The sequence below is a fragment of the Notechis scutatus genome, chromosome Z, assembly GCF_049901735.1.
Source record: "Notechis scutatus isolate UNSWTSFEM ecotype Mainland chromosome Z, rNotScu1.2, whole genome shotgun sequence".
NCBI classification, from domain to species: domain Eukaryota; kingdom Metazoa; phylum Chordata; class Lepidosauria; order Squamata; family Elapidae; genus Notechis; species Notechis scutatus.
The window spans coordinates 41327495-41399583 of NC_142025.1; positions in this window are offsets into that span (position 1 = coordinate 41327495).

Consider the following 72089-nt stretch of genomic DNA (forward strand, 5'->3'; position numbering starts at 1 on the left):
CAAGCTAACGTAGCACTCAAATTGGTGGCGATTTGGTAGTATATATCATATGATATCTAAATTCAGAAAGTTACGGTTCATTCTGAAGACGCTTCAAAATTGCTGTTAGCATAATTTTAGCTACAATTTCTCAGAAGTAAGTCTATAAATTCAGAATACTTATTTGTAAGTGAACTTGAAGATGATTATATGTAAGATCTCATTCAATTCTGTTTCCCCTATGACAAATAGAAAATAGAATAGAATAGAATAGAATAGAATAGAATAGAATAGAATAGAATAGAATAGAACAGAACAGAACAGAATAGAATGGAATCGAATGGAATGCAATGCAATGGAATGCAATGGAATGCAATGGAATGGAATAGAATAGAATAGAATAGAATAGAATAGAATAGAATTCTTTTATTAGCCAAGTGTGATTGGACACACAAGGAATTTGTTTTGGTGCAAATGCTCTCAGTGTTCATAAAAAGAAAAAGAAAAAATATATTCATCAAGAATCATAGGTATAACTTTTAATAGTAGTCAAAGGGTACAAATAAGTGATCAAATCATACTAAGAAACATAATAATAAGCAATCGAATTATACTAGTAAACAGTCAATTTTTAAAAATCATAAGGATACAAGCAGCAAAGTTACATTACAAAATCTACCTTTAATGTGATTGTAATGAGAATTGAACAGAAATAAACATAAGTAAATAAGTATATAAAGCATATAATATAATATCCATTTCTCTGGTGCAAATTTTGTTGTATGTACATTAATATTTCTATTAATATATCCTATGTTCTGTTTGTGTCCTCTAAAAGAGGTAGTAACTGAACTCCACAGTCTTAAGTCCTACTGATTTGAATGTAAAATAAGGATCTAAAGTGCACTAATTGGGGGATATGAGCAACGTAATTAAAAGAAATATGACACTTTTGCAAAATAATGAATTAACTGTTACATTATGCAGACCTAGACACTCTAATCTTTGTGCAAGATTAGACTGTCTGTGGAAAAAATTATGAGGCAATGGGTAATAAAAAAAATCCTTTTATTTAAATTAGATTATGCAGTGGCTCCAACCTTTTGGTCATTCATACTGTATATATCTTTAGTATATCTTACATATTAGTTATATAGTTGCTACCTTAAAATATGCATAAGATTTGGTCACACTATGGATCCTGAAGTGAAATGGGCTAAATCAGAACATGCTAACTTCTCCAACAGTATCTAATTTTTTTTTTCAGAATGAAGAAGCTTAGGCCTTATCTGGATTTTTTGAGATCAAGGGTGTTGCAAAATAAAATGGGGAAACAATAACTTTCTGGGTTGCTACAGTATTCAAACTGAACAGGTATAGACTCCAACAGATAGTTAAGATGGTGGGGAAAAACCAATTGTGACCACTTGTCTTCCATAAAAGACTTGTATATTGTATCGGTCAGAAGGAGGGCTGGGATGATATCTACAAAGCCCGCACATAAACTCTTTCAACTCCTTACCTTGGAATGGTGCTAAGGGCATTGTATGCCAAAACAAATAGACACAGGGACAATTTTTTTCCCTTTTGCCATCACTCTGCTCAATACCTAATTCTCTCACTGCTGCCTAATAGCAATAGCACTTGGACTTACATCCTGCTTCACAATGTTTTACAGTCCTCTCTAAGCGGTTTACAGAGTCACCTTATTGCCCACAATGATCTGGGCCCTCATTTTAATGACCTCGGAAAGATTGAAGGTTGAGTCAACCCTGAGCCTGTTGAGATTTGAACTGCCAAATTGCAGTCAGTCAGCAGAAGTAGTCTGCAATATTGCATTCTAACCACTGTGTCACCATGGCTCTTTCTCTATTAACTCATGTAGTGTGACTGCAGTATTATTATTTATCATTCTTATTATCTTCTTTACTTGCTCTCCCTTTCTTATATAATTATTTCAGATAGTCCTGGACCTGTAATAGTTCATTAAGTGACCATTTGAAGTTGCAATGGCATTGAAATAACTTACTTACAACCACTGTTCACACTTATAACCATGGCAGCATCTCCATAATCAAAATTTGGATGCTTGTCATCTGGCATGGATTAATGATGGTTGCAAATGTCCTGAGGTCATGTTATCACCTTGTGTGACCTTCTGACAAGCAACTGTGTTACTAATTTAACAACTGTGTGATTCACTTAACAACTGTGGCAGGAAAGATGGTAACAGTGCAAAATTCACTTAGTAACTGTCTTAAAAAATTTCTAGCAACAGAAATTTTGGGCTCAATTGTAGTCATAAGTTAATGACTACAGGATTATTTGTTGCTTTGGATGTACATTGAGTGAATCTCTACTGGAGATAGCTTTCTTGTGTGTCTAATCACATTTGGCCAAATAAAGTATTCAATTCAATTCAATCCAATTCAATAATTACAGCAGAAACAGATGGGTGGGAAAGATCCAAAATAGATTCAGTGAATTATTGCATGAAATTAGAATTGTCCTTGGATCAGATCATTATCAGTCCACTGAATTACAGTATCTTAAAAATAGATCTTATTGCTTACATCTATCACATTAAGCACCTAGTGCAGGGGTGTCAAACTCAAGGCTCATGGGCTGGATCTAGCCTGCAGGGTGCTTAAATCCGGCACATGTGGCCAATATGGAAATATCAAAGGACTGGCCTGCAGTGTCTCTTGCAGCTAAAACGAGCCACTGGTGGCCCCCCCCCCATGCCTCATGTTCACCCTCCATGGCCTCCTGCACCCAAAAATGGGCCAAAAACAGACAGAAAACAGCCCCAAAACAGCCCAAAAATGAGGTGTCCCATTTTGGCTGGAGGGTGCTACTGGAGACATCCGTCCAGCCCCACTGCGGCCCTCTCCCCCTCTCCCGCCTCCAGCCCATGGAGAACTATAATGCTGATCGGGCCATCAAAGAAATCCAGTTTGACATCCAGTTTGATCTAGTGCATATTAAGCAACTAAATTAGGTAGCTGTCTGACTGGAGATTGATAGATTTGAGGGGAAAGACTACAGATATATTTATATTTTCACTGCAACCCTTGACAATAATCTTACTCATTTCAAAGCAACAATTTAAGTAATATTTTTTTTTAAATGAATGTATGGCCACCCTCCCACCCTCCACACAGGGTGAGCAGGTATAAAGGGATATAGATTGAAAATTCCTTTGTGATTTTTATTGATTTTTAACTCTAAGGCAATTCTTAATACTTTCATATACTTTCTCATGGGTTTTTAAAAAAAAACCTTCAGCTTTTTAAAAATTTTATGCTCAACTATTTATGAATCTTATTCTGAACTTTGAGTTGGATTTTCTTTTTTCTATACAATCCATGTCAGATTGGGCTATTGCAGACACCAAATAAGCCTCTTGAAAAGTTTATATAATATCTGTGCATACTTAATGTCCATTTCTGTAAATCTTTTCAGGTTTTTAATTTACCTTATATACTTCCCTGTAACATTTAGGGTCAAAATAATCATAATTGTGGTAACTGGTTTAGTAATTTTTAGTTCAATGTATCAGATTTGGAAAAGAGACCGATATGAATTGAATCAAATATGCATTTGTTGGAAGAAGAAATTACATTCAAGGAAGATCTGAGGCTTTTAAAGTGAGGCGGGGGGGGGGAATATATGGGGAATACTTATTTTAGGTTGAAGCCATTGCCTCTGAATTTATGAGCTTATTACTATTTTTTCCTAAATGTCAGGTGGTGAATGTTCAGTGATTTTTTCCAAATCAGGAAATGATAGATAGATAGATAGATAGATAGATAGATAGATAGATAGATAGATAGATAGATAGATAGATAGATAGATATCCTTTCATCACTAAGAAAAACTCATATCATTTCACTAGACTGTGTTGATGCTTACTAAAACACCCAGGGTGCTTTTATACTATAGGGAAAAAGAGCAAGAGTGAAAAGAAGAAGAGAAAGAATGGAGGAAATATACTTCCCTAGGGGCATAATATATTGAGCCCACTGTTGGTAAATCAGCAATATAAAATAGGGAGTTCAGTGGAAATAGCATGCCCTATCTACAGAAAAGCATCTGGTGAAGTTTTTGTCCTGCACTACCATCATTCATTTGTTACTTCAGCGTTGTCAAGATGAGCTTCAAAGCAGCAGCTAGAACAAGATAAATCAGTAGAATTCAGCAATATGAATGGAAAGAATAGAAATAAAGACACATTTCCTAGCTTAGGACAAAGAAAAGCAGGATGCTGAAAGGGAAGTTATAATATAATATTTATATTTGCCTAATTATCAATAAACATCTGATCTGTGATACACTCAGCTTATTCAACTGTTTATACTTGATAACAACTTCTATTTTTGCAGTCCAAGGATATACTCAAAATATAACATTTATAAAGCCATTGATCAGGAATAGCATTTTGCCTGAAATATGAATGTTGCTGCATTTATATGCATTTTCATATACCAATTATGTTAAAATATGCTTTCCTTAATATTTTGTACAATCCTTTCCCAAGTATATTCATTTTTGTTTGCATTGTTTCATATATATGTTTTATGTGCATAGTTTCAATGAGAGCAGCATTCCAAAACTTATTAATAATCAAATCACACATTAGGACAACCCTTGAACAGTCCTGGTTCACAAAGAATAATTTTCTACTTGTAGAAATTAAAGTACAGTGTCCTGTTTAAAAGTGTGTGCTCTTTTAAAAAATTGTTTAATGTAAGTTTGGTTTAAGTATTAAAGATTTTAAAAAATAATAGAAAAGCAAAGTTCTCGGTGTTGCCCTTCAAGACATTGCACTGAGCCTCGGGCATGAGAGGTCAGGAAAGTTGAGATGGTGGCCATATCTATGCAAACAGAAGCCTTTTCCATAACAAAATAGGCAAGATTTCAATTGGCCTCTTTTTTGAGCTCCCATCCCCAGAGATGCTCAGGGATTGATCAGGAATATAGATCACACATTCACATGATACAGCTCTTTTGCTAAAAGGGAGTTATCCTGTACCTTTAATTATTTTTACATTTCTGTAATTATAAATTGGATCATGTACATCTTATGCAAATATTTGTCCTATTTTGTCCTCCTTTTGAAGGATGCATTTCTTTTATTTTGCAATGCATAGGTAGCTAACATCGATAAGAGTTATTTCCAGATTAGGCTACCAATCCTGTTTTGTTTTTTTAAGAAAGGGAAGAAGAGGGTGGGAAGGAGTTTCTTGACCAAGCTGTTTAAACTCCATGGATTCTAATACATGATCTACCAAACTATGCAAGTCCGGTAGATCAGAGGTCCCCAAACTTGGCAACTTTAAGACTCGTGGACTTCAGCTCCCAGAATTCCTCAGCCATCTGGCTGAGGAATTCTGGGAGTTGAAGTCTACAAGTCTTAAAGTTGTCAAGTTTGGGGACCTTGTGGTAGATCATGAATTAGGTACAAATAAAACTTCCATTTTCAAATTAATAAGAAACTAAGAATTCACTTACTAATGTTTTACCCATGAATATTTAAACTAGATTTTTAAAACAAACCATACAAAATCTAGTTACCTTTTGAGGATTAAAAGGTTATGATTGGTACATAAAATTTCCCATTCTTTTTATACTAATATATTTTTTCTTAGGGAAGACACTGGCTAGAGAACTGGTAAAAAGACCAATGAATAAACAAAATGTGAGAGAAGTAGTCCCAGTTTGGGAACCTAATCTTGGACAGAAGTACTGTATATAAGCTTTGTGTTCATTAAGAACACGTTGAAAAGGAAATGGCTTTAGTTTAGTTTGATTTTCCATCAGAGCTGTATTTCAACATGCCAGCAAAGAAAAAGAAGTTAAAAATAGTAATCACATTAGCTAGTGAAGGTTATTATTGATTTCCACTTTGGAGACATTTTGATAAGACCTTCAATTTGGGAATGTCCAAATTTCATGCTCCCAAAAAACTTGATTGTGGCTTGCATAAGTGGCTTCCAAAAATCATCAGCAAACTGTCCTTTGTAATAGGCAGGAAAGGCAAATTACTGACAATACTTTGACAATTACTTCATTTTAGTTAAATTTAATTACATTCATATTACTTTAAATCAAATTAACTTTGATTCTGACTCCTACTTGTTTCTTCTACTCTGTACATTATAATTTATTTTTTAAAATCCGTGTTTCGGATAATTGAACGCCATTTTACATGGTCATCTGTGTCTCCATGGCACAGGCTTGTGGCTTGCATATCTTTGTTGATGGTGTCTTGCCATTTCTGTTTTGAATGCCCATGAGGTCACAGGCCATTGACCTCTAGTTGGTAGGCAGTCCTGGCCATGATGGATGGTGCTGCTCTCTGGACATGTCCATACCAGCAGATTCAGCTTCTCTCATCTTCTCTATAATTGGTGGCACAACAAAATGTTGTCAAATGTTGTCATTTGTTATATGGTCAAGAAGGGAGATGCCCAATATCCAGTGAAGCATTTGCATTTCCATGGCATGGAGATAGCTTTTGGTCCCTGTTGTTGTGGCCCAGCATTCAGTACCATACAGTGCAATAGGGCAGATGATTGTCTGGTAAATGGGTTGACATTCGTCTATCACATAACATGGTGACAATAATATGACAGTGAATTCCAACAATTCCCCTTTTCATTAACATCTGCTGGCTGAAGCAGCTGCCCAAGTCTGCTTAATTATATTGTAACTCTAACTCAGTTTTTTTTAATGTTCACCCCAATGCCAGGCCATCACAAAAACTACACAGAACAAAAGATCTGTGTATGTGTTTTCTTTCTTTTGTTCTTTCTTTATTGCAAGTTGCTATGTGAACAGTGAGAGAAAAGGTTGATCATAAATTAAAATAATAAACCAGTAAAATAACTAAAAGTCACTACTGTGAGTGCTTACTCATTTTTATCCATCACTGCAGGTTTTAAAGAGAAAAGCGTTCCTGACAAGTCTCTTTTCACCACAATCTCATTGAGGCTAACATTGTGTGGATCTCATTATGTGGTCCTGGCATCGAATTGGTACAAGGTAAATCTGAAAATTTTGTCTTTTTAATCAGTCTGTTCAAAGGTTTAAACTGAAGAACATAGCCTGGAGCAGAGAACTGGTTTCAAATAGTTTAACTGAAATTCAATTTTCAATTTTCAGATAAATGCAAGAACAAGCTCAGGACAAAAGCTCAGGACAAAATGCCATAGTCAGGGCAAAATGCCATAGACAGGGCACAATACCATAGACAGGAAATAGATCATTTTTCAATCCTTAATCATGCCCACCAAATATTGAATACAAAGGTTCTATTTTAAAGGAAATTATATAGCATATATTCATGTCAACAGTTATCACAGTTAAGAGTGACTTCAATACTTTCACTGTCTGTGGAACGCAGCCCTTCCCTCCTGGGAATCCAGACTATATCTTGCTGCAGATTTTTTATCTTTCTAAAGTCCAAGTCAAAATGTATTTATTTATTTATTTTGTTTGTTTGTCAAAATGGAATGGAGTGAGATCCATGGTAGGAAGGTTAAGGTTAAAGTTTTGGGGGTTTGAGGATGTAGCAACAGAGTCAGGTAGTGAGTTCCAGGCATTGACCACTCTGTTGCTGAAGTCGTATTTTCTGCAATGGAGTTTAGAGCAGTTTACTTTGAGTTTGTATCTATTGTTTGACCATGTGTTATTGTGGTTGAAGCTGAAATAGTCATTGACAGGTAAGATGTTGAAGCTGAAATAGTCATTGACAGGTAAGATGTTGTAGCAGACAATTTTGTGTACTAAGCTTAGGTCAGACCATAGGCAGCATAGTTCTAAGTTGTCTAGGTCCAAAATTTCAAGCCTGGTGGCATAAGGTATTTTATTGCCAGCTGAGGAGTAGAGTGCTCTTCTCATGAAATATGCCTGGACCAGTGGTGGGATTCAAAAATTGTTGCCACTGGTTCAGTGGGCATGGCTTGGTGGCACATTTTAAGCACGTGCACATACTTTGCATGCACGCGCATGCCAAACATGCACTTTGCACAGGCGCAGAGGCATTTGCGCAGGTGCAGGAGCATTCTAACTTGCCTCCTGCAAGCATGCATGACGCCGGTTGCTTCAGCAGCTGCCTCACAGCACTATTCTGTGCCACTCAAAGCAGCTGAGCTTCAAATTCTACCGATAAAAGTGAATATGGGAGCCCGGGCGGGTGGGTGGGCCCAACAGCAGAGCAGCAGAGAGAACCAGTTTGGTCTCTGCTGCTCATCGCTCCTACTGGCTTTCCAGAACCGGTCAGAACCGGTCAAATACCACCACTGCCCTGGACTCGTTCAATTGTATTAATGTCTATTATACAATATGGATTCCAAGCAGATGACCTGTATAATTGCTCTGATGAGTTGTGTACAGTGATCAATGGGAGGAGGTTAGGTATGCAGTAGGCTCAAATATCAAATATGTTCTAGAATTCTATATATCATTCATTCAGCAATACCTAAACCAGGAGAAGGAAGGAAATGAGATGTCTTTTTAAAAATGTGAGGCATTTTCACCCTGTAATTAAGGGACATGATGACAAAATCTTAGTTCTACAATAAACATATTTTGTATCATTAGTTAATATAATTATTTTAAATATAAAATAAACTTACTTTTGGCATATGATAATACTTCTATTTTGAAAAGCTAAAATTCTTATAAGTCCATATTTCTTTGAACTTCTCACTCTATATTGAGATGAAATAAAAATCTGAACACACTCTGGACTTTTCTGGCAATGACTTCCAGGGACTTTTCTTTTAAATGTAACTGTTTAACATAAAATAAAAGCAATCACCTTTTTTGCTGCTAATGGCTGCATTTAATATTTATATTACCCTGCTAGTTTTGTTTTAGTAATATTTTCAATCCTTCCCACCCCACTTATTTCTGCAATTTCTGCTGTGTTATTTTATTCTAGAAAAATATTACTTTAAATGACTTAATATCTTTCAAATGTTTCCTACGAACCTCAAATTTTCTATAATAAAATATTCCATGAAATTCACAAACAAAAGTGATTCTTTTTCTTTTCTTTATTATCATTTTTTAGCCTACAGCTATATAGCCCAGGCTATGTTTTTAACAGTATGCTTCTATATGGGTGTATGCTTTTAATTTTTTGTTATACTTCTTCTGCTGTGTCAAGCTTTTAACTGAGGAATGAGAAAGAAAACTTGGAGCGCTAATGCCAAACTGGAAGCAGATCAACAATGTGAAGGCTGAACTAAGTTTTCCTGACTTCTGAAACATCCAGCTGTGTAATCTGACAGAGATGTAGGAGAAGAAATACATATTTGATTTACTCTCTCCATGATCAGAGCATGGTCTGCAACTTTTGAGTAGGAATATCAAATGGGTCATAACATTTACACATTTCTAAAAAAATAGGTGAAAAATTGTAAGGCTTATTTCCTGCCACATCTATTTATTTCCTTAATGATTAAACATGCCTTTTACATTAAGATATAACATTGAATTATTTTATATATTTATAAGTAACACAGAAAAAGGAAGTATTATACTTTGATGCAGTTGCAGTGTAAGGACAAGCAATAAATTTTATGATAAATACCAAACTTTACGGAGGTCAGTTTGATTCTTTAATGTTTACTCTATAATTCTACATAATGTTTTATTTATTGAATCCCACATATTCTAATATCAAGAATTTTACTCATTTGAAAAATGAATATTTTTGTATCTCCCTATCCCCATTCAAACGTGCTGTTTCTTAACAATAATAATCCACTAACAGCTGGAACAGTTTTTGATGATGTTAAAAATATTGGCACCTTATTATTTTTACAGAAGAACTGAACACCATAATAATTGACAAAATCACTATCAGGCAATTGCAAAAGGCAGCTTTACTTGAACAATTTACATCCTGCAACAATACCTTTAACACCATCAAACAATTGCCTATACTAGGTCTTCAAGAATAAAAATGTCAAATCTAGTCTAAACATCTGGCTGTTTTGCCACCAACCATAATCATGCTACTTCTTCTGAGCTATTTGAACTAATGCAATCAAGGACATTAAATGATTCAAGAAACAGATTGTGCAAAGAGACAGAAGAAACAGTAGGCCATATACTCAGCTCAAGCAAGAAGATCACACAAAATGATTATAAACAGTGATATAATAGAATTGCCAGAATTATTCAATGGAACATCCGTAAAAATAACCATGTGCCAGTAACGAGAAATTGCTAATAACATATAATTGAAAGAGTAGTAAAAAATGAACAGATTAAAATATGGTGGGATTTCTGAATAGAAAATGATAAAGTCTTGGCTCATAACATACCAGTTTTAACTATAGTTGAAAAGAAGGAAGGAAGGAAGAGAAAGAAAATGTGGATAACTGATATGGTAATACTAGAGGTCAGCAGACTAAAAGACAAAGAATTGGAGAGGATTAAAATAAAGTATCATGATCTGAACATCACATTTGAAAGACTAAGGCAGAAACTAGCTGTGATGGTCCCAATATCTATCAGCACTTCATACCATACCAACCAAAAAAAGCTTGGACCTAAATGCTTGGACAACAGAAAGCCTGCAAATTTTCATCTGTCAATTACAAAAAGCCACACTGCTTCGACCTCCAAAAATACTATGCTAATATATTTCAACATTGTAGATTCTTGGGAGAACTTGATGCACATAAAGGACAACATCAGCCAAAGATCTTAACTACAGGGGATGTTCTACTGAACTCAGTCAGGCTTACTTTTGAATGCTAAAGCTGCACACACACCAAAAATTCATTCAGAAGAAGACCTTCAGAATTTATACGAAAAGAACGGTTTTTGGTCTAAAAAGTCTTTAAAATAATCTGTATTCCACTTATTTAAAAAACATAGTTCATCAAAGTTAATGTGAATCTTTAAGCATCTTCACATGGAGACTACTTTAATGAACAGCAGAAAGGTTATTTACAGAGTTCCAAACCATTCTGTAACCATGTTCAAAGTATGTACAGATCTATTTGAACATACATACAATATGTATCTGATCTCTAAATTTGCTGTCTGAATTTGCTGTATTTCAGGTATCTCCCAATTTAAAAGTAGAAAATGTGTTCTGGGTTTAAGAAATTGGCTCCGGGAGAAGGCGGAGCTTCGTCTCAGCGATACAGCTGCAATCTCGGAGCTCCGAGATCGCAGCTGATATTTTCGCCCCTGGTCGGTCCTAACGGACCTAATCCGTCCCGTAGAGACGGTGACCGTGAAGGACACATTCCCAGGATCCCAGGAACATCGCAAGTCCCTGGTTTGATCCGGGAGAAGTCCTTTTGCTGGCGGCGGAGAGGCAGCCTCCATAGCTGCTGAAGTTGGGACAGCTCCGGAAAGGAAGAGGCTGAAAGTTAAGTGTGTCGGCTGGATGAGAAACTTCTCTTTTTTTGTTAATTTGCTGAGTTTTGAAAGGACACTCTGAATATAAGAAGAAATCTGTGAGATTTTTTTTTGACAAAACTGTATGAGCGTCTTTGTTTAAAGGGATGTCAAATTGAGGCTTGGATTTTTTTTCCTTACTTTTTTTTTGGGGGGACTTCAGCGTGACTTTGTAGTTAACCGGACTGAATTTTCTCTTATATATATTCTTATGCTCCTTTTTGATTTTTAATTTTTTTTTTAGGATAGAGGCTCCCTTTGGCTATTTTTTTCTTTCTTTCTTTCTTTCTTTCTTTCTTTCTTTCTTTCTTTCTTTATATATATATATATATATATATATATATATATATATATATATATATATATATATATATATATATATATATATATATATGGATCTTTGGTTATTCGGGTTTTCTCCCACGTAAGATTCAAAGTATCTAGGCAACGTTTTTCGATGAAGTCTCTTCAGGCTTGCTTCTTCGGCTCTGTGCTTCTCAGAGTGATGTGAGCTTTCAGCTGCTTCTTCCTTCTAACTGCCAGTGGGGGTGTGACTTGACTGGGTGGGGGCTTGGCTGCGTTCCGATTGGGTGGGGGTGTGTTCTCATTGGTTGGAGGCTTGGCTGTGTTCTGATTGGTTGGGGGCTGGCCGTGTTCTGATTGGCTGGAGGCGTGCTCTGTTCAGGTGGGGGCTTGGCCATGCTCAGGCTAGTCCCAGCTGCTGGGGATTTGAGCTGGTGAGCTGGGATCTTGCTGTTTGGCTTTGAGTTCGTGGTCGTGCCACATCTTCATGGTGGGGGTCAGTTCGCTTCATGTATGGCTCAGATGGGTTTGAAGTGGGTAGTGATGCAGCTGCAGTGCGGCTTCTGGTCTGTGGTCGTGTCTCATCTTCTGTGTGGGTGTGAGTCTGATTTTTACGTGGAAGTGTGGTGGTGGCATCTTGTGTGGCCCTCGTGGGTGTGGGTCTGGTGTCATTCATCATGTTGGGTACTCGTCTGTTCATGAGGGCGGGTTTCCAAATGGCTGGTAAGCGGGAGGTGTCATCTTCCACGTAAAAATCAGACTCACACCCACACAGAAGATGAGACACGACCACAGACCAGAAGCCGCACTGCAGCTGCATCACTACCCACTTCAAACCCATCTGAGCCATACATGAAGCGAACTGACCCCACCATGAAGATGTGGCACGACCACGAACTCAAAGCCAAACAGCAAGATCCCAGCTCACCAGCTCAAATCCCCAGCAGTTGGGACTAGCCTGAGCACGGCCAAGCCCCACACCTGAACAGAGCACGCCTCCAGCCAATCAGAACACGGCCATCCCCCAACCAATCAGAACACAGCCAAGCCTCCAACCAATGAGAACACACCCCACCCAATCGGAATGCAGCCAAGCCCCCACCCAGTCAAGTCACACCCCCACTGGCAGTTAGAAGGAAGAAGCAGCTGAAAGCTCACATCACTCTGAGAAGCACAGAGCCGAAGAAGCAAGCCTGAAGATGATGAATGAGACTTCATCGAAACGTTGCCTAGATACTTTGAATCTTACACGGGAGAAAACCCGAATAACCAAAGATCCACATACAAATACCCGCGACAACCTCAGAAAATATATATATATACAACCACATATCTGGAAAAATTAACCAAGAAGAAAATTATAACCAGCCACATAAGCAAAGAGATCCAACACACGATTATACCCAGAGAGAAATCTTCCAGATGCCCCAAACTATACGGCCTCCCAAAAATACACAAAGAAGGCATACCTCTCAGACCCATAGTCAGCTCCAGAGGAGCACCACTACAAAACCTAGCCAAATACCTAGCAAAGCAGCTACAGCCCCATGCTGAAACAGCAGCTTCACATGTACAAAACTCATACCACTTCTTGGAAATGATCAAAGATCTACACATGGAGCAAGAAGATCTGCTTGTAAGTTTTGACGTGGTTTCCCCTATTCACTCAAGTCCCGATAAAAGAGACCCTTGAAATCATCAAAAATAAATACCAACCAGCCAAACACCTCATGGAACTAACAGAACACTGCTTAACCAACACATATTTCATATACAAAGGACAAAGATACAAACAAATAGAAGGAGCCCCCATGGGATCACCACTGTCACCTGTCATTGCTAACCTGTTCATGGAAGAATTCAATCCAGAGCCCTGGCCAATGCCATCCTCAAACCCAAACTATGGTTAAGATACATCGATGACACATTCGTGATTTGGCCCCATGGACAAGAAAACCTAAACAATTTCCTAACACACCTAAACAGCGCACACCCCAAAATCAAGTTCACCATGGAAACAGAAACAAACAAACAACTACCATTCCTAGATGTACTAATCTACAAAAAACAGATGGCACACTAGGACACACCATATACCAGAAGAAAACACACACCAACCGCTACCTCAATGCCCAATCCCACCACCACCCAGCACAGATAAACTCCGTGGCTAAAACACTAATTACCAGAACCAAACGCCTGGCAGACAAGACACACATTAAGGCTGAACTATGCACCCTGACTAAAGTACTGACAGCCAACGGCTTCCACAAAAGCAAAATCACCAGCTTGATCCACAAAAACACACTGAAACATAATAGAGACCCAGAAGATGAACAGACCTATGGAACAGCTGTCCTGCCCTACATAAGAGGTACTACAGACAAAATTAGTAAGGTACTACACAGACATCACATCAGGACTGCCTTCAAAACAGACAGAAAAATAGCAGCCATCCTTAGCAACCCCAAAGATAAAATTGACCTGGAAAACCAAGGCATATACGAAGTCCCCTGTGCATCATGCCCGGCCACATACATTGGACAGACCAATAGAAGAATAAGTACCCGCCTGGATGAACACAAAAAATGCAGTCAAAAAGCTGGAACACACTTCCTCACTAGTCCAACACATGGAAGCTACAGGTCATAGCATCAACTTCAATGGCACCAAAACCCTGGCCACTATGGAAAACCCTAGCCACAGAGTCATCAGAGAAGCCATAGAGATTGAAAAAGACCAGAAAGCATGAACAGAAGAGATGATTCCACCAGGCTGTCAATCATTTGGAAGCCTGCACTCACAAACAAAAAAATCTCCACACCACAAGCCAGGCAAACACCTGGGCACAAACAGATCCCCCCTGATACCTCCAGCTCAAACACACCCCAACCAGGCACCCAGATGAAACCCAGCTTCCTAACTAATGATAGCCGTCCATTTACCCGAAGCCAAGCTGCACTAAAGGCCTCCATTAAAGTAACACAATGCTGCCAGCCAATCAAGATACAAAAAGAGCCAAAAAACAGACAGAAGATATCAGAGACACCAATCAAGCAGAACACAGCAAACTCCGAGACCAATAAACACAGACCAAGACTCCCAACCAATCAGGATGAAGAAAAAACCATTCTGGCACAGCAGTAGGCTGCCCCAAATTTAAATCTGAAACCACTGTAAAAGTCTGACCCACAGACGGACACAATACAGAAGCCTGATGATGGCAGATGAGATTCTGCTGAAACGTTGCTACAACTTTAAAAGAACTACAATGACGTGGGAGAATACCCGAACCAAGCCGAACACCATACATGTAAGTACCCTGAAAATATTTTATTTGAATTGGAGAAGAACCCTGAAAAGACTACTTCTCAAGGTCACTTTAATTTGATAAGATAGAGGAAGAGCGCAGCATAATATTATTACAGGTGCTTTCCTGGACCCTTATCAACATTTCAACACTTGAGGCTTGGCTTTGAAGCTTGTGGAGAAGAGAGTCATAATAAGAGCCTTGGACAAATAAATAAAGTGCAGTGTGTTTTCTTATTTTTTTCAGTTGAGTACCCCTACTCACCAGCCTCTCTGTAAACTTTAATTTTAGTAATATTCTTATTTTTGCTTTTTATTTTAAAGGGAAAGCCTCAGAATTTTTTTTCTTTATTTTTCTTTTCTTCTTCTTTTTACTGGGATTTTTTTTATATTTTTTTTGCTTTTTCCATTTATATTTTTGGACCACTCTGCCTTTTCTTTCTTTTTTTTTTTATTATTGAGATTTCCCAATTGGATTAAGGTGTGAAGAAGCTGAAGGAATTTTTTCTTTTTCTTCCTTATTTTTGTTTTTGTTTTCTTACTAATTATTATTATTATTTTTGGGCTTTTTTCTTTCTTCTATTTTTCATTTTTTATCGTGGACTACTTCATAATTGGATTAGGGTCTAGAAGAACCTGAAGATTTTTCTTTTGCTTTTTCTCCTTCTTTATTTTTGTCATTGGGCTTTTTATTATTGGATTTTTCCATTTTGGATTATAATTGGCTATTTTACCAGTTGGATTAAAAGCTAAAAAGAATTGGAAGGTTTTGAAGCATCAAAATGAGCAGGAAACCCATATCTTCTGGCGTTTCTACTTCTACCTCTGCCTCCCCACCAGCTGGAGGACAACATTTAATTCAGACAATGTTGAAGCAAGATAAAGAACAAGAAAAAGTGAATTTACAGATGATTATGCAAGGAATCCAAGATCTCAAGATAAAAATAGACACTATTGAACAAAGAACAGAGAAGACTGATGAAAAAGTGGAAAATATTCAACAAATGATGGTGAAGTATGAGGAGAGATTCCAAAAAATTGAGGAAGAAGGTAAACAAAGAGAGGAGAAGATTGGAAATATTGATAGCAGATTAACAGTGGTTGAACAAGATAAAAGTGGGATGTTGAGGTGGGAGATGGAGAGGTCAGAATTCTATCTCAGATTTCAGAATATAGAAGAAGAAAAAGGACAAAATTTGGCTGCGATAATGATAGAAATTCTGGCGGATACTTTAGAAATTACAGAGGAAAAGATGATGGATGGAGTAGATGAAGTATATCGAGTTTTTACAAGATATGCGATGAGAAATAAATTACCAAGGGAAGTTCATATCAGATTTACCAAAATATCCATCAAAACACAAATACTACAAGCTGTAAGAGAGAAGACATTGAAATACAAAGGCAAAGAGATTGTGGTTTTAAAACAAATACCCAGAAGAGTGAGAGAGACGAGAAGAGAATATCGATTCCTGACCAAAATGCTATTGAAAAAGGAAGTGAACTATAGATGGCTGATTCCAGAAGGATTAATGTTTATGTGGCAAGAATGGAGACATAGATTTGATTCAATTGAGAAAGCAGAACTTTTCTACGCAGAATTTTTTGGAAGGAGAGAAGAAGAGGCAGAGAAAGCGGTCTCATTAATTGAGTTTCAAGAGGAACAACTGGAGACTGAAGAAGAGGAAGGTGCAGTAGGTGAACAGGTGGATAGTAAAGAACAGCGTGAAGTGAGATCCACGAGAGCTGTTAGACCTAAATATAAAGCATAATCATGGAAGAAAAAAAATTGATTACAATGAATATAAATGGATTCAATTCAGCTGTTAAAAGAACGAAAACCTTTCATAAATTAGAGAAATTAAAATTTGATATAATTTGTCTACAAGAAGTACATATCAAAAAACAACATGAACAATTGTTAGTACAGCCAAAATTAGGGAAAATATTTACTTCTTTGACTCAATGTAAGAAAAGAGGGGTGGTTCTATACATTAAAGAGGTTATCCCAGCAAAATTGATTTATACGGATGAAGACGGAAGAGTATTAATGGTGGAAATAATGGACAATAATATAAAAATACTCTTGATTGCAATTTATGCTCCGAATGATAAACAAGAAGAATTCTATAAAAAATTACATATGAAAGTAACTGGACTGGACTATGTTAATATAATTATGATGGGAGACTTTAATGGAATTGTGGACAATAAACTGGACTATATAGGAACAACAATAAAGCAAAATAGAAAGATTCTCCCTAAATCTTTTTTTTAAATGACAGATGAATTAACCTTAAAAGACATTTGGAGAGAAAAGAAATGTTAAAGCTAAACAATATACTTTCTATTCAAATAGACATTTATCATGGTCCAGATTGGATATGATTTGGATCTCAATAGAATTAATATCTAATATTCAAAAACAAATATTGAAACAAGTATTTGGGCAGATCATAGCCCAATGACAATTAAATGGAAGGGACAAAAAAAAAGATCGAGATGGACATTAAACAATACTATCTTAAAGGAAAAGATTTTACACAATGGATGGAGAAAGAATTGGCTTTTTCTTTAGAGAAAATAAAAAAGAAGATACTTCAATGCAGAATGTTTGGGATACAATGAAGGCATATGTTAGAGGTTTGATAATAGATTATATAAGAAAAAAGAATATTAGGAAAAGGCAAGCCACTAAGGCCTTGGAAGATGAGTATAAAAGACTTGAAAAAGAATTACAGAAAATGCCACAGAAAAAGGATATTAAATTGAAGTTGGATATAACTAAACATAAAATGGAATTAATAGAGAAAGAAGAACTGGCACAGAAAATTAGAAATGCTAAACAGAATTATTTTGAAGATGCAAATAAACCAGGTAGATGGTTAGCATATAAGCTGAGAAAGGAGAAAGAATCAAGAAAAATATTGAAGTTAATAGATGATCAAGGCCAAGTCTGTTATGGTAATAAGGAGAAAAAGGAAATTATTTGAGATTTCTATGGGCAACTATATAAACAAGAGAATATTGACGAGGAAAAAGTCAAACAGTATCTACAGAATGCTAACTTACCGAAGATACCTAAAGAGACTGAAGAAATGCTAGAAAGCAACATAACAATGATGGAATTAACTGAAGCACTTAGAAACAAAATAATGGGAAAGCACCAGGTCCAGATGGGCTTCCGGCAGAATTCTATAAAACATTTCAAGAATCATTGAGCATTCCATTGCTAGAAGTGATGAATGAAGCTATGTCAAAGAAGATGATACCCAAAACATGGTCAGAGGCTTATATTACACTTATACCAAAAGAAGAGGCTGATCCACTGCAAATTAAGAACTATAGACCTATTTCTTTATTAAATGCAGACTATAAAATCTTTGCTTCAATTTTAGCAGAAAGACTTAAAAAATACTTAAATAATTTCATTCACCCAGACCAAAATGGATTTTTGCCAAAGAGACAAATTAGAGACAATATGAGAGTAATCTTGGATACTTTGGAATACTATGAGGCACATCCTGAAAAGCAAATGGCTTTGATATTCCTAGATGCTCAAAAGGCATTTGACAACATGAACTGGAGATTTGTGCTATTACTATTGGAACAGATGGGTTTCGCCAGAAAATTTATCGAAGCAATAGAAGCCATATACAATAAACAGACAGCAAAGGTAATGATGGAGGGAGAACTTACAGACTTTATCAATATAAGAAAAGGCACAAGACAAGGATGTCCCCTATCTCCTTTGCTATTTGTATTGACTTTGGAAGTGTTGAATAGAAATATTAGAGATGATAAAAGCATAAAAGGAATGAAAATTAAAAAGGAAGAATTCAAACTGCAAGCCTTTGCTGATGACTTAGCCTTTATTTTGGAAGATCTGTTAGAAACAGCTCCAAAGCTATTGGAAAAGATAGAGATATATGGTGAGGTGGCTGGTTTGAAAATAAATAAAGACAAAACATGCTACTAAGACAAAGAGAAGAACTGGCAGACCTGTTGAAAATCCAAGTTATGAATAAGGTCAAGTATCTGGGGATACATTTGACAGCAAGATGTAGCACATTAAAAGAGAATAATTATATTAAACTTAAACAACAGATAGCTTCAGACTTGAAGAAATGGGAAAACTTGCAATTGTCATTAATAGGGAGAATTTCAACAATTAAGATGAATATTTTACCCAGAATCCTATTTCTGTTTCAAACAATACCAATTAGGCTCGGAAAAAGACTATTTTGATGATTTAAATAAAATTATGTTGAAGTATATATGGCAAGGTAAGAAAGCGAGAATAAAGCTAAAGCTTTTGCAAGATGCTAGAATTAGAGGAGTTTTGGCCTGCCCAATTGGGAATTGTACTATCAAGCTGCAAGTTTGATGTGGGTTAAGGAATGAATAACATTAAGAAAGACTAGATTGTTGACACTAGAAGGTCATGATTTGCTGTTGGGTTGGCATGCTTTTTATGGTATAAGGGAACTAAAACACAGGGTTATTTTAGAAGACATTATATACGGGAGTCTTTGTGGTTAAACTGGGAGAAGATAAAAAGACAATGTTATTTGAAAATTCCAGTTTGGTTATCGACTATTGAAGCATTTTCCTATCCTATAATTTATAAGAAGGAACAAACAGTTAGATATGGGGAACTATTGGATGAAAAGGGTGAACTTAAATCGATACAAAATTTAGAGGAACAAGGTATAAAGATGAATTGGTTTTCATATGCGCAAATACATTCAAGGTATGATGAAGATTCTAAAACAGAAGGATTCTATGATAAACAGACTGATCTAGATAAGATCTTGATGGGTACTGATGAGAAGGTGATTAAAAAATTATATGGTTATTTACTGGGAATTAAATTAGAGGAAGAACAAGTTAAAGAAACTATGATTGTTTGGGGAAGAATTTTGGATATGGGATTGATTTAGAGAAATGGCAAAAATTGTGGTCTCAAAATTATAAAATGACAATGTCAACAGCATATAAGGAAAATTTGTATAAGATGTTTTACAGGTGGCACTTTCCCCCGACAAGAATAGCAAGAATGTTCAAGAACAAATCTGAAAAATGCTGGAAATGTCATCAGATACCTGGCTCATATTACCATATGTGGTGGACTTGTGAGGATGCAAAAAAATATTGGACTAAAATTCGCATGTGGTTGGAAAAAATGACAAAGAAACGTATAGATTTGAAACCGGAGTTCTTTTTATTGGAAATCTTACCAGATACATATAGTAAAGACTTGAAATATCTGATTGTAAATGTATTAACAGCAGCTGGGATTGTATTTGCTAAAAACTGGAAGAATGAGAAAATACCATCACAGGAAGAAATTATTAAGAAAATATTGGAATGTGCTGAGATGAGTAGATTGACATTTGAAATTAGAGAGCAAGAGGATAAACAATTTTATGAAATTTGGGATCTTTTTTATCAATGGCTAGATGACAACATACGATAATAGAATATTTAGAATGTTAGACAGCAAGGAATACCTTTATTTTTTTCTTTCGCCTTTGTTATTTGACATTATATCTATAAAGTGTTTCTAGGATAGATTTGGTATGATTATATGATTTGTTATAGAATAAACTGTTTAAAGTATTGTTATCTCATAAAGCATGAATGATTAAAAGTATAGTCAAATGATTTTTTAATAGCGATATTAGGTTATATAAGTTTGGATTGACAATATGAGTTGTTATGTAACATAACTGTAATAGAGACTACGAAATGAATGCACAAAACTGATGAACCAACCGACACACTGTACGTACATAAGAGAGTTGTTGTTTTAATGTTTTGTTTGTCTTGTTTGTTTGTAGAAAATCAATAAAATTGTTTTTTTTTTTAAAAAAAGAAATTGGCTCCAACTGTATGGTCCCTTTTGTGGAATCTGAATGCAGGACCCAAACCAAATGATCAAGACTCACTGCAGTGTTTACAAGACACTAAGTCCTGCAGGGGTGTCCTCCAAAAGAATAATGAGAGACATATCTTTACAGACAAAGAGATGCAGCCTTATTAATCATTTCAAAAAGAAGAGGGAAATGATGCAAGAAAAGAGAGGGAAAGGATACATGCATACATGTTCATAAGTCATAAGTTAATAGCTTTTAGATTATTTCCTGCTCTTCTATTATCTATAGAGAATAATGCAGAAATGTAGAATAATATAGAAAAGTCAAAACTTAATTTTGAACTTGTACTAGTTATAATAAACAAAGAATAACCTTAACAGCTATGCAAACAATATTGCACAGGAACAACAGGTCCTGGGTAATAACAGGTACTTTAAACAATAGTAAACTATTGAATTGTTGGGATTGAAACCCTTTGCTATGCCTCACAGAGAGCTTGTGATAATTTATCAGTTTATCCCATTACAGATGCAGAATATATTTTGATAAACTAATTTTTATTTCTTCAGAAACATTCTCAGCAGCTGGAGCATGTAGCAGCTTTCTCAATATCCTCTGCTTGATTTTTGAGTTGTAACTCTGATCCAGTCTATATCTTTCACCTGCTCCTCCTCCTGGCTCTCACAAGTTTCACCAGTCCTTCACCAGTCAATTCAGTCCTTCACCAGTCAATTTATTGGGTAATTTCTCTGTTAATGAAGCTGCCAGCCTCTCTTTTCCATTGCCAAAAATTGCTAACAAAGACTCTTTACTTCTTTTCACCCTTCCAAGCTCCCCTTTTCCCTGTCAGCTGCAGAAGTACCACAAACATGAATTGATAATGTTTTTATTTCCCCTTTCCTTCCTTCATGCAATTCAAGCCTTCATAACAAATTTTCATGTAACAACATATATTGTGCAAATATTCTTACATGAGAAAGAATGATCCTAAAGTCAGTACTTAAATTATGTTTTTCCATTGGCCCTTTGTTTCCTAAATCCGTTATATGGGGTGAGATATTGTAGTGCTGACAATAAATAAATGGTTAATGCAGGGGGCGGGGTATTGTACTTTTTTAATTATTTTTTTAAACTGTATTTTTCATGAACTGAAAAGGATAAGTGATTGATAGCTATAATGAACTTGATTGGACAACAGGGAAATCAGTGTTTCCAAGTGTATTTACTGGCAAAGCCAATTCCAAGCCTAAGACAGACAGAAAGAGATGATAATATTATAAAGCATTCTTATACATTTAATTGAAGGATCCTATTTAAAATGTAATGTGCTATTTTCTAATAAATGATTTAATGAATGCCATGCCTGCTGCTGTCACATTACATCTAAAATCCTTCCATTCTTTTCAGTAAAATGAAAGCAGCTATCAGACTCTTTTATTTAAAAATCACTTATTAAAATCAAGCTAACCAGAAATTTGGGTATCTGAGATAGGAAAAATAGAACTACTTTCCCTCTTGCCCTAAAAATTAAACATTTATTATAGGTAGTCCTAAGCTCATAGCTACAATTGGGACCAAAATTTCTGTGGCTAAGCAGAGCAGTTCTTAAGTGAGTCACATTTTCAGTCATTCACAGGACTGAATTATATAGGTAAAGTACCTCCAACTAGCTTAACTATTTCTTTGTTATCTCGAAGGTGCTTTTTCAAGAAGCAACTAGACTTTTTGTTTTTTCTTTGAAGATGTTTCACTTCTCATCCAAGAATCTTCTTCATCTCTATTCCTTTCTTAATATTATTGTTTTACTGGCTTTTTTTTTAATCTGTTAATCTTTTATTATTGCAGGATGCTTAGATTCTTATGATAGCAAAATGACATATAAAATTAATAAATCAATAAGAAATTCTCAAAAAAATCTATTACTCAGGGACAGAATTTCCTCACAGAACACTTCTAAAAAAGCCTAAGACAAGAAATCTCCCTTATATTTTCCACAAGGATTTAATTTGAACCCCAGAAGCCAATGCCATTATGGACCGCTGGAAAAATTGGGATGGCTAGTAAGCCCCCCTAACAAGATTGCATTCTTTTAAAATTATTATATGCATGTTTATGCATTAATTATATTATATATTTTATATGTAGCGCAAGACACTTTCTCGTCACTCAAAGCTGAGTGAAGAGGACAATTTCTCTTCACTCAGCTCAGGCAGGCCAAAAGATTGGAAATGCCTGCTTCATAATATATATATATCATTGTCCTATTTCTTTGGAAGCAATGCTCTTTAAACTAAAATAAGTCATTACATTTAAGACTATTTCCTTTTGTGTTCTTTTTCCTTCATGTTTTAAGGGAAAATCTTAAGCCTTACAAAATACAAACTGATTCCTTTTTGGAAGGGGCAGTATATTTCCATTCCTAACAATAGCAAAGGTGACCTGTTTGTTTGTTTGTGGCCTTCTTATTCTGAAGAATACACTGATAGTGAATATTCCTCTTTTATAATGTACAGTGATTATATTCCATACAGAGTGCTAATCTAGGACTGATGGAGCTAAATTGCAGAAATCCAGGAAAAACATAATAATTCCCTGTTGTTCAAGTGTTTGCAGCACCCCTTTCCTAGCTTTTTGTTAATCTCATTAAATGCTGGAATGACAAAAGAGTTTTTATTTTATTTTTTTATTTTTGTCAATTGTTTACAAGATAATAGGTATAAGTAAAAAAAACATAGTTATGAATACATGGATACATATAAGAAAAATAAAAAAATATAAAAGAAACAATAGGTCAGGGACGGTAGGCACGTTGGTGCACTTATGCATGCCCCCTGCAGACCTCTTAGGAAAGGGGTGAGGTCAATAGTAGACAGTCTAAGAATAAAGTTTTTGGGGTTTGGTAAAAAAAACCACAGAGTCAGGTAGAGTAGACATTGACCACTCTGTTGCTGAAGTCGTATTTCCTACAATCAAGTTTGGTGCGATTAATCTTGAGTTTGTATCTATTGTTTGCTCTTGTGTAGTTATGGTTGAAGCTGAAGTATTCATTGACAGGTAGGACATTGCAATGTATTATTTTATATACTATACTTAGATCGGACCGAACGCGGAATAGTTCTAGGTTTTCTTGATCTAGAATTTCAAGTCTGGTGGGAAAAGGTATTCTGCAATGAGTAGAGGAGTGGAGAACTCTTCTTGTGAAATATTTCTGGACTTTCTCAACTGTGTTAATATCAGATACGTAATGTGGGTTCCAGACTGATGAGCTGTATTCGAGTATTAGACTAGCAAATGTTTTATGTGCTCTAGTTAGTAGTGTAATATTACCAGAGAAAAAGATATGTAAGATTAAGTTAACAACTCTTAATGCCTTTTCGTCTATGTAGTTACAGTGGGCTTTAGCACTTAGATCATTAGAGATGAGTACTCCAAGGTCCTTGACAGAGTTTGGATCATCAACAAGATCTTGACTATTCAACCTGTATTTTATTTTCTGATTTTTTTGCCAATATGTAAAACAGAGCATTTATTTGTTGAGATTTGAAGTTGCCATTTGTTTGACCATTCTGATACATATTCAAGGTTTTTTAAAGGGTAGCAGTATTGCCTGTGGTGTTGAATAGCTTTACATCATCAGCGAAGAGAACGCAGTTGCTCTTAATATGATCACAGAGGTCATTTATGTAGAGTATGAAGAGAGTTGGTCCTAGAACACTGCCTTGGGGGAGACCACTGTTGACAGGTACAGAGTTTGATAGGAGGCTCCCAATTTTGACCATTTGTTGTCTGTTTGACAGGAATGCTTCTATCCAGTTATGCAGGTATCCAGAGATACCGTAAGGTTTTAGTTTTAGGAGGAGTTTGTTGTATACCACTGAATCAAAGGCTTTACAGAAGTCTATGTAGATTGCGTCTATTGCTTTGCCCTGATCAAGTTGTGTAGTCCATATGTTTTTGCAGTGTAAGAGTTGCAGATAGTTTTTTTCTGAAACCAAATTGTTTATTAGAGAGTAGGTTGTTTGTCTCTAAGTGGAGGATAATGGATTGGTTAATAATTGATTCCATGACTTTACAGGTTATGCAGCATAAAGAGATTGGTCTGTAATTTTCAACTAGGCTTTTTGAAGATGGGGATAACCATGGCTTGTGACCATAGTTTTGGCAAGGAGCTGGTCCTGACAGATTTTTCAAAGATTATGCTTAGAGGTTCGGCTATGTCAGTGGATAGCTTTTTTAAGAAGTAGGCACATATCCCGTCTGGTCCAATAGATAGAGATGATTTTAGATTGCGTAGTGCTTTTTCAACATTGTCTTCTGTAAAATCGATATGTATTAGATCATTGTAGTTGTCTGTGGTTCGACTAGGAAATACTGGGCATGATCCATTGCTGTTTACAAATACTGAGCTAAAGAATGTATTAAAGAGGTTGGCTTTAATAGTGTCGTCGTTGCAATCTTTACCATTAGGTCCTTTCAGGGGTGGAATGGACCTTGAGTCTTTTAGTTTGTTGTTCACAAAATTGTAGAAAACATGGGAATTGCTGCGTAGAAGGTTTTCTTCTTGTTTAATGTGATAATTGGTGCAATCAGTTTTTCTCTGGTGGCATAAATTTTTATATCAGCTTTTGAAGTTGGCAACATGACCAGATTTGTTTTTCCACCAAAGTAATTTCTTTTTGGATTGAAGCTTCCTTATTGTTATGGGTAATTTGTTTTTTCTGGTTTGGGGAGTTGTTAATGGTACATATAGTTTGATGACTCTTTTGACTTCAAGTAAAAATATGTTGCAATGGTCTTCTACAGTATTGCATCCAGTGAATAGAAATTGCCAATCAAGGGATGAGATCTTATCTATAAGATCATAGTTATCTTTTTTGAAGTTGTAATTGGGGATTCCATCATTGTGATGATTTTTGTGTGGACGTATGTTGACACAAAAGTCAATCATGTTGTGGTCACTGTTGGAAAAGAGTTTTTTAATTTGTATTCCATAAATTGAATTCAAACTATTGCAGAAGATGAGATCAAGGCAGTTGTTAAGTCAAGTGTTGTTGGCTACTAGTTGTTCTAGACCAAGATTTGTTACTGCATTGTAGAAGGTTGCATGTGTGGGTTCAGTTGTACATTCGTTAAGGGTTCAGTTAATATGAGGTAGATTGAAGTCACCAAGAAAGATAAAAGCATGTGGGCAGGATGCTGCCCATGTTAGTAGTGTATTTAGCTTGTTTGCATGTTCGATGTCATAATCAGGGGCTCTGTAACATAGTAAGAACCAAAATGTGATATTTAAGGACAGTTCACAGATGATGGTCTCAGGAAGAGCAAGCTGGTTTTTTAGATGTAGGGACTTTTTATAGAAGATAGCAACACCATCTCCTCTACGGATTTCATGATCTGATCAGTAAACATGATAGTCTATTACTGTGGTAATGGAGTCAGGGAGAGATGTGTTCAGCCATGTTTCATAGACAAATATAATGTTGAATTTAGCCATATTTAATAAGAGGAGAAATTCAGGTATTTTATTTACAAGGCTTCTTGCATTGAGTAGCTTGCATTTAAGGCCAGTTGTGGTTGGAATAGAGGTTGTTAGGGGCGTGCATGCCTAGTTTTGAGTGATGTTGGATATGATGGGGTGGGGTTGGATGCAGAGTTGTGTGACTTTCTTTTGATGCAATCAGCACAGTAGTCAATTTATAGGTCCTTTTCTCCATTGTCTAGACGGTTTTTGAGTTCTGCGTGGAGTTCATGGGAACGGATTCTTTGAAGTATGGATGTCTGATCTTGAGCAAAGGTTTTTGTGGTTGGGATTGGTTTTTGCAATGGCATTTATTGTATGAATGAATATATGTTTGCTGGACTCATTTGTGCAAACAACTCTACAAAATCTTGGGGCCACTGAGCCATCATTGTATTTGAACTCAGGGCCATCTTTGGTTATTTCAATAATATCTTCAGGAGAGATGTTTGTTGTATTTGAGTTGCTTATGATATCGCGACCTTTGGTGATGTCATCTGATTCATTGGTGTCTTTGAGACCAAATAAGATGGCATTTGGATGTTTCTGTTCACATTCCATGATGTCTTTGATGAGTAAGGGAATATTATTTGTGGAATTATTTGATGGGATAGTAATTGTTTGTGGCTGTGGTTTGGTGGTTATTTCAGTTGTAGTTGTGACTGTAGTTGAGGTAGTGGTTGTGGTTGTTGTGGGATTTGATTTTGAGCTGATAGGTACTCACTTATCTGTGCTGTATTTTTTTTTCAAGAGAGATTAAGCTTGCTTGTATAGTTGTTTCAAAACGTGATGCTAAGCGTTCTTCTATTGAGTGAATGAGTGATTCTATGCTTTCAACTCTGTCAGGTAGGGTACTCAGTTTGTTTTGCATAGGAGAACATGATGGACATAGATAAAAGAATGTATCTGAATTTTTAACCATATCAGCTAGGCTTTTGTTTGCATTTAAGCAGGCAGGGTGGGCTTGATTGTCGCATAGGTGGCATTTGATGTAAATTTCGCTTTCATTGATGGTTTCAAGACATCTGAAACATGTGCAGGAGTCTGGGAGGTCATTGGTAAAGATATTTTTGTTTTGCTTTTGTTTGGAGTTTTTGGCTGGCATGGTCAATGGCAATAGTACACTTAGCAATTACAATAGCTAGTTAATGTGATAGGTATTACTTATTACTAAAAATCAATTGATCAACTGATTATTCAAATCACTCTAATCAAATAATTTTGCTAAACAACAAACAGCCTAATTAATTATATTAATCACTAAACACAATGGTCAATTACATTCACTAAATCACTGATTTTATTAATCAGATATTCAGTAATCACACTATATGCACTAAACACTCAATCGCACTAATCAATAAAAACAATCAATTAATCATTTGATAAAAATTAATTATTTTAAAGAAATTGATTTGGAGACATCATTATCTAATCTTTGATATAGGTCTTGAGGTAGAAAGTTATAAGTTTTGAGATAATGAAAGTAATGAAGTAGCACAATGTCCCACCTTTATTCCCTCTGTACATTCTTATTTATTTAAATCCTTATAACCTGCACTTCAGGCGAAGAATCTCTTAAGGCACCTATACTTCAATAGAAGAGAGTTTAAAAACATTCAGGCTAGAAGGTACAACACAAAATAAAGTGTGAAAAGAAAAAGAGCACTACTCAAACACCAGCTATTAATGTTGTCAAGATGTTAGTAAGTGCATTCTCTAATATATTGCTTGTGGATTCCTCCCTCAAACCAAGAGGCTTAGAAATGATGTTGCAGGAATCGTTTTGTTCCCATCACGTCACACATAAATTCACTCACCTTTATGGATTATGAACTGGAAAATCGGCATCCTATCTCTGTTAACCTTTAGCAAAGCTTGAGGAACTATTCTTTGGTCATGAAAAAGCCACTTAATTGCTAATCTATAAACCTTTTAATATGCTTCACATTTGGAGATTGATCTACTGCCAGCTGACCTAGAAGTGTTAAAGTTATATTAATCCTATTATTCACATGTTCCAATGATATTTGCTTTAATGAAGACTGAAAGGCTTTTCATGAACTCTGCAAATATGAAAGATTGTTACTCTTCCATTTTGTTGGGCCTAATTACACAGTACTCCTTTGTTTCCTAATAGTGGAAATTTACTTGTTCTACTATGGCCTAATTTATCTTCACCAAACACTCTTACCCACCATATTTATGGATCTAGTTTAAGCTTATTAGAGCTATTAGTACTTGACTACAGAATTTAGGAAGACCACAAGCCAGCAACAAAGAGTTACAGAACATGGGTTCTCTCATTTTTTTACAATCCAGATCTGTTAATCCTTATTTTGTTATAAAATGAATAAAGATGCACAAAATCCAAGTAATACAGAAGAAGCATGACAGGAAATTAAAGGATGTAATTTATTTCCAGCGCATCTTACTTCTCATCCATAGAAACCAAAAGGCCAATTTTAATGGAAGCATGTTTAATTGTAAATCAGGGAAGCTTCATTAGTTTAGACATGATTTATGTTCTCTGTCCACTGGGGAGCAATTGAAGAAGTGTCACATTCATTCCTTTGACTTCAAGTAGTACAGTAGTCCACATAAAAGCTCTCCTGTATAATGCATTTCCAGGAAGTGCCATTTTAATGGGCAAATATTTCTAACATGCTGCTTTGTAGAATTCTATTTCTTGTCTCTCCTTTTGAGTTGCTATAATAAAGCAGCACATCAAAGCTGTATATTCTAAATGGGACATCCGTTTATGTTTTTCCCACCTTTCTATTGAGCCTCAACTGTCCACATCATTCTAGAGCAGAGTTTTGCAATCTTCAGGTGGCCCTCAGAGATTTCAGTGCAATCCCTAATGTTTCTTGTCAAAATTGCTTAATAACAATGTGCTTAATAACATGCATTTAATTATTTGTGGTTAAATAAACTCTCACAGCAAATCAATTGATGTCTTTATCCCACTTCTAAGGTGACCTGTGGTCATCAGTCAAAAAAAAAAAATTACACGCCTCTATTCAAAATTATGTACTTATTCCCTGATCATAATTATTAAAATTCTGATGACAACTGTTTTGGATGATGTTGTAATGATTTAACTATCATGGAAAAATATTAAAGATGTACCATAAAAGTTTGATTTCTCCTTTCCTTTCCTTTCCTTTTTCCCCTTTCCCCCCTTAAAGATTCACCAGATACACTAACTGAACATTAAAGTTTGAAAGTTCTTGTTTAAACGTATCTATAATGTATCAAAAGGAACATGCAAAATATTATTCATCCTTACAGAAATTTTCACTTATTAAAAGACTTTTCAGAACTATCAAAGACAGAAATGACTGAAGCACAGCACGAGTAAAGACCAGTTATATAAATTTAAAGATTCTTAAGCTTTCAAGACCAGCTTTAGAAAACTGACTTTGAGCCAGTTCTTTTTTTTTTTTTTACATGTTCAAATTAATTATCAGCTGTTTATATTAAACCTAGATACAGTTCTATAAAAATTATTTTACAGAGTGGTTTTTTCACGCAGGATGTGGTTACTGACCTAGAAACTAAAAAATGTTGCATTTTAAAAATTACTTTAAAAAATAAATAAAACCATTTTCTATTTCTAATTTTATAATCTTAGTGATCTATCATTCCTTTAATGGCAGCAAATTTTATATTTTGCGATTCTTAATTTTTCCATTTAAATTTAGGTTTTCTTCTTTTTTTCCTTTTCTTTTTCTTCCTTCTTCTTTTTATTTGCATCCCACACCTAAGATTCTGAAGTGTAGTCCCATTATAAAAATTTAAGTGAGATTTATAAAATAGGGCTGTCTTTTTAAGTTCACTGACAGAATTAAGTTCATTTTAAAAGTGGTAAAAATACATTAATAAAATTTCTCAACGTGATTTTAAAAATAAGTTATTTCAGAACATTATATAAGTTAAATAAATCTTATTCAAAATTCCAGTATCTGAAACCTTACCTAAAGTAAAATATTTTATTATCATGCTTCATGTCATCTACTATCAATCCACTGATTTATCTTTTTTAAAAAAATCCTATCCAATAGCTAAGGCCCTCTGGTATTTTAAAATATAGTTAAAACACATGATGAAAGCATTTTAAAAATACAAAAAAAAAGTTATCATATAAATTAGACAGCAGCAAGGCAAAAATATAATACAATAGCATTTTAAAAGCAATTTAAAAGCTGGAAAAATAAAAGATTCTTCACTGATTTCAAAATTATGACAATGTGAGTTACAGTAATTCCTCGGAAAGGGCATATATAGGATGCCACCACAGAAATAAACCTTCTTCTGGTGTCAGAAATTGGAGGCAGACCTTATTATAATATTTTAATAAGCAGGTAACAAAAAAAAAAACAGAAAAAACAACAGAGTTGGAAGGGAACTTGCAAGTCTTCTAGACCAATCACCTGCTCAGCAGGAGATCTTATACTTTTTCAGACAAATGTCTGTCCAATCTCTTAAAAACTTCCAGCAATGGAGCACTTCCAATTTCTAAAGGCAAGGCATTCCACTGATTGTTCTGTCAGGAAATTTCTCATTATTTCTAGGTTGGTTTTCTCTTTGATTAGTTTCCATCCATTCCTTCTAGTCCTGTCCTTATTTTGGAAAATAAGTTGCCCTTCTCTTCTTTGTGGCAGTCCCTTAGATATTGGAACAATACTGTCATATCACCTCCTAATTCTTCTCTTGATTAGACTAAAGCCCCCAGTCCCAGCCAATAGTCATCTTTGTTGCTCTTCTCTGCTCCCTTTCTCAACATCTTTTTATATCATGTCAATCAAAAATGAAGTATAGACAAATATATACAGAAGTTCAGAGGTGGGATTCAAATTTTTTAACAACCGGTTCTGTGGGCGTGGCTTAGTTGGTGGCATGGTTTGGTGGTCATGTGAGTGGCTGGGTGTGATCAACTCAATATCACTCACATCGAGGCACGCATCTCCTCGCCTGGCCTCTCATGACTGTGGGGATGCTGCAACAGTCGTAAGTGTGGAAAACGGTCATAAGTCACTTTTTTCAGTGCCATTGTAACTTTGAATGGTCACTCCACACAAGCAAAGTACCAGCAAAGGAGGGGGGGAAAACTCCAGAGAAGTTCCTGAGACAGGAAGTCTAGTCCTGCCAAGAATGTAATAAGGGTTAATGGAGAGGCAGTTTCTGTAAGCAACACCAGAATGTTTCCTTCCTGCCTTCCTTACAGGATTAGGCCAGTAATTTCTTCTAACAACCGTTTCTCTGAACTGCTTAGAATGTTAACAACCGGTTCTAGCGAATAGGTGTGAACCTGTAGAATCCAACCCCTGCAGAAGTTGCATCTTCAGATAATCTGGTTTGAGTTATTTAATTATTAAAAGGTAAAAATGGATCTAGAAATGGACAAGCAGTTAGCGTAGCTGACAAAATGCTAGCATAATATGTTCAGAACAGTCAATCTTGCTGACCAATCTAAAAACTATATTTTGAACCAGCTGAAGTTTCAAAGACAGACTCATATAAAACAAAACTGCAAAAATCAAACTGAGAAGTTATTGGACCATGAATAACAGAGTTTGTTCCTTAGAAAGAGCACTGATAGTAAATTAGCCAAAACTGATGAAAGGTACTTTATGCCATTAAGGTCTCCATGCCATTTACTGATAAAGATAAATCTAGGACCAACCCTAAACTTTGAATCTGCTCTTTTAGGCTGAAAGTAGATCTCTCTAGGAACTATGGAGTACGAGTCAACTGGACAGATTACCACCTTCAAACAATATCGCTAGTTACCAAGATTGAGGTTTAGTTTATGAGTCCTCATCTAGTTCATTATCCTATCCAAGTTCAGAATGCCACCCCCTCACCTGTGTTAGATCAAAACAAGAGGTAGAATTGGTTATCATCTACATATTTATAGCACTTCAGTCAACAGCCTCAGATGACAATTGTGAACTGAAGAGCTTCTCAAAATGTGGTTTCATTGTTCCTAAAGGAAATCTTACCAGCTACAAACAGTTTAAAATTTGGGATATGGTGTTATAAACAAAAGAGGCTGTCTTTGAGCCACAGTACTCCTGGAGTATCTCGAGCCAGAGGTTTTACTTCTGGAAACTATTGAAATAGTATCTGGAATTAAAAGTATGTTTGGCAAAGTTCAGAATATTCCATTCCTAGATCAAGAAATGACAAATATTCCCTTCCAGTGGGAGGCTAAACATCTCAGCTCTGAAGCTTTCCAGGCCATAGAGGAAAGATCATATTCCATGACATACACAATTCCATACTATTGCTTAACAGCAAGCTTCCAGCAGTGTCATTATCCATTCCTAAAGATTCTAAATTATCAAAGCCTAAGACCATTGCCATTGTTTTTTCTATTCTTCTGAGTGTATATTGATATACCTTTATGCACATGCATATACAAGCACAGACATTCATAAACTGGAATCTATGTATCATTAATGAATAAGTAAATCCCTAAAATAGTTTGAAAATTATTTTTCAGCCAAAAGAGATGCTCTAAATAAGTCTCATCCAGAGATGCCTCAAGCATCATTCATTACACCAAGTATCATTCTTGGCTATGAATCTCCAGAGTTTAGTACAAGATGGGTGGCTTTATAAATGTTTTAAATTATTTAATGAAATTAACTACAATCATCCTTTTTATTGTCCCCAACAGATTTGCAATCTAACTCTGCATGTACATCTTATATAAAAGGAGCAAGTATCTTTCAAGCTAGATTATAAATCCTAGCTTGAATAATATAGTATTGGCATACTTGGAATCAAGCTGAGATTTTTTAAAAATATAATATTTATTCAGAATTTGAAAGAAAATTTAAAAAAGAGAAACATGTTCTCATATTTTGCAGCATTTTCATAACAGCGCACATATCCTTTAGTGACAATTCCGTTCATTTACTTCAAATATATCTATCGCTTGCTTGTTGAATCCTTACTTATTGTGTTGTTATTAAATTACCATATTTATTTATTTACATTACATATATACATATTTACATACACATATATCATGTGTCTTGTTCTTCTTTGGAATTTCTTTGATCGTTTTCACTAAACATCTTTATTTCCTTTTTTAAGGCAATTATACCATATATTCCATATTATTTTAAAAAATCTCCTTCTTCCTTATTTTTTAATACCATAGTTAACCTAATCATTTCTGCATATTGATGGATTTTATTAATTGCTGCCAGATCTGTGGGAACCATAACTGATTTCCAGTTTTGGGCAAAAGCAATTCTTGAAGCTGTTATAATGTGTAATATTAGATGTTGGTGCTTCTTATTCCATGTTGGTTCTAATATTCCTAACAGGAAAATCTCTGGTTTAAACTTAATCTTTTGTTTTGTTAGCTCTTCTAGCCATGATCGAATTTTAAGCCAGTACTTTTGTGCTTGAGGACATGTCCACCACATGTGAAAATATATTCCCCGGCTGTGGTCGCACTTCCAACATTTAGCTGGGAGATTTGGAAACATTCTTGCTAATCTCGCTGGTGGGAGATGCCACCGATAAAACATTTTATAAATATTTTCTTTATAGGAGACTGACAACATTAATTTATAATTGGTTTACCATATTTGTTCCCATTGGTTTAAATTAATGCTGTGGCCAAAAATTTTAGCCCATGTTATCATGTTTTCTTTGACCATCTCCTTTTCCATTTTAAATTCCAATACATAATTGTACATTTTAGTAATCATCTTTTTTCACCTCCTTGCAATATTTTATCCAATTGTATTATAAAATCCAAATTGTTCCTTATCTTTTTGGTATCTTGTTTGAATTTGGATGTAAAGCCACCACCCTATTTCAATTCCTTGAATTTTTAATTGAATCTGTGTTTTAAGCTCACCTTCATCCGTTATAAGTTCTTTATATTTTATTGTTTTATTCAAATCCATAGCATTGGGAATATATTAATGCCTCCATTGGAGATAGCCAGAGAAGTATTTTCACATAGTGGTTTCTTTTGATTTTTTTCCATACATGTAACAGAGCATTTCTTATCCAGTGTCTTTCAAAATATTTGTGACTTCTATTTTTTCCATCCCAGAGAAACACGTACCAGCCAAGCTGTAAGTCAAAGCCTTCTAGTGTCAATATCTTTGGGCTGCCAGATTCACCAAATCTTTGATCCAGGTTATCATGTTTTCTTTGACCATCTCCTTTTCCATTTTAAATTCCAATACATAATTGTACATTTTAGTAATCATCTTTTTTCACCTCCTTGCAATATTTTATCCAATTGTATACCTGGTAGTATAACTCGAAATCCGGGAGGGCCAATCCTCCCTTGCCCCTACTATCCTGCATTAATTTATATTTTATTCTGGCTTTTTTCTTTTGCCAAAAAAATTGGCAATTCTTTTATTCGGGTCTTCAAAGAAATTTTTCTCTAGTTTGACTGGCACAGTTTGGAATAAAAATAATAATTTCGGTAACACATTTGTTTTAATGATCGCTATCCTTCCCATCCAACAAAATTGTACGTTTGCCCATCTGTCTAGGTCTTTCTGTATCTGGTCTATCAGCTTATCATGTAGAGCATTTTGATGTGAGCCATATCCCCAGATATTTTATTCTTTTTGTTATCTGGATCCCTTTGTCAGTTCCTCATTTTGCCTTTTAGTGCAATTTTTAGTTATTATTTTGGTCTTTTCTTTATTGATTTTAAGCCCCGCTACTTTTCCAAATGCCTCTTTCTCTTGCATTAGATTTTTTACTTGACTCTTTTGGGTCTTCCATCATGAAGACCATATAATCGGCGAACACTTGCAATTTGTATGTTTCTTGTTTTATAGTCAGTCCTTGAATAGTTTGATTTTCCTTATCTGAGTCAACAATACCTCCATTGATAATATACATATTAGAGGACATCCCTGTCTCGCTCCTTTATTTATTTTTAAAAAAATTTGTAGTTTCCCCATTTATTTGCATTTTGTGTGGAATATATTGTTTTAATTAATCCTATAAATTTTTCACCGAATTTCATCCTAATTAGTTGTTCAATGAGAAATTGCCAATTTAGATTATCAAACACCTTTTGGGCATCCAAAAACATTAATGCCATCTATTTGTTGGAGTTGGTTTCATAATACTCTAAGACGTTCATAATTATTCTTGTATTTTTTTTATGTATCTATTTGGGAGAAACCCATTCTGATCTGGATGAATGATGTCATTTAATTTTTTTTTCAGTCTTTCAGACATTATTGCTGCTAAAATCTTATAATCAACATTCAGGAATGAGATAGGTCTGTAATTTTTAATCTGGTGGGTGTCCATTTGTTCTTTAGGGATAAGGGTTATCAAAGCTTCCATCCATGTTTGGGGTAGTTTTGCTTGATTTAAGGCTTCATCGTATAGCCCCACGAGCAAGTCACCTATTATATCTTGGAATTCCTTATAAAATTCCACTGGTATTCCATCTGGTCCTGGAGTTTTATTAGTTTTTTGTGTTCCAATTGCCTCTATTACTTCTTTTGCAGTTATTCTGTCATTTAACATATCCTGAGCATTTTCTGTTATGATCTGTGTCCTCAAAATATTGTACAATATCCTTATATGGGATTTCTTCTTTTTTGTATAGATTAGCAAAGAAATTTTGAGCTATTGTTTTCTTTTGATCCATTTGTGAGCACAGTATTCCATTGTCATCCTGTAGGTATATTATAATATTTTTCTCCTGTCCTTTTTTTAATTTTTGCGAGAGCCATCTCCCAGGCTTATTCGCATTCTCAAAGTAGTTTTGTTTGACTAGTTTCAATTTCCTGGCTTTTTCTTCTTGGAGATTTAAATTTATTTCATGTTTCATGAAAATTAATTCATTTTTACCGTAATTACTTCATTACATGGGTCTTTTTGCAATTTAACTTCCAAATTTTCCAGTTTCTCCTGTCTCACCCTCTGTTGCTCTTTCCTATCTTTATTTTTTATTTTTTCCTGTGTAGGCAATTGTCAAACCCCTCAGGTAAACCTTCGTTGGGTCCCATAGGTTTTGGGTTGTTGTTTGCTCATTCCTGTTAATTTCAAAAAATAGCTCCAATTCCTTCCTTATTATTTGGGTGTATCCTTTGTTCCTCAATAAGCACTTATTAAAAGTCCATCTGCCTGTCTTTTTCATACCTCTCCAAATCAATTTAATTGGATTGTGATCGGCCCAGGTGTTTGATAATATTTCCATTGTTTCTACTTTTTCCAATAGTTCTGAATCCATCCAAATCATACCATGATTTATGTGGGTTAGAAAAGAAGGTAAATTGACTTTTAGTTAGGTTTAGTTCCCTCCAGGCATCTTTTAAATTCATTTCTTGGGCTAGATTATCAAATGTTATTGGAAGTTTTCTCCTCTCTTTTTTTTATTATTTTTACTACTTTTATAGTCCTTTTCTATATTTGACACTGCATTGTAGTCACCTACCATATATTTGTTAATTCAGTCTCTATAATTTTCTTGTGAAGTTTATGATAAAATTCCTTTTGATTGGTGTTTGGGCCATAAATTGCTACCAATAGTATCTTTTTTGTTCTATTATTATCTCTATAAGGAGTATCCTTCCATCATCATTGTTATATATTAATTTTGAATTTAGCCAATTTTTAATGTACACTGCAACACCTCCCTTTTTTTAATTCATCAGGGCCAGATGTAATTTACCCAGTTTCAGGAATTCTAATAAGTGTCCATCTTGTTTTGGGATATGGACTTCTTGTAAACATGTAATATCTGCATCTTGCTTTACGAGTTTTGTAAAAATTTGCTTTCTTTTAAGTAATGTGTTTAGTCCATTTATATTAAGGGATAGTAAAACAATCCCTCTGTCCATTTTATTGTTGATACTCTACTACTCTTGTTCTCAATTCTCTCCAGAGTCAGTTGTTTTTTCTTTTTCTTCTTCTTCTTCTTCTTCTTCTTCTTCTTCTTCTTCTTCTTCTTCTTCTTCTTCTTCTTCTTCTTCTTCTTCTTCTTCTTCTTCTTCTTCTTCTTCTTCTTCTTCTTCTTCTTCTTCTTCTTCTTCTTCTTCTTCTTCTTCTTCTTCTGTCTTCTTCTTCTGTCTTCTGTCCTCTTTTTTCCCTTTCTGTTTCCTTATCCTCCACTGTTATCTCCTCTTGGCTGCTGCTCTCCACTTCTCCCTTACTTTCTTGTTCTTCTTCTGTTCTCAGGTAATGTCCATAAAACTCACCTGCCTTGTTGAGGGAATTGATTTTAAACATCTTCTCCGGATATTTGTTTTTGATTGTGGCACTGAACTTTAGAGATTGAATGAACCCAAAGTGAAAAATAATGAAATTATTTGAGATAAGTTTTAATGGAGGTAAAATTGGAGTGAGTATTATTAAAATATATGATAGTGAAAGGTAATAATCACATAATCACTGTGAGAACATTTGTTTGTTTTTTATTTGTATCCCATTTTTAATATTTTTTTACAGATAACTCAATGTGGTGAACATATCAAACACAAAATTTTCCTGTTTTCCCCACAACAACACAGTGAGGGGGGAGAGAGAGAGAGAGACCCCAAATCACTTTAGTTTTTACAGCTACAGTGGGTCTTGAACTGATGTCTTCCAGCTTTGTACCCTGCCTGAACCACTAAACCAAACTAGCTGTAGACTGGTTGAAAATTGAGGTAAAATTTTAATTTGCTAAAAAAAAAAAGTTCAATCTAGCTGTAAAGGAATAAGGTATAGATGGAAAATAACTGAAAAAATATTGAAATATATATGTTGTTTATTTATGTGAGGGCTGTATGATTTGCTTCATGTGTGTGTGTGAATAGTGGTTAATAATTGGAAGAATGTTGTGTTTCAAAGGGAAAGATAGCAGGCATGAATGTAAAAACTAGAGGAAGAATAGAATAGAATAGAATAGAATAGAATAGAATAGAATAGAATAGAATAGAATAGAATAGAATAGAATAGAATAGAATAGAATACTTTATTGGCCAAGTGTGATTGGACACACAAGCTTAGTTTATTAAATGGACCTGCGAAGGTGTTTGGCACAATTATATCTAAAGGTATACAGTGAGGTAAATAAACGAAATGCAATGTCATTTTATTACAAGCAAAAGGCCCTCAGATTAGTTTTTTTGCTTTTCTTCAGGTCATTGAGAAATATACAGGTGTGAGAAAATATAGATATAGAGAAAGTGAATCAGTTTGAATTATTTGTATCAGTGTTTGAACATGAATGCAGAGATGATTGTAGCATTTGATATGAATGATTTTGAGGGAAATAAAGCACACAATTCAATTTTGGACAAGGATGACTGATGTCCTTTTCTATTTATAGATAAATATACTGTATAAAGCCAATGTTTGGTAGTGTTTGTGGTGAAATTATAGGTGTATTAATTTGGGATTTTTATATGCAGATTATTGTTATTTAAGAAACCAAATATTTGAAGTGACAAATAAACTACTATGCACTGAGAAGTATAAGACTGAAAATTAAAGTATCAATACCAAAATAAATATGCTTGAAAGAATGAATAGAATAAGCATGTGGAAGGTATGCATAAATTGTTAGATACAACAAATAATTTTCTGTATGTTGGTAGTTTGTTCACTAAAGATGGGAAAAAGAAAATTGTTCATGTGTAAATTGGTTGTGGGAAGATAATGGGTAGAAAACGAATTTCAAAAAAAGGAAGTCTGTACAAAAAAGTACTAGTGTCTATCAGAATAACAGAGTTGAAAAACCTTGGAGATCTTCTAGTCCAGCCTCCTGCTCAAACAGGAGATATATATACCATTTCAGATAAATGGCTGTTCAATCTCTTTTTAAGAGCCTCTAGTATTGGAGCATAACTTCTGAAGGCAAGCCATTCCATTGGTTAATTGTTGTCACTGTCAGGTAAATTTTTCTTAGTTCTAAGTTTCTTCTCTCCTTGATTAGTTTCCATCTATTGCTTCTTGTTTTGCCTTCAGGTACTTTGGAAAATAGGTTGACCCCTTCTTTTCTGTGGCAGCTGCTCAAATATTGGAACATAGCTATCATGTCACCTCTTACAATACTAGGCAACACAATATCAACAGGAGAGACCTTCAAATTTGTAGGTTCTATCATATCACAAGACCTAAAATGGATGCCTAACATCAAAAACGTCATCAAAAAAGCACAACAAAGAATGTTCTTTCTGCACCAACTCAGAAAGCTCAAACTGCCCAAGGAGTTCCTGATACAGTTCTACAGAGGAATTATTGAATCTGTCATCTGCACCTCTATTACTGTCTGGTTTGGTTCCGCAACCCAACAAGACAGACACAGACTTCAGAGAGTAATTAGGACTGGAAAAAAAAACAATTACTACCAACCTGCCTTCAATCGAGGACCTGTATACTGCACAAGTCAAAAAGAGGGCTGTGAAAATATTTACAGACCCCTCAGATCCCGGACATAAATTGTTTCAACTCCTACACTCAAAACGACACTACAGAGCACTGCACACCAGGACAACTAGACACAAAGACAGTTTTTTCCCCCCAAATGTCATTATCTGCTAAACAAGTAATTCCCTCAACACTGTCCAACTATTTACAAAGTTTGCACTACTATTACTGTTAATCTTCTCATTACTCTTTATCACCCATCCCCTCCCACTTGTGACTGTATGACTTGTAACTTTGTTGCTTGTATCCTTATGATTTATATTGACTGTTTCCTAGTTTGATTTGATTGCTTATTGTACCCTATGACTATCATTATGATTCTTGACGAATGTATCTTTTCTTTTATGTACACTGAGAGCATTTGCACCAAGTCAAATTCCTTGTGGGTCCAATCACACTTGGCCAATAAAGAATTCTATTCTAATCTATTCTATGTCATCCCAAATTCTTCTTTTCACTACCCAATTCTTGAAAATCACAAATATTTTAGCCTCCAGGTCCCTAATCATCTTTGTTGCTCTTTTTTCACTTTTTCCTTTTCTTCTTTTCTATATTGTGGTGACCAACACTGTATGCAATCATATTTGTATATCAGTATATCAAGAAAAGCATAGATAAATTGAATGTAGGAGGATCAAGCATTCAGAAATCAGATAACAGATAATCAGAGTCAGAAGGGACCTTGTCCAACCCCCTGCCCAAGCAGAAGACTCTCCACCATTTCTGACAGATGGGAGTCCAATCTCTTCTTGAAAGTCTCAAGTGATGATGCTCCCACAACTTCTGAGAACAAGCTGTTCCAATGGTTGATTGTTCTCACTGTCAGAAAGCTTCTCCTTATTTCCAAGTTAAATCTCTCCTTCTTCAGTTTCCATCCATTATTCCTTGTCTGGCCTTTGAGTGCTTTAGAACAGCAATCACCAACCAGTGGACTGCAGCCCACTGGTGGTCCGTGAGAATATTTTGGTGGTCCACAGAGAAATGCCACCCCAAAGCACCCCCCCAAAGCAATTAATCCAGGCTGCGGGGGAACACAAGGCTGCACCACTCACATGGCTTCCGTCACTAGGAACAACATGAGGTAGTGAGAGGAGGGGGAAGGGCAGAGGGGGAAACTTGCCTGGCCACCAGGTTGCTTCTTCTGCTTCTTTCTTCTGTTTTTGGCTGCACACAAGGAAAGCAGCAAAAGTCTTTCTTTCTCTCCCCCAAACTCTGCCAGAAATGAGTCTTTGGGACTCTGCAAGGCATCCTGCTCCAAGAGGTTGCACTGGCGAATTCATTTCTGGCGGAGTTTGGAGGGAGAAAAAGAAAGACTTCTGCTGCTTTCCTTGCATGCAGCCTGAGAACTGAACTCAAAAGCAGGCTAGGAATAGGGCTGCCTTGGAGGGGGTGGGAGTGTGTGAGGGAGAGAGAGAAAGAGAAAGAAAATCACCAGCCCTCGAGGTTAGATCGGATCTTCCTTTCCCCCCTCCCTTCCCTCTGGGAATGGAGCTCAAAGCAGGCTAGGAATGGAGCTGCCTTGGAGGGGGGGTGACGGATCTGTGTGTGTGTGTGTGTGTGTGTGTGTGTGTGTGTGAGAGAGAGAGAGAGAGAGAGAGAGAGAGAGAGAGAGAGCGTATCACCAGCCCTCCGAGGTTAGAACAGATCTCTCCTCTTCCCTTCTCCCTCCCACCAATGTCAGCAAGCCACCTCAGTCAAAATTCACATTAGTGGTCCCCAGGATTTAAAATGAGTTTGGTGGTCCCTGAGGTCCAAAAGGTTGGTGACCCCTGCTTTAGAAAATAGTTGACCCCTTCATCTCTCTTGTAGCCCCTCAAACATTGGAACACTGCTATCATGTCTCCCCTGGTTCTTCTCTTCACTAGAATAGCCAAGCCCAGTTCCTGTAACCGTTCTTCATATGTTTTAGTCTCCAGTCCCCTAATCATCCTGGTTGGTCTTCTCTGCACTTTTTCTAGAGTCTCAACATCTTTTTTATAGTGTGGTGACCAAAACTGGATGCAATACTCTAGGTGTGATCTTACTAAGGCTTTATAGAGTGATATTAGTACCTCACTTGATCTTGATTGTATCCTTCTGTTAATGCAACTTAGGATTGCATTAGCTTTTTTGGCAGCTGCTGCACACTGCTGGCTTATATTTAGCTAGTTGTCCAGTAAGACTCCAAGATCCCTCTCACAGTTATGGCTATTAAGCCTGGTTTCACCCAGTCTATATGTGTACTTTCGGTTTTTCTTGTCTAAGTGTAGGACTTTACTTTTCTCTACACTGAATTTCATTTTGTTAAATATGGCCCAGTGTCCTAGTCTGTCAAGATCCATCTGGCTCTTGAACCTATCTTCTTCTTAGCTATTCCTGCCAGCTTAGTATCATGTGCAAATTTGGTAAATTTCCCTTCTATTTCCTCATCTAAGTCATTAATGAAGATATTGAAGAGTACTAGAGTATGCGCACCATAAGTGCACCACCAAGAGTACTATTGAAGAGTGCTACTCTGCATAGCATGCAATTTCTTTTGGGGGGGGCATTTGAACATTTTAATCCAAGTAAATAGAATACTTTCCAAATGTGAAAAGATTTCCCTTATCGTCTACCATCCAACAAGTGAATATGCACAGAAACCTCATATGTAACACTTCATCCTCCTGAATTTTGTAATATACAAAATAGGATAGAAAAACTATTAACAACACGGAACCAGACAGCTACCCTTCCATTTTCCTTTTCTTAAAAGAATACAAATCTAACCAAAACTAGGTTGAATCCTGGTATTTTCAAGTATGTTTCAAAAAGCAGTATTGAAATCTGAGCATTGAAGATCTCCACTCTTTTCTTCTTCTTCTTTTTTTAAATTAGACCACCAAAGTAATGCTAGCAACATACAAGGCTTGTCAGCAACATAAAATTGTTGCCTGACTGGCAATATTATTATTATTATTATTATTATTATTATTATTATTATTATTATTATTATTATTATTATTATTATTATTATTATTATTATTATTATTTTGTTGTTGTTGTTGTTGTTGTTGTTATTTTAAAGCTGAACAACAGAGGGGAGAAAAATCTCAATTTAGAAAGGAAGGCAAAATATCACTTGGAAATTAAAGCTATTCGTGGTAGAAACTTTTGTCATGGAGCTGTCAGCCATAATTGGTGGCTTCACTGTTGAGAAAGAGGTCTTGATTTTCAAGGATTTCATTGGTGGAAAGTCTCCAGTCTCCATCCAAGTCCATCTCGTCAAGAAGGTGAACAGCCTCTTCCTGGGCAAGGCCTTTGTTGTTGGGCATCACCCAAGTCAGCAGCTCTTTGGGGTTCAGCTTCTCATCCTTATCCATAGCATGCACTTTCTATCCACTCAAATGAATTTTATAATACAGTGGTAGAAACACAAGCATTCATCAAAAAAACATATGGACCATTTCTAACAGAAATAAAAACACAAGGGACTAAACAATATCAAACTAGTAATAATCTTGAAGCAGACTTGAGGCTAAGAGCAGCTGAGAAAATCATGGGAAACAAAATACATAGTACCATGGGAATATGTTTTAATGGAAACAGTTCCACATTACTAAGTGGAAGTATAGAGACTGATTCATTGTGAATTATAAAGAGCTTTGCTTTTGTTTACATTATTAGCAAATTCAAAAATATCAAAGCTTGATTAAACAGACCCTTAAAAATCTTGGACATCTGTTATATCCAAGCTGAGCAGATTTGAAAGAAAAGGATGATTCAAAGCACACAAGTTTTATTTTTATTTTATTTATTTATTTTATTTTGTCAAGCGATTATAAGATAACAGGTATAAGTATAAACATAGTTATGAATACATGAAATGGATACATATAAGAAAAATAAAAAGAAACAATAGGACAGGGATGGTAGGCACATTGGTGCACTTATGCATGCCCCCTACAGACCTCTGAGGAAAGGGGTGAGGTCAATAGTAGACAGTCTAAGGTTAAATGTTTTGGGGTTTGGGGAAGAAACCACAGAGTCAGGTAGAGCAGGGGTCCCCAACCACCGGTCCGCGGACCGCACCGGTCCGTGGAACAAGTCCTTCCTATATGGCCGGATCCCCCCACCTTTTATGGCGCCCCCGGCACCGCATATGCGCCGCCATCTTTTGATGAAAAGTGCTTCCGGTGAGCTTTTCCGGTAAAAAGCTCACCGGAAGCACTTTTCATCAAAAAGATGGCGGCACTAGCGTTTCAGTGAGCTTTTCCGGGTAGAAAGCCATTTCTACCCGGAAAAGCTCACCGGAAGTGCTGGCGCCGCCATCTTTTTGATGAAAAGTGCTTCGGTGAGGTCACCGGAAGCACTTTTCATCAAAAAGATGGCGGCGCCCAGCTAATGCCGGTACCGGGCCACACCATAAAAAAGGTGGGGGATACCGGGCCGCGGCATAAGATAGGTTGGGGATCACTGAGGTAGAGTATTCCAGATATTGACCACTCTGTTGCTGAAGTCGTATTTCCTGCAATCAAGTTTGGTGCAGTTTACCTTGAGTTAAATTTTTGCCTTTGTACTTGAAGCTTTGCCCAGCCACCATTTGTATCCTTGCTTTCATTCAGCCAAGCCTTTTTAATCTATCTATCTATCTATCTATCTATCTATCTATCTATCTATCTATCTATCTATCTTTATTTATTTATTTGATTTATTTTGCCGCCTATTCGCCCATGGTGACTCAAGGCAGCTTACACAATGTAAAATCGTATTTAAAACAAAAATAAAAATAAAAACAATAAGAACTAACAAAAAGAATCAAATAAATTAGTAAAGTAAAATAGAACAAAATTTGGGAAAACAAAAAAACCAAACCAAAACAAAAACAAAAACAACTCCCACCCCCTCCCCAACAACAGCGGATCACACTAGCTATTTGATGGGTTCCATCCCTCTCTGAGTTGCCCAGTCCCACTGGCAAAACCAGGTCTTTAGTGCCTTTCAGAATAGTATTAATGAGGGGGCCATTCTAATATCTGGGGGAATGATGTTTCAGAGAGATGGAGCCACCACAGAGACCTTCTTCTAGGTCCCACCAGGTATATCTCCCTCAGGGGTGGGACCCACAGCATTCACTGCCTCCTTGCTCTAATGGGTCGAGTAGATGTCACTGGCAAGAGATGTTTCCTCAAATAACCTGAACCCAAGCCATGAAGGGCTTTAAAGGTGACAACCAGCACCTTGAATTGCACCCAGAAGCAAATTGGCAGCCAATGCAGCTCCTGCAGGAGAGGTGATACATGTGCACACCAGGGTGTGCATAAAACCATGCGGCTGCTGCATTTTGTACCAACTGGAGTTTCCAGATGCTCTTCAAGGGCAGCCCATGTAGAGCTCATTGCAATAATCAAGATGGGAAGTGACCAGGGCATGAGTGACTGTGAGTAGGGATTGCTGATCCTGGAAAGGGCATAACTGGTGCATAACCGCAGTTGCGCAAAGGCCCTCCTGGCCATGACTGCCACCTGCTCTTTGAACAGGAGTCATGAGTCTAGGAGAACCCCAGATTATGCACAGGGTCTGTTTGGGGTAGTGCCACCCTATCCAAGATTCAAGGTGGTAATTCCCCCTGATCCAACGAACCCCAGACCCAGAGCCACTCGGTCTTGCATGGGTTTAGTTTCAACCCATTGCTCCCCATCGAGCCCCTAACAGCCTCCAGGCACTGTGAGAGGGAGGACACAGCAACACTTAACTCACCATGGGCCGAGACATACAGCTGAGTATCATCAGCATATTGGTGATACCTCAGCCCATGGTGACAGATGATCTCACCCAGCGGTTTCATATAACTGTTGAACAGGAGTGGAGAGAGTACTGAGCCCTGCAGAATCCCATAAAGCAGTAGGCAAGAGTTGGATCTCTTCCCTCCTATCAACACTGATTGAGAGCAGCCGCAGAGGAAGGAAGTGAACCAAAACAGCACAAGGCCTCCCATTCCCATCCCCTGTAGCTGTCCCAGGAGAATCCCATGGTCAATGGTATCAAAAGCTGCCGAGAGGTCAAGTAGAGCAAGGATGGATGCACTACCCCCATTCCGCTCCTGCCAGAGATCATCCAAAAGTGCAACCAATGCTGTTTCTGTCCCAAATCCAGGCCTGAATCCTGACTGGTAGGGTTTGAGATAATCTGTTTCATCCAGAAGCCTCTGGAGCTGCTGCGTGACCACCTTCTGAACAACCTTCCCCAAAAAGGGAAGATTGGAGACAGGTCGGAAATTATCCAACCGGGTGGAGTCCAGCGATGGCTTCTTAAGATGAGGGCGGACCACAGCCTCCTTAAAGTGCTGGGACATTGTCCCCTCCTGTCGAGAAGCATTAATCATCACCAGAGTACACCCGCCTGTCACCTCCTGGGAAGCTTTCACAAGCCAGGAGGGACATGGGTCTAAAATATAGGTGTTCGCGCACTCCCTAGGATCCTGTCCACTTCCTCAGGAGTAACAGGGTCAAACCATTCCCAGATAACAAGGCAAGAACCTGCCTCAGAAGCTTCCACCAGATCAGCAACCACGCTGGCATCTAACTGGGAACGAAGTCAAGCAATTTTGTCTTCCAGAAAATCTGCAAATTCCTCAATGCACCCCTTCAGTTGGACCTCAATCTCCTCCTTCCCTAAGAGGAGACGGTTCACCTTAAAGCTCATCTTAAATTTTGTTGATGTTCCTTAGTTTTAGCTACTGTATTTTACAAAGTCCTTCTAAATTTCATGTTGCTCTTCATGAATCACTTTCTAATTCTAATGCAGATTTCTAAAAACAATGAAGTATTTATTTTGAAGTAAGAACTGTTGCAGACACATCTCCAAATATGCTAGCTTCTCATCCTTGTAAAAAAATACGTAATGTAAGACCCCTAAGCCATTTTACAGCAACACAGTGAACAGAGAGTTTATTCTACAATTTTTAGACATGTTTCCTAACAAGTCTACTTTTTGATAATATTTTGTACTGTTTTGAAGAAGTGAACTGATCTGATATAGTGAAAATGTATTATGTTTAAGAAGATACTTATAACCTTGAGGTATAATATCAGAGAGAAGCAGCATCATTAATCAATAAAGCAGTCATTGGACTAAGTAAGGATTTAATAAGGATGGATGTGCTCAGGGAAAACATCAATTTAACTCAAAATGTATCATAAAATAAGCAATCAATTTCTTTAAATAGAAGCTTGTAGCCTATTTTGGAATCATAGCTAAAAATATATTTTAAATTTAAAACATAGAAGGAAGCAAGAGAAAGAAGTGGAAATAGAATTGAAACTGCATTTGAATTATGTTTTATTAATCAGCATTAAATTAAAATAATTAAAGAAATCTTGCACGGTCACACTCCTTTAGCAACTTTTCCTTCATTACATTAAACATTATAACATTGTGATACTGGAATCAACACGTGGCTTTGTGTCTCCATGTTGTACAGTCTTTTTTTAATTCTAAAAATATGTTTGAAAATATTAGTTCTTTTAAAGAAAGTATTATGTATCCAAAAATTATCCAAAGGGGGGGGGGGGAAACATAGAAGGTCTTCAAACATTCGTTAACAACTTTGGAAATACCTATGAGTTTTATTTTTATCATGCCTTTAAAAAGCATGCCATCCTAATAGGAGATGGTGACCTTCTAGAATTAGTAATCTTCTATGTCTTGAGAGTTATACATTATCTCATCCATGTTAATACAGAAGCTTGATAATAAAGCTTCCACATAATATTCCTTTACATTCATCACTTATAAATCTATGTTTTTATTCAATCCCAAATACATTTATGCACCATCTATTTATTATATGCGGAGAGTGACAACAATGAAGAATCTCTGATTTGGAGAATCGGTTTACATATCTGTGTGTCACAGGTTTTTGTTTTTTTTAACTAACTCAGATTCAAAAAAGCCATAAAAGCACTTGATCCTGGACATGAAGGTATTTTTTTAAAATCTCCCTATAAGGATTGGAGAGAAGCTTAATTTTGGGGAAAAAAACCTAAGATATAAAAGTGAAATGTGAAAATTACACATCTATATGACAGTTCTTCTTGTAGTTCTTTCCTATGGTGTATCCTATATCTATTAATATTAATTCTCTATTTTATTATGCTAATTGATATTATTATAACAAACAGCAGGGATGGGGCCATGGAGAACTGGGCCATCCAAGTTTCTCATGTGGCCCCTTGGAAAAATTTGTTGCCCGTTCCTGCTCTCTAGTATTACTACCATAGCAATGTTTTCTTTTTACAACTCTGTCTTGCCTTCTGTCTTAATTTCTCTTTTTCTGGAATTTCTTCTACTTTTTTTCTTCTGTGTTTAGAATATTTGCATCTTCCCAAGTTTTGTGTTTGTTGACTATGTTTTTTCCTCCTGGACCATCCGCTTCTTTTTTTAAAAAAATATTTTGTTCCCACTTGTATTTTCTGTTTGCTTGTGACTGTGGAGCATGGATGTCAAACTCATGTCATCATGGTGGCATCATGTGATGTATTGGGACTTTTTTCTTTTGCTAAACTGGACATGGGCATGGTCAGTGTGTGATACATCTGGCCCGCAGGGCAGGAATTTTACAGCCCTGCTGTAGAGCTTCCAATTCCTCCAGTCTTCCCCCACCTCTGTTTCAAGATTGCAACTTTGGAAAAGGTTCAGGTGGGAAGCAAATTAAGGCAACACAGATGCCTCCAATTTTTCTTAGTGACCTGGTCTTCCACATTGTGCCTGGAGTAGAGGCATGAAGGAAGCAAAGGGAGAAATATTTGTGTAAGCAGACCATTCTTTTTCTTCTCCCCAATCATGGGCCAGAAAAAGGAAAAGCTTGGCTTTGGAAGGCTGTAGTGGTTATAACAGTGACCTAATTCAATACAAACAATGTTTTGAAGCTTACATGTGGAATTGTATTTAACAGAGAATAATTCAGTAAAGCTTATATCTATTTGGGACAAACAGAACTTAAATGAAAAGTGCTTTTCCAAACCAGCAATAGTGTCTACTTCTGTTACAGTTATGCTTTACTTTAATATTTTGAAAAATATTAAAAATACAAATGATGTTGCTGATTGTGGAATTTTTTTTACTGTAGAATACTTAGAGATACTTTGTAGGGAAAAATAATTAAGTTTGCTTCATGCTTAATTATTTCTTGGATATAATTTTTATCAAAAATTTTAACCAAGAGGATAAATAATACAAACTAATAGAAAAAAAGGAAGAAAAAAGAAAAAGAACTCAAAGAAAAAGAAAAAGGTGCAAGCAAAAAAGTAGAAAGATGGAAACAAAAGATAAAAAAGAGTTTCTAATATTCTTCACAGCTATTGTAGTACAAATATATGTATTTTAACCTCTTCGTCTAAAATCACATGATATTACTTTTCTTTCTATCATCTCTCCTATGTAATCATCAAAACCATAGATCATAAGTTTGGTTGTTGGGGTTTTTAAAGCAAAGAATAAACCATTAGAAGAACCCGATTACCAATAAATGTAGATGATGTCATTTCTCTAGCTTCATGCTTAATGATGATGTATTTTTTTCTAAAAATGGTATCTTGGCTCCTTCCCTTGAGCTCTCTTGATTTGTTTGTTTGCTTGCACTAAATTTGCTCATGCTTGCTGTTACCTTCTGGCACACTAACACCTGAAAGGATGGTTTCTTCTTCCTTTATGTGTTTTCTCCCTAGGCAGTCTTGCTGGCAGAGTTTTCTAATATTCTGTATCTCAAGATTATATTAGACACCCACCCGCCCCGTATAATTTAGCAACTGAAGATAATAGAAGCAATAAATATTTGATTAACATAACAATGCACATATATAGAGTCAGTAGCTTTTGTATTCTTGAACATTTCCAGTTTTCTTCTTTGAATATTCTTATCAACAGTATAATGCAGAAATCAATTTGCAGTCAAAGAGAACAAAGCATCAATACCCGTAATGGTTTTTAATTTGAAATTGAATTCATTCACAGGAGTGTGTGTGTGGTGTAAAATCTGTTAATGTTTAGGGTTTTTATACTATCCTAATATGTTTTTAATGTACTTGGGCAAACTACAAAGAACCAACAGCAACAGAAGATGATAAATACCATTACTTGGAATGTCCAGATATAATTTGCATATCATGGTCACTGTTGCTTCTTGCCAGGCATCTTTAATGGGAAATGGTTTTGAGGTGAATTAATCCTCTTTTTTGCACTGAGCCCCTTCCCATTTTAATTCATCAACCCTTCTAGATAAAGCACATGACATGCATATAAAATAGGAGGCAAGAATATATATCTGTATGTACCAATACTGTCAGTATTTTAGATGGATGGAGAAGAGAGTAATAATCTACCCTCAGGGAATAAAGACTGTATTAGATATGTCAATAACTAAGTCTATCTCCTTGATAAAACAGTTGTTGTGGATTCTGACAAGAATGTCTGACACTGACAACTTCATTCATGAGTAATAGTCAATATCAAAATAATGACTTTCATAATGGAGTAGGGCAGACTATTGATAATTGAATAAACTTTTTTTTATAATGTACTTGTCACAAAGTGAGAAGCATTATGAATTATTCATTACTGCATAGAATGAAAAAAGCGCAATGTACTTTGTTGTGTAAGACTGGATTGGATGCCCTCATGTTAACAAGGACCAGCATTCTAGATTTTTGTTATTTCATTTTGGGTTTTTCTGAGAAGCTGTTAAAATTAATAAAATTATTTGTCTGAGTTACTGTAGCCTGGGAGCTTTGAGTGCTGCCCAAGATTCTTAATGTGATGATAAAATTATAATTTTTAATGCAATAGAAAGGGGAAATGATTACCTATAGACTTACATATTATCACACAATTTCCTTTTAGCATAAGCAACATTATATGGAGCACTTAAAATGAGTGAAAAAGAATGAACTGAAAAGGCAGAGGATAATCAATTTAAATTTAAGTTAATTTAAATTTAACTTTAAAAATAATAATTTAATTAAACCTACATGCTGCCTAACTCTCAATATATTTGGATGGTTCACAATAATAAAAAAAATTACAATAAAATTAATAAAAGATAAAGATAAAAGATGGCAAATGCAATCTAAGAAATTTCATTTATCTGCCAATTTAGTACAATTGTGGAAAAAATAGCTATAAAGCTTTCCATAGACATACCCAGAATATGAAGTGATGCCTATGGAATATTTCACACAATTGAACTGGCACAATTCAGTTCACATAGAAGTTATTTCTTAAAATTAGGTGGATTTAGTCAAGAAGACCAGAACCAGACATCCAGATTGAGCATATATGGTCTTTTGAAATTGTTAGGGGGGTGGAATCTTCATTTTTCAAGGATAGGATTCTCTCTTAGCAGAAACAATAGGACTACTATTTTAAAAAATTACTTCCCTCATGTTATCTTTCCTTGGAATATAAGGAACAAGTGGAAACCCAGGAGACTTTAGACTGAAGATATGATTGTACAATAAAAGATGAGCATGACCTTAGCTGAATTCCTTGACCAGTGTAGATATCCATACTCTGCTTTCCCTCAAATGTATGCAAATGCAAGTCTCTTTCCTCAAATTAAATTGGTAGAAAAATTGTAATAAATTTCTTTGCTTAACATTAAATGAGAGAGCCTAAGGAAAATTTTCATGCTCTTAGCTTATCAGCTCAAATGTGTTAATATTAACAGAAATTCTCCAGAACCTGAATCTAGAATGTTCTCTGTATAAAACTGAACTACAGCTTCTTCTATTCTTCTATATTTTCATTTTACTACTGTTGGGTTCCTTTAGAAACATATATGAGAGTGATCAACTGATGATGAAGCTACTCCTAAAATCTGATTACTGTTATGAACACATTCCCAGAACTTCAGTATCATGAAATGAAATATCTCATTCTTCTATTTTTGGTTTTTTTAATTTGCCAATCATAAATATTGACATAACAATCTGTGGCTTATAGATTCCCCACATGTTGGTAGTTATCTGCCAACTTTATTGCATTGTTGAATCAGATAAAAGTTTGCCCTGTATAAATATCTGCTTTTGATGATACCCCTTCTGATCTGAAAGGAACATAAAGGCTTTGGCTGAAAGTGTGGTTTGAATCAGACATGTGCCATGACTTAATAGCTTATTTATGAGGCTGGTGAACTAACACCAAATTGTGATTTCTTGTTTTTGATTTCTATTTCTTTAATTTAATAGCTTAAGATCACTTCAGAGCCTAACTTTTCAAAAACTTTTTGACAAAATAATGGTTCCAAAACAGCTTCTTAAATGGCTGAATAATTTCTTCATGCTAATAGAATTTTTCTGAGTAGAAAAATAAGAGGAGAGAGTAGCATCACTTAAGATTTATTTGAGTTGTAACATCATTATACAGCCAGAATCCCAGAGTAACAATAAACTTTAATTTGAATGAAACTCATATACAAATACATATACATATACATACATACGTGTGTGTGTGTGTGCGTGTGTGTGTGTGTGTTTCATTCCCCACCTAATCACTGAGAACACTCATGCATGTAAGACTACAAAGCCAAGCCAGTGGGGTTTTTTTTGGGGGGGGGACAACAAATGGAACAAACTCCCCTAAAAAGTGAACACATTCTATTGCCTAAAGAAATAGAAGTTCAAAAGCAACCAGTAAAAATGTCTATAAAGTCTCTTGCATTCAAGTGCCTTTTAGAAGATCAAAGAATTTGTTATTTGCAGACAATTATCCCTTTCATTACATAGCAGCCGCAGGCTACATTGTCCACAAGGTAATGGCAAAAGTAAGATGGCTCTTTGAATGGCAAAGGACATTCTACAAAGCTGGGATTTATTTTCATTTCTGCTCAATTACACAGCATTAACAGGAAATTGCCGTAAAAGGACAGACAGGTAGGGCTTCTGAAGATGGCTAAATGCAGAATATAGACATGCTGATGTCAAAGAACAAATGAAAAATCTGAAGAACTAATCATGTACTGGACGCAAAAGGAGCACAAACAGGAATTCATACTCTTTGACTATAGCAACAATAACCAATAGAGACATGTTCCTTTGGAATCTGGGCTATGGAGGTATACATGTGGGGCATATCCATCATTTGGGGCAAAAGTAACGATGATTCTCTTATTATCAATCCCTTTTATTTTTAGTCCCAATAATAAATAAAGGAATGGGTTAGAAGGAATGTCAAATTAGGAGTAGATGTCAGAAAACAGATGGCTATTAAGAAATAATGGAGTATGGAATCCATTGAATGTGTATTGAATGTGTTCAATTTTCAATTTATAGAGGAACATATGGAGCTCTAGTGAGTAAGGCAGAAGACTAGAAACCTGGAGATTGTAAGTTAGCAAATGAAAGCTGGTTGAGTGACTTTGAGCCAGTCAGTCACTCTTAGCCTACAACATCAGGCTTGAATGATAAGTTAGTTGGTCAATTTCTGTTAAAACCAAATGGAGCAATACTTGGCTGTTTTGAAAAAGTGAACTCTGCACATGTAGAACTCTAAGAAGAAAAGCATATATGATTCAAAGTAGATTACTCCATTCTATATTTTTTTTATTTACAATATATTGGCTCTCCAGAGGCTAAAACAAGATTATTCCAATCTTGTGGAATAAAATCCTAATGGACAGTTGATCTGAGAGGACTTTTTGCCTTAGAAGTAGCTGTTCTCTAGCACTGACTCATTCTTAGACATCTTTTTGTTAACTTACAATATGATGTACAGCTACAAAGCTTGAAATAGCATATTGTGCAATTTGAAAGCAGTGAGTGCTGATGTTTTGTTTTCTTCTGAATCTTATTCAACACATGAAAACTACATACTCACTGGCTTTTATATTTTTGATTTTAGTTTTCATGGCCAGGTGGGGAAAAGGCTAATTCAAGACTAAGATCCTATTATTTTGTTTTCTTTGCAACTTTTTCTAATCTGAACTATTTTTATTTCTCAAGAGCTCAAAAATGGTTTAAAACTGATTTTCTGTCATGTTCATTTCTGCTGACCTCAAAATACTGAGAATAGGCAGTGCAAACCAGTCATTTCTGCAATCAGTAAACAATAGGAAGGTACAAAAATGGCATTCAGTCCATGCCCTTGCCTCTTAGATGCCACAGCTTCTACAGTAATAATGTTCTCTTGCTTTATTCCAAACAAAAGGTAAATAATATTAATTGTTAATACATTTTTGATTGCCATTATGTGCCATTTGCAAAAGGGAAAAGAAATCATGTGCTCAGCTGCAAGACATGACAAATGTCATCTGCCATATAGCTGCTAATTACAAAGAAAGTATCTTGAGAATAAGAATCTCCATTCAATATGCTAACATAGAGAAAGAATATAAGGCAACTAGGGAACAAGGTCATTGAGCTCTGAGGAATGTTCTTTCTTTCTTTTCGGATTCTAAGTGTAGATAGTCATCATTTAAAAAAAAACTCAGACAAAAAAATAAACTATGTTCATAGCACACCCAGGCAAGTATCAAGAACACATTTGTAGTGGACCTTGAAAAAATGTTAAAAGGATTGGAGCAAGGAGTGGCCCTAGTCTCTCTGGTAAGAAAATGGAGATTACTCAGATTAAAGATTTGAGGTATAACGGGAAGGGAAGAACTAACTCTCCATAAGGAAGAAAATCAAGCTAAAGTGAAAATCAAAATCAAAGTGGCTGAGACTGAGATACAACAGCAAACATAACATATTCTGCACAAAGGAAATTGAACATAGCTTTCAGGTGCTTACAGAATAAACCTGCTGTGTTACCTGATGTGAAAGAAAGAGACAGGAAAAAGAATGGCAGGTTATAAGAGGAATATGGTTCATATTGTTAACTTGAAATGAAAGTTGAAAATAACTGAATGGAATTTAATACATATGAGTGCAAAATTTTTCACTTAACAGAAATCAAAAACCCAGATATAGGAAGTGGGATATCTGGATTGGTAATTCTAATTCTGAAAAAGATCTTGGAACAGTACCAGTATCTGATTGCAGACTAAATTTGGGACAAATATTATGATTATGGTGCAGAAAGAATAAATGAGATGCTTTATTTGGATTCCTGCCTAAGCTGAAGGGTGCGTGAAATGGATGGATCCTTCTAACTTTATGTTTCTGTTTATCCTGTTACTCTTAAATTAGAAAATGCATAAATGGCTGTAAATTAATGATATCATCTTTAAAATCTCAGCAATAGTTATTTTCAATAACATTGTGAAGAGAAATGTTTCTGCATTTTTATTTAGACTTTAAGAATTATTTGTGAGTATGAACTTCATTTTTGGAGCAACCAACTTCTTTATTTACTTACAACAATTTTTAAATACTTTTCTTATTACTACTTTGATGCACAGAGTTAAAATGAATCCTTTGCTCAGTTGGAATAACTGTTGCACATTTCCTTGTTGGTCATAATGTGAATATAATTATGCTAATATGGCTAATAACATTGCAGCTTCCAACTTAGGTTCTATAGCAGAAGAATATGCTTTGTTTTCCAATTATGTCAAAATTCATATATAGTACATATTTTTGGAATAAATACTCTGCATTTGTTATATTAAAATATATTTTATAAAGCAAAGAGGGGCTGTAGAGGTGCATCATGTTACTCAACTTTAAGAAACACTTCAAAAGGCATTGTGACAAAAACAGACTCAAGATCTTGTTTCAGCTCTGTAAAAAGGGCTCTCCTTTTGAATGTATTGAAATTGAACAAACTATTGAATACTATAATTCTATCAGTCCTAGTGAACTTAACTTTTTTTTTTGCCTGCTTTGCAGTTTAAACATTTCTGCTCTTATTAATTCAACATTTAAAGACATTGTGGGAGGACAACTGTCTTAATCTCTGGTGGCCCTTCCCCCCCTCCCCGCCAAAAAAAATCAAAAGTATGCATTAAATACTGCTTCTAACTTCAGACATTCAATGAATCTCCTGTAGTGATGAGATCCAAAGTATGACTCATTAAATTATGTTAATATGTAATTCTAAAAATATTATGTGGCACCACTTCTTATTTTTATTTTCTCTAGAGCAAAACATTAAGGACGAATCCCAATTAGGGCAATCATAACTGCATCTCCCTTTGATCAGAAAGCTGCATGTAGCTTGTTTGGCACAGATATTTTGAAACAAATTCCAGTCAGAGTTTACTGTGGATTAATGAAATTATACCCATTGTCTTTCAGCCCAAGCAATAACACAGAACTTTTACTGCAATTCTAGAGGCCGTGTTCAAAACCTGATGAAACAAAGCCAGCCTATGGATCCAGGGAGGCAATAGCTATCTAGTGATTAAGTACGTTGTGACACAAACTCTGTCCAGAATATACCTGAGTGCAATTGACAAATGCATGAAGAATGTTTAAATCTTATAGTGATCGATGATGGTGGTGATGGTGTGGTGGTGGTGGTGGTGGTGATAATGATTGATGATAATGATTTAGGAAATTTATTTGCCACCCATCTCATATCCAAAGACTCTGGGTGGCTTACAGTTTAAAATGTTAAAGCAGAAATGGCATTAAAATCAACAGTCCTAGCACACAGCAAACAAAATAATTGACAAATACAAACTATTTAAACCTGGTAGGAATGGCAGGACCTAGTCACACAGTGGATGGGGAAGTTGGATTAGGTTTTCAATAACTAGCCACCCCCAGTATGAAACTACCCCATTGGATCCCCAAATTATCTGGCAGAGCTAGATCTTGAGGCTCTTTCAAAACTTCAGAAGGGTGACAGTCCCATCAGGATGAAACAGTTCCTCAAGATGCCAATGCTACCCATGCAAAAATCATTTACACACATATGCATATGCATATGTGTGTGTGTGTGTGTGTGTGTGTGCGCGCGCGTGCATTCCTAGGGCCTTAGGTTGAACACCTCTGTATTACATCCATTTACATCTGTAGAGATTCTAGTCATCCAGGTCATGGTTGTTCAAAAAGTTTCTGTGAGATGCTTCTGTGAGAAGCTCAGGTGACCATGAGGACACAGATAAAACTTCAAGTGTTTCAACACCCCCATATAAGGATACAGATTACCAGCGGTCTGCAAGAAATATAAATCCTTCCATTCTCCACTATCCTGTCAGAGCTGAAGAAGCTTCTTGGATGAGAAGTGAAATGTCTTCAAAAGAAAAAACAAGAAAGTCTGGTTGCTTCCTGAAAAAAGAACCTTTGGTACAACCATTTACCACTTTCCACCTGGTTTTCCATTAGATGTAGTATTCAATTAAAGGCCAATAAATCTACTGTATCTGCAATGCAAATAGGTATATTGCAACAATGATTCCCAATTTCAGTAATGAATATGGTGATCTTGCAATGAACCAATGGTTGTATTGAACTGGAACTAGATTATTCATATTTACATAATGAAAGCCAACTGTTTACTCTGTGTATGTATTGAGTGTCTTTCATCCCTGGCTTATTCAGATAAAGTGATTGTGAATAAAATTACTCTTGACTTTGAGTCAGACAGTCTCTTTCTGAGGAATAACTTGTAATTTAGCTATCCAACAGATTTTTTTTTTAATGGACTGAATATATACCATTAAGTTAGTTTGAATCTTAAAGATTTTTCTCCAGGAATCCAACAGATTTCAACCTTTTCCAAATATTCTAACATTTTGGGGAGAATGACAATTTAAAAGTACCAACATATATTTTTGAAGCATGTATTTTGAGGAAAGAAAAAAATAAATTATATATTTTGTGGAAAAGAATTGGATTAAGTGTAGAAAACATAAGAAAAAAACACCAATTGAGAAGAGCTTCTCCCAATCGTAATCTCATTCTGAATTTAATGTTAGCCAATTCCCAACCAACCTACCAGATTCACAGACATAAACTGCCAGTCAAGGTAAAGATGGAATTGTAATGAAATCTTTCTACTGCAGTTAAAAGCCCATGGCTCAGTTTGACTTAAATATTTATAATGTTTGACTGAAAAGGCTTGAAGAAATAAGTCTTTGCTGCTTTTCTCTTTTTTTAAGGCTGTTGTTGCCTGAACTATTGCACTGCTTATCCTCTTATTAAATATGTTCATGTTGCACAAGGGATTAATTTGATCCAATTATCTTTTGAAACATTACTTGTTATCGCCAACCAATCTCCAGTCAATGTAGTATTACAAAAGCTTCCTCTGATGTGATGCTGTAATCTTATTCTTAGCATAAATCTATCTAAACAATATAAACTGGAACTTAATCATGTTATCCACATAGAAAACCCCCACCCCTCTTTGCACACTTTACAAATAATTAAGACACAGCTCCCAAGACCTTCTTAATGTCATGGTTTCTTCATCTTTCTCTTTCTCTCTCCTAATCCATCAGAAACTCCTATTTTCTGTGTTTTCCTTGTCAGTATCAGACAAAAGTAACAGTGCTTCGGAATTATCAAAAGTGTGTCACCTGGCGGAACAAACATAAAATATTTCCTTCCTCTGGATACACAAAAAATATCTTGAATCTTAACCCTATGAACTCAAGCATATTAAAAGCATACGCACAAGTTCTGGATCATCATAAAGCTATGACTTCTATGCTTTTATATATCCAATCCAAAAGCTATTTTCAAAATCATTCGCTAATACAATTATCAGTTATACTGTTGAGAATGGAATATTTTGTTCCTTTCAGAACTGTACTTCAACAAAACTAAATGATTTTCCAGAGGCAGTAGAACAAATATTAAAGTCAAATTGCAGTAAATTCACCAAAATGTACAAATGAGACCTGCTCAGACTCAGTAAGTTATAGATTTTTTAAAAAAAAATTGCTTAAGTTACTTTTCTTTTGAAGAATCCCATTGTGATATCTATCATCTACTTATGTATCTAGCTGCCTGACTATCTACTTACCTATTTGCCTGCCTGCCTACTTATCACCCTTCCCACTTACCTATCTACCTAGGTTAGCCTAATTAGGTTAGCCTAATTAGTAATGTTAATATTTTTTAAAAGTTTCAAAGTTTTTGTCTTGTTTTCACAGTCAACACCATAACAGAACTAAAAAAATGGAATGCGATTAAGAAACTTAGTCATTTGTAATAAAATTATGTTAGCTACTACTTGATGAGATTACTTTAGAAGTAAGGCTTTGAAGCCTGTCACAGGTCTTAAAAATAAAATTGCTTGAATAGTTGAGGAGAACTGTATTAAAATGCAAATTTCCAGCTGTTAATATTTTTTCAAAAACCAATAATCCCTCAAGGCCACCAATATGTCAAAATACTTAATGGAAAAATATCCCTTAGGCAGAATGGCCTTTCTAAGTTGACTTTTGATTAAACTTAAAATACTATATAGCAGAAAACTTAAATTCAGATGGGGGTATAAATATAGTGCTGGACTAAAATGTCATCCAGAATGCAACTGATGGTGCACTTTTAAGACCACTAATTTTTAAGTAATTTTCCACTCTCTTTGAGGATTAGCCAACAAGATAATTATTAATGGAAGCAAAGGTATATAGCACATACTTTTAAATAGAACATGGACGCATACTTTTAAATAGAGTATGGAAAAATCAGTTCATTGGCTGAAAGAAATATTTTAAAACATAAATATTGTGCTAAGATTTGTTTAGATTACATAGTGCACAAATTTCTAAACTTATCTATAGGTATTTATGTGTAAACAAAGGAAAATTCTTACAGGCAGCATGTAATATTAGATCATATTTGAGGCTAATTCATTTTGCATTATTTTGTTATCTTCATGCATAAAATATATGTTTTACATTCTCATATATTTTATTATATTTGATATTTACTCAGTGTAGAATCCTTGTCTGATTATTTAGATAATTCAGTAATTACTCGCACTTAAAAAGAAATGAAAAGAATAATGTAAGCAATATTCAGGGCAAAAGTTAAGATATAATATATCACAACTTAAATTATTGAATTCAGGCTAAATTAATTAGGCTTAGTTGAAATCAGTGACACATAATATTTCATGCTGATTTCAATATGGTATGAATGAACCTGGGATTTAAATGCAATTCTAATAAATAATACTCTTTCTGTTGACTAAAAGTAATGCTCTAACAGCAACCAAATAATTTCCAAATATTTTCTTCCTCTGTTTTAACATATTTCAGGAAATAATTTCTTCTCCCAAATTTCCAACTTCAAATATGAGAATGAAATTCATGGGATTCTAGTCATTTTTAGTAAATCAACCTTCTATGTTCTGCCAATCATACTTTATCAAACATGTAAAAACTGCTTTTGGATCTCCATCTTATAACATATGTAGAAATACTCAGGTACCTGAAGCAGTGTTCTAGGTCATTTGTCACCGTGATTTCAACCACATTTTTAGACCATAATTTATAAAATCTGATGAAACTTTCATACTTTTTTATTATCTAAAGACAGCTGAAGTTCCAATCAGTTTGAAATGATATCAACAGACAATCAATACACAATTAAATGTCAAATGGTTGTGATATTAAACACATATCCCTATTCAATAATATATAGGCTGATGTTTATTCATTTACATATCTGAATAATATCTATTATTGTTGTGAAAAACAGAGTTAGATTGTATCTTTTATGCCCATCAGAAGAAATTCACAGTAAAATTCCTGCATAATATAAGCATTTGAATCCCCATATATAAAGTGCCCCATTTAATTTACTATCACCAAAAGAAGAAGAAAAAATCCGTTTGCTAGAATCAGGAAAAAATTAGCTAAAGAAGCTCCAAGAAATTAAAAGGTATAATAGAAAATCAAAACACTTCTACTGAATATTTTTAGACATGTAGCATCTCATTAATGTGACTAATCCTTCACTTAATTAACTAAATAGAAGAAAACCAATCTTCTCAGCTAATGGCTAATGGCAGGCAACATGCATACTGCTGTTCTATTTATAGCCTATATATTTTATAGTTATAAGCATGCTTCATTTAGTTGAAAAAGAGACCAATCTAGCATTTAGCAACTGAACTGATGGAATGAACTTTGCTTCCCACAGAAGCACTTCTAAGTTCCTTCACCTGCTCTAAAAATGCTATTTACAAAACAGAAGGTGCTGCTGTATCTGCTGGACACTCTATAATGTTGGAAGAGGAAGAGAATCTCTGAAAATCAAGCAGAGGTACAGTCTCTCCATTTCTTCATAAACCTAAAGTCATTGAAAGCCAGACACACAAATTTAACAAATTATGATTATGATTGTTGTTGATGATGATAACTACATATCCTACTACATTTAGCAGAGATCCTTATTTTTTCTGCAAGATTTTCAGTCGACTGGAAAGATACCTACCTTTTTTCCTAGTAACCCAGAAGAGATTTTTCTAATCTAAAGCTTAGAGGATTTGGCAAGTGAGGGGGAATAAGGAAAACAGGTTTGCTGATGACAGGACAAGGTGATTTAAATGTTGTCAATCAGACACCGCCTTGCTCAACTGCTACTCTCAGTTAGTTGAGCACAGCAGTAATTGTGAGGAGCAAAGAGCTTGCCAATGGTTTGATTTGCTCTCCTGCTGTCAAGCTGTCAGTTGAAAAACTAGGAACTGGCAGTGGCCAACAATTTAAACACAATGGATTGTCCCTGACTGCATCTAAATAGGTAAATGCCAGCATCAGTCCCAAGAGATCAGGAATGCTCTTAGCTTACTATAAATTGTTTAATTGGTTGCTTTCATTGGGAAATATAAAACTATCATGGGGGAGAATCAAGCACAGACTATTTGAACTTCTCCATCAAACCTGTGACAAAGAAACTGAATGAATGATTTCTCTAAATTCTTCAAAGTAAGGAAAAATTCTCCCTCTTCAAGGTGATAGTAGCAATGCTGCTGAAATATTCCATGGAAGGAATTGCTTCATAATTAAACTGAAATATAGAAAGCCAAGGAGGATGTTGAAAAAGAGAACTTGATCAATACCCCTCAACTATCCTGTAAATAAACAAGTGTTAAAACACTGTTTTATAATGCTCTGTTCTTTTGATAGAATTTTATTAAAAACTGCTCTTTCGCCAGACTGGATAAGGATTGGTAGAAAAATATGCATAGGAGAATTTTTCTGCCTGACATTAATATAATTATCCAATGTAAATTACACTAAACCAACCCATCTAATTTAATTCTTTAAATTCCAGAATGAGCAAACACATAATATGCAGAATTGCCATTGAAGATGATTTGTACATTCCTAGGAGGTGACAATTTAAGTGGTAACTAGGAGCAGGCATTATGAAGTAACTATACTTGTATTTTGCCAGCTACTGCTATAGTATAGTTCCTGATCTTTTTTTTTTACTTAAACTTAGTGAGGCACAATGTCCTCTTATTAATTGTCTTGTTTTTCCTAAAAAAAAATTAGTGGGTCACAACATTGTCAGCATCTAGTTCAGTTTCTAGTTTTTCACAATACCCACAAGCCATGATAATAAAACACCAATCAATATTCAGTGGCATACTTCTTTTGACAATAAAATTTACTAAATCTTCATAGGAAAAAAAATGCCACTACTACTTTCTTTCAATTTATAAAATCTTTCTTAAAAAGCTAAGAAAGTTTAAAAGTTATCTAATTAGTTTTATCCCTTTCTTTGCAGCTGCAGCTGCAGTGACAAAAAGAGCATCATCACACACCACAATGCAAGCCTGACATCTTTCAACATGCCTAAAGGTAGTGGACCTCATAGCGCAGTGGTTTATGCCATTTGGTGTTTGGCAAAAGAAAGACGCTTCTTTAGATGACGTGACATTGGCATTGACATCTATAGCTCTTCATGATTTGCACTGGTGCCATCATATTTGAGAGAATCCTAGCGAAGTTGCCTTGGGAGACACCATCATTTATCTGCTGTCTCTTCTAATGGCATTCCTTGTCTGTTTTCTTCATCAGATATAGTTTCCATCAGCTGCTGTTTGAGATATCATAGATACATGACATTCTATCACTATATTATAATTCTTCGCCCTTACCTCAGTCTATTTTCATCTTGAAAAATCTATACACAAGCACACAGAGAGAAATATAGATACAGAGATAAGATAGCAATTGATTTAGGCCTTTAGAATCATAGCATTTGCTTTTTTCCTCAAGACCTGAAATGGACAGAATTAGAACCTAATCTTCAAATAGCCTTATGGGAGCCATTATAATTTATCATATCAATGCTGATAGGAGAATTTTTAGTTCACAGATCACTAGCCTGGTAGTAAATGCATTTTAAACTCCTATCTACTTTTCCTTAATGGTTTTCTAATTAAAACAAATGGCTAAACAGATTTCTTCCAAATTAAAATCTAGCACTGAAATAGTCCCTGGTGCAGAGTTGCCAACCCTAAATTATTCAAGAATGATCAAGTCAGACAAGTCTAATCATGAGATTGGCTTATAGATGATGTGATTTTAAAAATAATTAATGCTTTCCTCTTTACATTTGCTTTCTTGTTTCCAAGCTTTTGTTGTACATAGAATTCATATTAGAATCCTTACTTTTTCCTTGTTGAGAAACTGAACCTGTTAAATGTTTATTAAAAAGTTATTCAGCCCTACTGTATTATACCAGGGCATATCTTTAACTAAACTAAATTGTGTTAATAAATTTACTATATTTTAGTATAGATTTGATACTACTCAAATATTTCATTGGTTGCATAATAGATAGAAGGTATATTTGATCTGAATAGTAGATTTTCCACTATGACAATAAAAAGGTCAAACAAATCTGTAAGAATTTAGCAATAGCAATAGCACTTAAACTTATATACCACTTTACAGTGTTTTACAGCCCACTCTAAGTGGTTTACATAGTGGTTTACATAGCATACTGCCCCCAACTATTTTGGATCCTCATTTTAGTGACCTCGGAATGATGGAAGGCTGAGTCAACCTTGAGCCTGGTAAGATTTGAACTGCCAAATTGCAGTCAGCCAGTAGTCAGCTGGCAGTACTGCACTCTAACCACTGTGCCACCGTTTATTTAAGCAGGTAAAAAAAATCACAGCTAGACCTAATAATGCATATGTACTACATGATGGAAATATTTTATGACTAAACATTAAGAGAAACTTCCAGACAGTAAAATCTCTTCCATAATAAAACAATATTCATCAGAAAATATTAAGCTCTCCTGCACAATGAGTATTTATTCAAGGTCAAGATGATCATCTGTAATTAAAGAAATTTTCACATAAACCTTTTTTGCAAATAATCCACAAATCAGGATTTGATTTTCAGTTCTATTACCATATTGAATTGTTATTTCAGATTACATGAAGGTAACATACAGTATGTCCTAACTGCATTGATATTTTACCAGTAACAACTCTCAGTATACTAAGGCACATATTATGGCATATATATGGATAACATGCTTGTTTGAGAAATAGACTTCATAAGAAATATTGGAACTCTACTTTATTCATCCAGGGTAGAGTAACATAATCTTGAAAGCCTTGCATGCTTTCCCTGTCCTTTCTTTTACAGCTCAGATAATTAAAGCAGAGTCAGTTTATGATTATTTTTAATATTTTCACCATTTCCAGGACTTAAAACATGTTTTGTAACTGTCACATTCTTTGTATCAAGTCATTCTCTAGAGAGATGCCTGTTACATTTTAAAGTTTAGGTGAGCCTAATATTTAAAATTCAAGCCTGTGAATAACCTCAGTTAAATAAAACCACAATTAAATTAAATCTGTTAAATAAAATCAAAACATTACCCAGATGTCATGGACAATCAATGTTGATTTGTGCAAAGTGACTTGGATCTGATAGGGCATGTTTTTTTTCCTGGAGGAGACAGCATGATTCTTCTTTCTGCGGCAGAGACAAACTGATTTATTCAGGAAGGTACTTTGTGTCATTTTTTTTCCTCCTTTTCGCCTTGAAGGAGGCCTCCAAAACAAAGCCAAAAAAGGCAAAATGTCGCACCACATTAAAGCTCTGCATACCAAATTTACTGCGGGTTCAAATCAACTGAACTGGCGTTTTTCAGAGAAATAGATCAATTATGTGATATATTTTAAACCAGGGGTCCCCAATCTTGGCAACTTTAAGACTTCAGCTCCTATAATTCCTCAGCCAGGTATGCTGGCTGGAGAATTCTGGGAGTTGAAGTCCACAAGTCTTAAAGTTGCCAAGGTTAGAGGTCTCTGTTTTAAATAATATTGATTAAGGATGTCTAGACTTTAGAAGTCTTCATTTTCAAAATAAATAAAAGTATATAGCAGGAAAATTTCTCTTATACATTTTGTTTTAAATCATATGTAAGGTGAAATGTTACAGGGTAACCACATCAGTAATGCAAAATTATTTCAAGTTTTTAGTGATCAAGAGGTTTTGAAGATTTTGCAGTGTGATTGAAGAGTTATGATGTACTTTTTGTCACTGTGTTAGCGTGAATCTGAAAAATACCTTAGCTGATTGAAGAACTTGACCTAATGATCTCATTCTTTTATCTTCACTTGGCTTTATTTCTTGTTCAGTTTAAAATTAAGTCCTCCATTTTCTTAGCAACTTAGGGTAAAAGGGATATACCTTCTCATGTAAACTTATTTCTTTTGTGTGACAGTTTAGTGAATTCATATTATACAGTGGAACCAACAACCTAACAGTTTGTAGAATAAAAGTTGGGGCATTCACAGGATTAGGAAAAGTCAGATGGCAGCTTTGATCACATGATCAGAGGCATTTTCTTTTGATACCCAGAGATATCTCTAATTAGAAATATATACAACAACAATTCATGCTGCATAAGTGCATGAAACATTCAGGTATAGATCCAGGGGTGGGATTCTACCAGTTTGCGCCTATTCGCTAGAACTGGTTGTTAACATTCTAAGCAGTTCGGAGAACCGGTTGTTAGAAGAAATTACTGGACTAATCCTGTAAGGAAGGCAGGAAGGAAACATTCTGGTGTTGCTTACAGAAACTGCCTCTCCGTTAACTCTTATTACATTCTTGGCAGGACTAGACATCCTGTCTCAGGAACGTTTCTGGAGGTTTTTTTTCCTCCTTTGCTGGTACTTTGCTTGTGTGGAGTGACCATTCAAAGTTACAATGGCACTGAAAAAAGTGACTTATGACCACTTTTCACACTTATGACTTTTGCAGCATCCCCACAGTCATGAGAGGCCAAGCGAGGAGATGCGTGGCTCAATGTGAGTGATATTGAGTTGGCCACACCCAGCCAGTCACATGACCACCAAGCCATGCCTACCAACTAAGCCATGCCCACAGAACCAGTTGTTAAAAAATTTGAATCCCACCCCTGTATAGATCTACAATGACATGTAGACTTTATGTATGACATAGCACACAAATTTTTTTCTTACAAATGTATTTGTTAGTTCTGGCAAGGCATAACTGAAAGCAGCATTGAATGTACTGTATTAAAAATCAAAAAATTAATGTTCAAAGACAAAGATGGGACAGATCTACAAGTGAAAAGAGAAAACATACCATGTTAATAGATTATACTGTCTATAGTGTAATAAGTTCATAGCACCAATTACACCTCATAATCAAAGAGACTCCCTTCAACCAATTAGTGACTATACTGATAGTCCTCAACTTACAACTGTTTAGTGACCGTTTGAAGTTGCAATGACACTGAAAAAAAGTGAGTTATGACATTTTTTACACTGCAGCATCCCCATGGTCACAGGATCAAAATTGAGACACTTAGCAACTGACTCAAATTTATGATGGTTGCAGTCTCCCAGGTCAATGGGTAAGCCACATTCACTTAACAATCAAATTATTAATTTAACAACTGCAGTGATTCACTTAACAATTGTGACAAGAAACATAATAAAATAGGACAAAATTCACTAAACAAATATCTCATTTAGCAACAGAAATTTTGGGGTCAATTGTTGTCAACTCAAGGACTATCTGTACTTGAGAAATACAATAGTTGATTTAATATCACCAGCTATCACCATCATCTCAGAAAGTAGCAATGTGATAAGATACCTCAGCAAAAAGACTGCAATATTTTGGAGTGGGGTGAGGGGAAGCAAAGAGATTAAGATGTTTTAAACAGTGTATGATTCATTGTTTCAAAAGTTTTAATCACATTTCCACAAAAACAATTTAATTTTTAAACCCAAAACCTTTCTTACTATTTTTTTTTTTTTAACAAGATTAATAAGCTTATCGGCAGAGAAGGAAAAATTTATTATTTTATTTATTGAAACATTTATTTCCTGCCTCTCGGAAGAAGGTTGAAGATGTGCTGAAATGTAATTTAGGATACATGACTAATAATAAGCTCAAATGCTCTTTAATGACCCTAAAACCATAAAGACCACACTTTCAGTAGAACTGAAATTAAACCTGTGCATTCTTATCAAAGATAAATTATATATACTATAACTTCTTGGATTGCATTATAATATAATTATATATGGTAGATCTTGCACTGAATGTCTTTTGAAAATTTTCTCCAGATTTCTGAGCAAAGACACTTAGTGATACCAGGCTCCTGTTTTCTTTGTTTTTTTGTTTACTATAAAATAACACTATTTTCTGAGTGCAAGAAAGACAGACCCTACTGGCAGTATTTAATGGGAAGGTTTTTTTATGACTCCCTCACTTGGAATTTAATTCAAAGGAAAGAAGCCAAATATGACAGATGGGTAGGTAGGTAGGTATGTGGATGTATGGATGGATGGCCAGATAGATAGATAGATAGATAGATAGATAGATAGATAGATAGATAGATAGATAGATAGATAGATAGATAGATAGATAGATAGATAGATAGATAAATTGATATCCCCGTTTTAATTTCTCACGGACTTCAACGAAGTTCCTGATTTTGTGTAAGTATTAGGAAACACATGTTGTGTTGTAATTTAATTTAATATATTATATTGTTTAGTGTGCGTCTGTGGTATATTATAACTACATTGCATGTAGAAAACCTCAGGGAAAAAATCTAAAAAGTTGCCCGCTGGTGGAGAAGAACTGGGGCTGTATTTTCTGCATTTAGTACAGCAGTCTCCGATCTTTGAGGCCTGGCAACCTGCCAGGTGTGGTGGTGAGACGGGAACTGGACTGCACAAGTATCAGGCTGGTGCGCACATGCACACCTGTGCAGCTCCACTTGCATGAGCAGTGAGCTGGTGCGCATGTGCCTGCCAGCCCAATGCTTGTACAAATGGAGCTGCATGTATGTATGCGGGGCAGCCCAATGCTCGCTCGAGTGGAATAGTGTGCATGTGTACATGCTGGTCCACGCTCATGCAGCCCAGTTCCAAATAGGCCATAGCCCAATAGTAGGTCACAGCCTGAGAGCTGGGAACCTCTGACTTAGTATATGTCTACAAAGGTTGTTCTAGCTCAAGGTTTCCATGATTTTCATTTATTATGTTATAGTAATGTACTGTAGTGTATGACCACTGAATAGAACCCACAAAAGGAATGATGATATATTTGTGCATAAAAGAATCAAAACAAGTGCTTTTAATATTATCACCATGATGCAAAAAGAAAAGAAAAAGGAAAAACTGGAGAACTCAAAGGCTGAAACAAATTGTGTAACTTTTATAGGAATTTGTAGCAAATCAAAATTTAAGAAAGGGAAAACATTTTAGTAACAAAACTGAATAAATAGTAAAGGAACAAAAAAGGAGAAATTATGACTGGACAAATTTATTATGCTACACCTACATGTTCAATGTTTCACTTAAGTGCATCTCTGAAAATGGGATGAAGCTGAGTTTTCCATTTACATATATATGTCAACCTGTGAGTTTATATGTAAATAAATAGATGCTAGAACTAAGAATTTGCTGCAAATATATTCATTCAGTTACAACAAACTGATCATAAATGGAGATTAATGAATTGGTTCAAACAATCATTCAAGTTAAAACCTGCAGGCTTAACATTTAATGCATGAACAGCTACAGTTTTGCACAAGAGAATATTTACTTTCTTATTTTATTGTTTCTAATAGAGATAAGGCAAGAACAGTGCAGATTAGCAAAATGATTGCTGATGAAGGAATAAAAGAAAACACTGTGTAATAGTAGGACAGTGTTTGCTAGGATGGAGAGGGAATATGTGAGAGAGAATTGTGGTCAATAAATGAAAACAGAAAATGTAGAAATGATGGGAACTAGAACAAATATTTCTAGAATAATAGAATACAAAAGATTTCATTTGTAGATTTGTCACAAGTGTTTGTTGTTATTTTTTTAAACATAGTAATCTGTGATGGACCATCTTTTGCTGATCACAAGTTTCTCCAAATCTAAATACAAGCACCATCACCTGAAATTAAGCAATGAAAAATTTGGAGCTATATCTCAGCAACATCATAAAGTTTCTCCACCCATACTGAGTACAGGCTACTTACTCATTGCCTAGCTTTTGCTTATGAACATAAAGCAATAAAGTAATAAATAATCTCAGATCCACTCTAAATTAGGCCCAATAATGTGTCAATTAATCCCACAGTTTAATTCTATGCTCTGTAGAGAATAGCTTCCTTTTGTGTAGTTTAAGTATCCTAGTTAATCATTTTGGTTGAATACCCCACACTCATAAAAACAAATATTTGTCATTTTTTTTACCTTCACTCAATATTTTTCTAAGATAATCAGATTTTCCTAATCAACTGATACTTTTGTTGTTGTTTTCTGGTATATAATACCATTATGAGATATGCAAAATGAAACTAAACACAATACTGTTTATTATTATTTTAGTTAATCATTTATCCCTTTGTTTCTCTGGGAGTTCAAAGTGATATGCACATCCTTCTCTCTTTTACTACTATCCCAGAAAAAAAAGATCAGATAATTGGAGAAAAAGTGATTGGCCCAAAATCACATAGTAAGCCTCGGTAATAACAGGTTCTAATCCAATACCTTAAGTATTTCACTATATTAGCTCTCAAGCATGGCTATTCTGTACATTGCTTTACAGACATAAGATAGTTAAAGTTTCTCCATTCACTTTCATGTTCATGTTCCTCATCCAAGGATTGGATTTCAGAGCGCAGAAAAAAATCAATGATAGATCTCTGCTTAATTTTTCCAATGAAGGTTCATTATACAATTGACCTGTATTAGTCACCGAATGGGCCAGATATAACATCTTATATTTGAAGTTTTGCCTCTTTTCTTACTATTTTGTTTATGTGTTGTTTTTTTCTTCCAACTGGTGGGGCTAGGAATTCTTTGCCTGGAGCATTCTTAATCCCCTATTTCTTATTATTTAAATCTTTACACATTTTTCTTTCTGTTACACTCTCAGGATGAAGTTTCATTCTGACAGTGAATGGAATCTTTCCAGAAGCAGTAGTAGAGCAAAGAGATTGGGGAGGAGAAAGAGATTAATCTGACTGACAATTCCAAACAAACCAATAATTATAGCTTGGTTTGTCTTAAAGGGCTGTTCATTGCACCCTTTCAATAATAAAACAAAAGTGAATGACATCTGGCATTGATACGAAAATTCAAAATGGCAATTTTGGTATTGTTGCTTCTCAGAGAACAATGGGGAAGTACAAAATTTGCACAAAGAAAATGAATGGGCCCCATTTAAAGCAAAAATTGCAATAAAGTTCATAGTCAGATGTGATGATAATGACCATAGTAACAGACAAATTATGGTAGAAGCACATTAATCTAAGTGATAGCTGGATATCCACAATATTTTGATAATCACTAGTTGGAATGAATGTGATTACTGCTGCATCAAGAACTTGGAGTAAATTGAAAACATTTGGCTTTAAATAGATAGGATTTAAATGTACCTTATAGAAAACACAACCAGAACTAGAATTTGGGGGCGGGGGGAGACCACCTCTGTCCTTCCATTAAATGACAGAAAATTTAGTTTTGACATTCATTTTAAAAGAAAAGAGGACTTTAAAAACACTCATGAATGAAATATGGTGCTCTGGAACTCAAACAGCGAGGATATGTATGTGAATGTCCTATTTTTGATGTTATAACTACACTGCAAATAAATCTTAAGAGAAGACTTTTAGAAGGAACTCATCCCTTTGAACTTTTCCAAGTAAGACCAGCCAAGGAGGCTTTACATGTTGGAAAATAACATAATAGAATATAACAGAGGTTCTCTATGTCACCCAAAAGTGTTACCAACAAAATTAAAGATAAATTCACAGGAATTCTGATAACCAGATAGAAGAATAGGAGCTGTTTTCACAAGATTTTTTTTTTTTTTTGAGAAACTCCAAGAAAGTTTCAGGGGGAGTGTTATGACCCTACCATAAGAGGATTACTTAGATTGCCCCTTGACTGTGGAAATAGAATTCAGCCTCAGAAGGAAATTTGAACATCCTGGTTCAACAAAGGAGTTTATCCAAAAGAAAAAAAAGAAAAAAGGCACACATTACTACCCAATCACAGCGACACTTTTTAATATGTCATGCCCAAAAATGACACAGGTTTTTCGTTCCACAATTGCAGATGCCATCTTGACTTTTTTGATTCACCCATTGTCCTTATTATGGATTCCTCTGATCAAATTTTTTCACCTGCTTTCCTCTCAGTTTTTGTGTTTGATTATTTCTAAGGAATTCTCATGTTGTACGTTCAGAGATTGTGACACAGGCCAGCCCCTATAGCAAAATAGTATTATTAACATGCACTGGCAAATAAAATTGTTTAACTACAGCTGTTTCTTATACATTTTTATGTTAATGCTTTATATATTCTTATTCCTATTTATCCTAATATATATAGTATTTAACCTAGAGTTTACTTCTTTTGTTAGATTTGCCTGCATTTCCTATGTTACAGCAAACCTAACAGGCAAAAGAAATATATTTCATATATAACATACTAAAATGTAGCAGACTGATTTATCAGGTACAGGAGAAGCTATTTAATTGTAATTTTGTTACTTTTCTTTCAAAATGGCCTTCAGTGTTACCTATCTCCTTTGTTAGCATCAAAATACAGAGCAAGAAAGCTGGATTAATGTTGTTTGAATGAGGTTGAACAGGGGAAAATTTTCTGGAGAATTCCAGTACCTTGAAAATGAAATAAAGTACTATGAAAGCTAGTGGATTCTTCCCCTCTGAGGATCTCCATGGAATCATTGGAAAACTATCTTTTGGGAAACCATATTGAGGGCTAGATTTGGTATATAGGTAATGGAATTCAATAGATGGACAAAATTCCTCTTCCATAAAAGATTGAATTCCCAATGCTGCCCTACAATTCTATTCCTTAGTTTTATGGCAGCAGGC